This window comes from Bombyx mandarina, chromosome 16, assembly GCF_030267445.1.
Source record: "Bombyx mandarina strain Sakado chromosome 16, ASM3026744v2".
NCBI lineage: Eukaryota > Metazoa > Arthropoda > Insecta > Lepidoptera > Bombycidae > Bombyx > Bombyx mandarina.
The window spans coordinates 11,937,954-11,997,952 of record NC_143222.1 but is presented as its reverse complement, the minus strand read 5'-3'; the positions used below and the strand labels follow the sequence as shown (position 1 = coordinate 11,997,952).

The 59,999-nt window shown below is 38.5% G+C and overlaps 1 protein-coding gene across 4 annotated transcripts; it reads right to left on the bottom strand.

Moving 5' to 3' along the window:
• Window positions 1-6,923: 6,923 nt before the first annotated feature.
• LOC114240409 (uncharacterized) lies at window positions 6,924-59,349 on the bottom strand. 4 transcript variants are annotated; one of them, XM_028170923.2, is made up of 13 exons: window positions 53,198-53,958; window positions 47,088-47,571; window positions 31,600-31,810; window positions 23,277-23,508; window positions 19,720-19,855; window positions 19,312-19,379; window positions 19,104-19,220; window positions 18,107-18,187; window positions 16,483-16,572; window positions 14,993-15,092; window positions 12,552-12,620; window positions 10,916-11,010; window positions 6,924-9,978 (listed from the first exon to the last, which is right to left on the bottom strand). In XM_028170923.2, exons 2-13 carry the CDS (start codon window positions 47,467-47,469, stop codon window positions 9,853-9,855), a joined length of 1,707 nt encoding a protein of 568 aa, XP_028026724.2. In that variant the 5' UTR covers window positions 47,470-47,571; window positions 53,198-53,958; the 3' UTR covers window positions 6,924-9,852. The 4 variants fall into 4 exon arrangements, with proteins under 4 accessions (XP_028026724.2, XP_028026723.2, XP_089589898.1 ...); XM_028170922.2 differs by having other exon boundaries at window positions 47,088-47,599; window positions 53,198-53,957; XM_089733772.1 differs by lacking the exons at window positions 47,088-47,571; window positions 53,198-53,958 and adding an exon at window positions 59,193-59,349.
• Between the last annotated feature and the right edge of the window lie 650 nt (window positions 59,350-59,999).

The window sequence follows — 59,999 nt, the reverse complement described above, 5'->3', positions numbered from 1 at the left end:
TGAGAAACTGGAATAGCCCCTTACCACTACCTTATCGCCAGCGAATAGGTAGGGAATATATATATGTATATATATCAACAAAATTAACGTTTTTTTTAATATTTTGGCATCTTTATAGATTTACCATACATAGATTAAGGCAACAAAAACCATTAAAACGAATAATGTCTCAAGCTCCTCATTCATTGGTGAGCAATTTTCAACTTTAAGTTAAGACCAGTGACAAAAAAAAATAGATTTTCGAAAAAAAAATCATTTTTATTACGCAACTTTATTATTACGCAACTAAACCCCGTCTTAACTCATGATTAAATCTATTTGCTCAATTAGATTCAAAAAACCAAATCCACTGTAATAGAATCATGAGAGATCGCGACTGACGGCCTATGCAATTAAATGTATTTGCTTAATGCATAAAAGTACACATATAAAATCTCAAAAACCTTAACCTGACTACGGTATCTTGTGTACACTGCATCACCGCGCCTCTGCGCACCGGAAGGATCTTCTATTGACTCAGCGGCGACCTCGCCGGAACCATACCAGTACAACTGTCACAATAAAATATTTAAATTCAAACGAAACATGAAAACTCACGAAAATATTCCGCGACAATTATCAAAAGAGCAACAAGTTTATTCATTTTTCCGTGAATTGTGACTATCGTATAAGGTCAGAAAGATATAAAAATTTGCATATATTAAACTTCGCGTCGTCTTTATATTGATAATTTACGTGTTTAAAGCTTGTTTATGTGTGTTCACGCCCCCGCATTGTAATATCAATTTGTCAAATTGATTCATCATTCAACGACCGGTAAGGACCGTATTGTTTGTCTTTATTCAAATTGCGGCTTCCGTGTGATGATCGATTATATAATATTATTTACATTAATAGTTTGTTTGTTTATGAAGTTCGGAACACTTTTTTTTATTAATAGTTTGGGTTTACGACAAAAGGAAGATCCTTCCACCGAGCGGATGATATTTGCTCGGTAGACCGACGGTCTGAATCTTGTTGTTCGGAACTTGTTTAAATGCCAGCTTATCAGGTATCTGTCAAATATCTTGCGTTGTATGATGGCTACCCGCCACAAATAGTAATATTTTTTTTTCTACTGTTGTCGACAGTTGGATCGGATCTACCACCAAAGGTGTCCGAAGTGGACGAAGAGATGCCATGCTCCGGCGCAGCAAAGAGTTGTCACGCCGAACTAGATTTGGTGGTATAACTCCTCCACTGTCAAAAGTCGAACTTGAAGTTAAGAGATTGGCATTTTACTGATAGTAGGACGTCTTTAGTGACGGTAGGACGTCTTGTGAGTCCGCACGGGTAGGTACCAGCACCCTACCTATTTCTGCCGTAAAGCAGTAATGCGTTTCGGTTTGAAGGGTGGACCAGCCATTGTAACGTAAAAAGTGAGACCTTAGACCTGGGTAGCAGTATTTACGTTGTAAATGTCTACGGGCTCTAGTAACCATCTAACACCAGATTGGCCGTGAGCTCGTTCTACCTATCTAAGAAATAAATAAATAAAAACATTTTCGATATACTTACCCGATGTTGGAAGACTGGACTTCTAAATATCGCTCTCGGTAGCCTTCAGTATCGATCAGAAAACCCGACTCTTAAAGTTACAGCCGCTCGTCAATTCTGACAATGTGTTCCTATTTCGTGCTGGCGAATACTCTCTTATAAGACCTGGACTTCCACTCCTCGTGAGCTAGGGCTGTCCTCCGCGTTCACAATACACGACCAACACTGATATGCGTTAAATTTTGAACACGTTCTTATTAACTCTTCTTATTATTAGCTTTTAACAATAGTCACGCCATCGCTTGCTTCCAAAGATAAAAAACCTTCCACCACTACTACGATGCTTTTAAAAAAAATTATGAATGAGAGATTACTGATGACCCAGGGGCCTCTCCAGTTTCACCAGGACAGGTGGGTGATCAAAGGCTTAGCCAGGAGGGGTGGGATTTGCTAACAACTACCCGAGCGCCTCCGAAAGAGACCTAACAACTCCCGGGCAGCTACTTCGCGAATGAATGTACTTGGCGGGTTGAAATCGCGCCCCGCTGAAAAGATCCGGCGAGAAACTCAGCGGGTTGATCTTTAGGTTAGGTTGCACGGCGAACTCTTTGCCGGGTTCGAAGAGTACGGTTACCGGAATCCCTATGCCTGCTCCCTAGTGTTGGAGCTGAAGGCGTTTAATGCAAGGGTTATTGGAACCGATGGATCCGTAAGGGCGTGATGCACGAAATCATCGTGTAATAAAAATGATACCTGCAAATGTATAAAATTGCTTCATCCATGGTGGTGGGTAGTCTTGTGAGCCCGCGTGAGAAGGTACTACTATCCAACACGTAGGAGTTATTCGTTTACAATAAAATCAAAACAGTCTTATGTCTAATGTGGTTGGCGACATTCCAGTTATCTATGGCCTCCGGTAGACACTTAACATCAGATAGGCTGCCTATTAACCCTTTAATTTCTGTTACTAAAGCGCCCGCATATCTAGTAGACTCTGTGAAAAACGAATCCGAAGATACTGAGAATTAATCTGTTTCTAAGAAACCTAAAAGACTAAAGCATGCATTAAAAACAAAAGAAGACAAATTTAGGGAATCTAGACGCTTAGTAACAGAAATCGATATAATTACTTCTGTGCGCCGCGTAGGACACCGGTGACCTACACGGCAGTCAAAGGATTAAGAGCTATAATACCACCATCTCGTTATTACTATCACACCGCCCGCCACCGGAGTAGAGTTCATCCATACTAGCTGGAGCCACTGCGGTCATCCACAGTGCGCTTCCAGAGATCTTTTTTAAAACGTACCATCCGGCTTTGGAATGAACTTCCCTCCACGGTGTTTCCCGAGCGCTATGACATGTTCTTCTTCAAAGGAGGCTTGTGGAGAGTATTAAGCGGTAGGCAGCGGCTTGGCTCTGCTCCTGGCATTGCCGAAGTCCATGGGCGACGGTAACCACTTACCATCAAGTGGGCCGTGTGCTCATCGGCCTACACGGGCAATAAAAAAAAAAAATATAAACAAACGATATCGAAAATAATGTCGTCTTGTTAAAACGTAAATAGATTTATTCAAAATAAATATAAAAGAGGTAGATATGTCTTTCTGTAAGAATCCTTGAAGTTATAAGTGTAAGAACTGAAAATGCGCTTAAAAATACGGGGCCCGCATTCTTGGTAATCGCATAAGTTTTATTATTGTCGAATTAAGTTAACGTCTTTACGGATAAAGTTATTTGACCTGCCACCATGCCTCAGACTTAGATTAGCGGCGAGCTATCTAGAATTATTAGGTTATAAATTTGAAACTCGCAACATAAATGTTACGTATGGTGTTTTTGAGTAAATTTCAAATTGTTATACTGGTAACGATCTTACTATTATTTATAACCCTAATAAAATAGATATTTTTGCGTATTTCATTGACATTTTAATTCTGTCACACACTTGCAGAAGTAAAATTGAAAAACTGTTGGAACGAATGAAAAATGGAAGGCGAAATCTAATTCTATCGAAACGATATTGTTCAGTAGTATTTTAGGAGGCAGATTTATAAGAACAGAGAATTTTTTTAAGAACATCGCGTGAATAGACTCTCTCATGTCTGGTTTTTGTTCTGACAAACTACTCTCTAGTAATTGCAGTAAAAATAATAAGCTCTCGCGCCGCAAAAGTAGCATTTTTAGATGACAAGAGCATATATATTTTTTCTAACTTTTACAGACATATATTAGCAGAAAATGAAGAAAAAGTGTGCTTTATTAGCTTAAATACATTTTTTTTCGGGTCGGGGGCCAAACCTCCTACGCGCCTAGGGTGCGCGCGGAGTATGTGGGACTTGACCATCTGCAGGTGTTGGGAGCAGACCGCGGGCCCAAGGGCGTTTTAGGGCCCAACCGCACTAAACGAGTCCCCTGCACTCTTACACCCGACGTCCGATATCCGCCCGTGGTCAGAACGCGGTCAGAGTAGGTGGGTTCCAGCGGTCTACACTACAACCAGACTGGCGGCGACGTCCCGAGGGTGCTCGACTGACGGGTCGTCCAGGCCATTGTCGACGACTAAAACAACGGTCCCTACCAGGCCGCTCGGACGTTGCTGGTGTTCCGGGATACCCCGCTGGGGTAGAAGCAGTATGTCGGGTCGAAACGCGATACACCGCCGACCGGGTTGCTCTTCCACAGTATGTTCGGCGACAACAGCGACGACCACGACGTGCACCGCATCGCAGTCCGCATCCGCCGACGCGTCGTCCCGTCCTCCTGGTGCCAGCGCACTAGTGACGGTAGCGTGCGGCGCAACCTCAACCCCCTCAGGTCGCCCCGTGACCATCACCGGGAGATTAGCCTATATACCTAGTCTATATTGTGTTAGTTACTACATAAGCAGCTAAAGACAGCGTCACAACACGGCACAACGCGATAGCACTCTGTGACCGTCGCAAGCACATACTCGACCCAGATGACGGGCAAACACACAGTCGTCACTGTCATCCTAAACATGTTATTTCGCATCATCCCGATCCTTTCTCTGTGCTTTTAGGCATTCCAAGCACCGGTCACCGTTAATAAACCTACCACAGTAATAAACACTTGGCGGCGCCGTAAAATATGTTAACAGCTTAAAAATACAAATACAAACCTGTAACAGTTTGTGTTCTCCAAATCCTCCTACTCCAAAAAAAGTATTATTCGCGGGGGGTTACGGGAAAATAGTTTTGTCTTCACTTCACTATCCTAAATTTTTAAGTCGTAGTAGCATCGGCGTTACACAATATGTAATACTAATTTATATTTGTGTTTTGTTATAATAGGTCCCGCGGAGGAAGTTTTTCAGGGTGGAAGAACCGCGACTATTTCAAGGACCTTGCTATGACGGATGGGCGAACTCAAGGACTCGGCCAAAAGGTTTGTTAAGCATCATCCAAGCGCCGCCAGAAGAGACCTAAGAGCTCAATTACATTTTTTTACAAATTACAATTACATTATATATTTGTATGTATATTTATGAATATACGTATATATATATGTATGTGAATATATGTATGTTTGTACAATACAGTCTTTACCATAAGGGCACACGGGGCCCGTGCCCAGGGCCCCCATTCTCAGGGGGCCCCGAAAGACCGACAATTTCTCTCACACAATTATTCTCAAAATATTTTTGTTGGGCACATTACACTTTTTTCACAAATCAGTAATCTTATCAGAATGTATTTACAAGGCATATACTACGCCATTATATCGATGACTGCGCCTATTTCAACTGTACTAATTAATAATATTTCCGAACGCATCCTACCTAATTTACTAAGTACACCATCTAGCGGTTTCCGTTATCGTGATCGTAACCAAAAAACCAGCAGCATTCTAATATCATTAATGACATTGTGGCGGGTAGCCATCATACAACGCAAGATAATTGACAGATGCCTGAATCTCGCTTACGACATTTTCAAGATAAAGCGCATATATACAAGTTCCGAATAACAACATTAGGACCGTCGGTCTACCGAGTAATATCACCCGCTCGGTGGAAGATCTTTCCTTTCTTCGTTAAAACTCCCCAAACTGGTGACCTGCGACGAGATATGAACACGCAACCTTCTGATTCATCATCAGCGCATCAAGAACTCTGCTACCACAATCCCCGCATTCTCGCAGATAAAAGCACGTCATTGACAGTCGTCCCACAGCAAGCCAGCATCGCAGCCTCAACAGGACCATCGCAGCCGACTCACCGCGCTTCCTGGTCCTACGGCACGCAACTTCACTGCCTCATCACGCCGCTACAGTTCATCGCAGCCCACGACCGGATCATCAACGCTTGGGGTCACACATCTCCGGCGTGGCAGCTCTGCATCACATGGACTACGCACGACACGCACGCAGCATTCAAGCTCAGCCTCGACTCACCGCAGGATTCGAGCAGCACTGGCCCTTGCAAGCTAATCTCAGCACGGACAACGATATCTAAAAATGACACGACCTCCGGTCTCGGAGGGGAGTGATGTGGCGGGTAGCCATCATACAACGCAAGATAATTGACAGATGCCTGAATCTCGCTTACGACATTTTCAAGATAAAGCGCATATATACAAGTTCCGAATAACAACATTAGGACCGTCGGTCTACCGAGTAATATCACCCGCTCGGTGGAAGATCTTTCCTTTCGTCGTTAAAACTCCCCAAAACATATTATATCATACTGTATTTGATTACCTATCATAAATGGTCATACTCAATAAAAAAATGTTATTATAATTCGTTTTTTTTACTTTCCAAAAGGGCCTCAAATTCTTGTGTGCGCAAGGGCCCCGGTCTGATTTAAGACGTCCCTGTGTTTGTAGATGTAATGTCTTAAAATATTAAAATAGAAACTGAAAAATTACAATTCTTCAGTTACATTATTGGTGTTTACCTAAAATCGGTTGTCTGTAAAGTCGGTTTACTGACGATAGTTGAACGTGACAACGTCATAAGAAAATACTGATTTAATGGTTTCATTTTTCAAAAGAAAATTATAATTTTATTTGTTTGATAGATATTTTGTATAGATATAGGGAAGGAGGTAAATGGACTTACTGGTGGTAGGACCTCTTGGGAGTCCGCGCGGGTAGGTACCACCAGCCTGCCTATTTATACCGTGAAGCAGTAACGTGTTTCGGTTTGAAGAGCGGGGCAGCCGTTGTAACTATGGTTGAGTCTTTAGAACTTATGTCTCAAGGTGGGTGCCGCATTTACATTGTAGATGTCTATGGGCTCCAGTAACCACTTAACACCAGGTGGGCTGTGAGCTCGTCTACCCATCTAAGCAATAAAAAAAGGGTAACGCTGATATAACCTAAGCATAATTAGGAAAAAAATATGTAAAAACAAACACAATATTGATGTAATACCTTGTATATTTCTAACATATTCAGAGCTTTATACACTATTTCCTTTTCTTTCTTTTCTTCTTTTATTTACATGAGCATCCACTTGCTTCACAATATTATTACAATTAAAAATAAATTTCTCTCTTTATCATTATATTATTTTTACATATATATTCTTTTATTATTTTTATCTTCTATTTTAGGCAAAGTGACGTCAGACTCTCGACTTACAGACAATCGTATTAAAATACTGTATTCTCTTATGTATTTTAGGAGCGGGCCTTAGGATATAATAACTACACAAAAATGGTCGAAATGAAAATGGGAAAATGCATTAATTTAAACAAAAAGAAACATAGTCACAGCCAATCAAAAAAAAAATAGATTCACAACTATAAGTATAATAATCTTGATAATAATAAATTGGAATAATTAATTTGGCTACCAATAATAATTCAATTAATTACATACATAATATTATGGTATACAATTTTTTAACATGGGAGTAAACTGCATTTGTAATCAAAATGTCATGTTGTATAAAAATAAAGCCCGGCATTCACTGCCGAGCATAATGGACGGCGCGCTCAGTACTTTCGAGCGCTTTCGTATAGAATTTGTCTATGTAACGATCTCCACGGAAATCAATGATATTTTGTCGCCATTTTATACTTATATTTACATACAACCTCAGATATTTTTTAACGTATATTCTAACGACAAACCACCATTTTCCTCCACACTTAACTGTTGGCACTTTCATTTATCTATATTTTACACGAAACCATACCTGTAGTCATTTGTATTTAAAAAAAAACCAGTTAAACAATGTCAATAACAGCATTATTACACAACTACGCAATTCTACTAATATAACATCAACATCATTACTATTGAACGAGCGAACAGAACTGTATATCTATGGGGTAGCCTTAATCTTGCTTACAAAAATATAATTGTCTTAAAATTTGTTCGTTCTCTTTGTGAAATTATTTTTTCGTTTCTCAATTAGAACTACATCTGTCAACAAATTCATAAAATCTTGTACAGGTTAGGCACTATGTGTGGACGGCCCTGTGGCCTGTGCCGGCACCTAGAGACCGACGTGTATTAATCAATCTTACTACACTACAGACCTAACTCTTTTTTCTAAAAAAATAATTGTATTATCTATATTAGTCTCTTTTTAAACATCTGTTCTATAGTCTGTATAACGATATAATTGACAGCTCTTTTTAAAGGTTGCCAGGTCACAAAATCCCTTTAAAAAAAAGACAGCTCTTTTGATGTATGGTCTCCTGGTGCCTTGATGCCGTTACTATCACATTTCTCTGTCGCATTACCACCGTAATAAGCCACATTTGAACTAAGTCTAAGCATGACCGACTGACTGATTTCATTTTATAGAACCAATTTTGAGCGATTCCCGCCCAAAATTGGTTCAACAACACGAACCACGCTCCGTCACAACAAATCGACAACACCCAACGGTTATATACAAAATGTCCACCAGTCCCTAACCACGATCACAGATAGAAAAAATATTACTTTATCATGTTTATAGAACAATATATACACTTAACTATTACATAATAAGTCGGATTTTGTACAGACACTTTGTTTGAGTTACAGTTATGAAAAAAATAATATATTCTCATAATAATAATTATGTATAATTTTTTTTTTTAATTTCTCTGTCAATAATAATTATTGCACCAGTACAATGATACGCTTTAAATATACCTTACCATATAATTCATTGAAACGATTTGTGAAGCTATAGTTACCGTAGATTGGGGGGAATCGGGACCTTTTCTAAATACAACACAAATTTTCAATGGTTTTTCTTAGGGCAATACCAATAAAATTGAGATTAAAATGGTTCCGAAGGCTGAAAATTTTATATACGATGCGTTATTATACATAGTCCATTAAAAAATATACACAAAAACTAAAAAAAATGCTTGACCCGATTCACCTTGGCTTTGGGGCTCAGGATACGTATGGGGTCAATAGTTTTTCGATAGGGCTGGCACTATTTGTTGTTAGGTAAGTACCTAGCTTTAGGTAATTAACTTTTTAATATCTTAAATGAGTTAAATAACTTTGATGACTAAATTAAACTATTTAATATTCTTAAACACTAAATAAAAGTCATTTTCAGTTCAACAAAGTTAAATCTAACAACTCAACAACAGTATTTGTGACATCCCAGATTTGTCCCTATTCCCCCCAATCTACTGTAAGTTTAGTTTCTTCAGAACCACTTATTGTTTTCTTTATAAAATAGTATAAGGTCATGTCAACAACGAGCAGCAGATATTTAGAATATTGCCGGGTTATACTATATCTCTGTATCTCGACCATTTTGCGAATAGCCACCACAGGTAGCCGCCCCGAGTACTTCCCTATCAACCTAAATAAATAAACATATAAATAATTTACATTTATTGTAATCAATCACATTGCTGGATATTGTTATAGTAGAAAAATATACACTATTTGGCCGATCCCGTCCATCGTTTTGTCACTTTGCTATCACCGTCCTCATGGTAATTTGTTTATTGTGAAACACGCCCAAAACGAGACGTGCACATTTCAGAGTCACGCGCGACGCACACTCGTCTCACTCACACACTTCGAAATCGATAACGCACGAGAGGAACGCACGATTTAACTTTATTGCTCGAATACACTTTGGCAGTGATGATTTTGGGCGTCAATAACGTCCGAATGATATATCAGCGGCGAACGCACAGTCAAAGGTCATATAGACTGATTTACTGGATCTTGTAATTTCTTTCGTATGCCCTTGTCACCTGTTGACTTTTTTGTCTATCTTCTTCTCTTAATGTTAATGTCATTGACAGTCAACGGTCTAAGGCGGCAAAGTGTCGGCGGTTAGTACCAGGCTGTCAGCGAGCGCGGGAGGCGTGACTCACGTGTGGGGCGCGGAGGGCGCGGTGACCACCACCACGGGCTTCACGATGGTCGTCGCGCTCAGGTACTGCGCGCTCACGGTCAGTGGCGCTACAGAACCTTTCACCATCTGAGTTTCTACCATCTGAAAAATATTTCGAAATGTTAAGTGTATTTTTTGCGTATATTGATTGACAAACTTCACAGTCGCCCGAGCATCAAGGGACTTCACAAGGGAGTTGTTGCCTAATTTGAGACATAAGATCCTCTAAATTCCAAAGTATTGAAAGAACAGTAGAAAGCACAATAACAATCCTATAAAATATCTCGCGTTCAAATATTTCAATGAATAAGTCAAAAAAAATTCTTCAGCTATATCAATGAAGTAAAGTTAATTGATGTTTAATTATAAACATCGAACTGTTGATGTTAATACCAAATAAAACGGACCTTTACTTACAAAGACAAATGTCATTAAACCAAATAGCCTTTAAACCCTCGGTATCATTTTGCTTGCATTAGGTAGACCCACACAGCACAGAGAAATAAATCACTTAAAATGGGTGTTTATAAAATTATTATAATCTATATATTAATACGTGAAGCAAAAATGCTGTACCCGTTTTTACGAAAATTGCACGGACGGAAGAGTATGAAATTTCCCACAGTTACAGGCAGAATACTATTTTTTATTATTATTATGCATAAAAAATACATTATATCAATAAAAAAAATTACACACACTACCATGTATTTGACACACACACATAATATGTATACACTATTTTGTTTATTATTAAAGTCCGTGGTCAAATTGAGAATAGGTTATTATTGTTTGTCGTTAATATTATTTGTCTATAACCTTCGCGAAATCTGTGATCATGGAAGTATAGTTGACTATGGAATCATAATAATGTTCAAACTTATAGTTTCAAATAATAATGGTCGAATTTCGACCACTAAATAGTTATTTATTATTAATTAATAATAAATACACATTACTTTGATTGAAAAAAAAACAGTACATGAAGAAAAAATGTTCATAATGAGTACTAGGCTGCCATAAAGAGTAGGAGGCGTACCTTATGCGTGAGCGTGTGCGTTTGCAAAAGATGCGTAGTGGGCTGCGACACTACAAGCGGAGCTAGCCCGCTGACCACCACGCTTCCTGTTGTTTCTGTAAATACAAGTTCTATATGATATTATTGTTATTTAATAACCTATTATTACTATTATTTTTACAACAATTAAAATCCGTACATAAAGTTGAATACAAAGACTGCCGTCTCGTATAACATCAATCAGTCCTAAATCAGACGTAATAAATTTTGTTACAACTGACATTTTCATAATGGCGTCCAAACAAACGATTCGCGATACTTTTCCAACATTTTCAGAGATTCTTAAATAAGTTCGGGGTTGATTCTGTGGACTGTAAGACTTTAGCCATAGAACTCAGAGTCAAATATATATTTTTTTATGATTGAAAGATTACTGGTGGCCCGAAGGCCTTTCCAGTTTCACCAGGACAGGTGGGCGAGCAAAAGCTCAGCCAGGAAGGAGGCTTATCGTATCGATGAGGACAACGTGACATTAGCATACGAACGAACTAAAGGACAAACCCGAAATCCATACAAACTTGGGCCTGGCGTTACAGTGCTAGAATTTGGGCATAAGTTACAATACCTAAGAAGGTTTCATGAGCCCAATTTTCAGGTCTCCCAGCAATGGCCAAATTGGTAAAATCAGACAATGTTTACGTTTTAGGTTATGTTTATTGTTCGAGATATTTTAATAAAAACGATATTTTTGAGGCTATTTCCTACTAAAGATGAGTATTTTTTTATTTTTATTTTTTATATGAAAAACTATATTTATATGATAGCTTTTTTATATAAAATTATATAAATCATTACGTGCTCCCATATTATCTCATCACATTTCATTTCATTTTAGTTCATGCCTTTTTTATTTTTATTTTTTATTGCTTAGATACCCATCGACGAGCTCACAGCCCACCTGATGTTAAGTGGTTACTGGAGCTCATAGACATCTACGACGTAAATGCGCCACCCACCTTGAGATATAAGTTCTAAGGTCTCAGTATAGTTACAACGGCTGCCCCGCCCTTCAAACTGAAACGCATTACTGCTTTACGGCAAAATCCAAAATATCTTCAGTTGGCAACATTAAAGATAACATAACACGATTTGATACATTTGTGTTTTTCTATGGCATAGTCACATTAATATAAAAATGCAAAACTACCCTTTCATGCTATATTTAATGTTGTCAGTTGTAGATATTTTGAATTGCCACCATTGTAAGTAGTTGTGTCACGATTCGATGGCCATACTCTATTTACATTGATTAAAATACCTATAAAAACAGTCATTTATCCTAAAGCAAAAGAGTATTAATTATTTTTTACACTTGATTTCCACTAAATCGATCCTATTTTATGGATGTTCTAATTCTAATCCGCACGTTTGTGGAGCTAGTTACGTATATTGAAATAAGTGTTGCAGATGTTTACAAAGATTGTTTAAAACAAAAAATTGAATTCAACTTATTTTCTACACTTGGCCATTATCAATGAAGCTAAGATTTTAATAGGTTAATCAAGCAAAATAAACGAATTTTTTGGTACATATCCCATTCGTGTAACGCTTATTCCAAAATGGGGTTTCTCCTTTCCTTAAAGATTTAATTACTGACCTTTAGACGCAGGCGTCGGCGACACCACCCCGTTTTCTTTAGGAACCCTGTTGTTTTCAGCCGTCACACCTGCGGTACGAATTTATATACAATTTTTATTTACATGAATTCTTTATATGAATTTATGTACAATTAGATAACTGCGAATTTTAATTACTGGTGGTAGGACCTCTTGTGAGTCCGCGCGGGTGGGTACCGCCACCCTGCCTATTTCTGCCGTGAAACAGTAATGCGTTTCGGTTTGAAGGGTGGGTCAGCCGTTGTAACTATACTTGAGACCTTAGAACTTGTATCTCAAGGTGGGTGGCGCATTTACGTTGTGGATGTGTATGGGCTCCAGTAACCACTTAACACCAGGTGGGCTGGGGGCTCGCCCACCCATCTAAGCAATATAAAAAAATAAAAGAAACTATTCGAAACGTCGGATATTTTATAAAGAAAATAACAAGTTGTTTAAATGTAGATTTAATTATGTCCACGACTCGCGTGAACCAAATAAAATGCTATATTATAATCTTATAAATCTATATACGGGTCACAGTTTAGATGGACGAGCTCACAGCCCACCTTGTGTTAAGTGGTTATTGGAGCCCACAGACATCTACAACGTAAATGCGCCACCCATCTTGAGATATAAGTTCTAAGGTCTCAGTATAGTTACAACGGCTGCCCCACCCTTCAAACTGAAACGCATTACTGCTTCACGGCAGAAATAAGCAAGGCGGTGGTACCTACCCGTCCGGACTCACAAGAGGTCCTACCACCAGTAAAAAAATCTGGTTATAATCCCTCAAGTTTACCAGTAGCCAGAATTTTTTTTACAGAAATCCCCCTATAACACGGCAGATTTTAATTTGTTGTTCAAGTCACAGACATCTCTTTCGTTTGGCAGCATATAGGTTTACTATAAGGCTGTATGGGCTAAGCCCTTTGCCTATTGGCGAATTTAAAGACGATGGCACTCAGTTTTGGGATGTTATCAAATAAGTAATTTATTTTTTTGTAAAACAATGCCAGGGTGAAAGAAACGTTGATACATACACTAAACAACGTGAAAAAATAAGGTATAGTTTTTCAAGTACAAATAGTTTTGACATAAAGTTGGCCCACTTTTGGGCATTGTCCTTTAAGCTACACCTTTTGATACACAAATTGACACACGTGAAAAGGTACGCGATACTAATAATAATTATGAACTGTACAAATCATTATAAATTTCGCAGTACAGAAATATATGTTTGAGAAATCCCCGCGTTATAGGTGGATTACTCTATTGGTGCGTTCCACTAAGCGTTCACAACGATCACGCTCACGACCGCAATTTTTCCCGTTCCACTTGCTTGTGAGCGTTACTGTCGTAAACTCAAGTGGAATGGATTTATAGAGCGTTTTGAGCGTGGAGGTAAATAATACAAACGGCGAGTTAATAAAAAGCTTTAAGAGGTTAGGTTATAATCTGTAAGCCTTGAAAGACTTTTTGGCGGGAACGCGAGGAGTGAAGTTGTGTGATTTGTTTTATTTTGTCTATTTAGTGTTTCTTCGGGTTTAAATGTATAATAACGGTGGTTTATTAATTGTTTAATATCTGTGAAAGTGCACAAATGTAAGAAAATAAAACAAAGCCGCTGGACGTAACTTCTCGGGGTCCTCCAAAAAGTCCACTGAAAAAATCTCAGTAAATGACCACCATTTTACTGAGATTATATTTCATCCCATATCATCTTATCTCATTTCATCCCAGTTGATTAATGTCTCAAATTAATCATATTCATTTCAATTCACTCCGTAATTTCATTTTTCATAAAAAATTTGAATATAAATTAAAATAAGAGATGACTTAAAGGTCTCAGTTACCAGGTCATAAAATCCTTTAAAAAAGTAAGCCTTGAAAATAAACTTATTTAATTATTGTTTAAATCGATTTATATTGAAAACATTTATAATTTAATCTTTTATATTTAACATTAGCGGTGTATTTAATTAATTTACATTCAAGTGTAATTAAAATGTCTTTTGCGGCGGCACTTGAATATTTGCTAAGAGGTCGCAATAATGCTCCAGATAGTATCTCTTTCCACATAAAATAACGTAAGCTTAACGGTCGCCATTTTTGATACTTTGAATTTTGAAAACGCCGCTAATTTTCTCAACGATCACTTCGACCCACCTTTTTAGATGGGTCGTCGTGGGCTTCGCGTGAGCGTAAGTCATGCCGTCATAAGTGACTTTTCGCCGCGACCACAACGACCGCGGTCGTTATGTGGAACGACTAAAGGAGTATTTTGACGTTGTGGACGCTTAGTGGAACGCACCCTATAAATATATCATAAAGAAATGAAAACAAGTCTTCTGGGGTCGACAAATGAACGTCGCCGTGCGAAAATCAACAGTGTCAGAAAAAATAGTACCAGAACAACATGAACTGTAAAGAGGTAACGTACCGTTGTGATGCAGGGAGGGCGCGTGCAGCACGCGGAGCCCTGCGCTCGACAGCAGCTGCAGCGCCGCGCCGCCCACCACTAGCCCGCCGCTGCCCACCACCTGCGCGACCACCACTACGTTACTATCGTGACATACCACCAGCCCTTAACATGTATGTAAGTTTAATTTCACTTACAGTTAGTTCACTGGCTATGTATGTAAAAATGGGAATCTGAAGTAGGGGAACTAAGTAGGAAGTAAGTTGAAGGTCTTACTACCAAAGTCGAATGATGAGGAAGTAGTTAGCAGTTTGATGTGACCAGGGTGGCAGAGGTAATACAGGTATCCAACCCCGATTTTCTAGAGCTAACTATCACTTCTCAATGAATGGGGCGATGGTAATATTCCCAGCTCCAAACTCTTTATCTTATATTGAATGGTTACAGGAGTCCATAGATATCACGAAGAGAACACCGCCACCCATCTTGAGAAGTCTTGTCGAATTCTCAATTGTATTGTTCATATAATGACTGTTCCGCCCTTCAGACCGACATGCTCAACTGCTACGCCGCCAAACCAGATCGGATGGTGGCATCTCCGTGTGCGAGTTTCTACCTATATACTCCATCACCAAATGCCGATGCCGATTGGCAAACGAAAAGGGGGATATAAAGGCTTCGTCAAACAGAACGCGTACTTAGCGCTGCGTTTTAACGTCGCGCTCTTTTCGTGTCACACAAATTGACTAGATGAGCCCAACGCTCCTTGACCCAACGTAACGCCAAATCATAGTGCCTTTCCATAGCAGTGTGAGATGTCGAGTGATTCAGATGTGGCATTTTATAAGCATGGGTATTTTCTAATGAAATACGTACTCAACAAATGTTCACGATTGACTTCCACGGTCAAGGAATAACATCGTGTAATAAAAATGAAACCCGCAAAATAATAATTTGCATACTTACAGGTGGTAGGACCTCTTGTGAGTCCGCGCGGGTAGGTACCACCACCCTGCCTATTTTCTGCCGTGAAGCAGTAATGTGTTTCGGTTTGAAGGGTGGGGCAGCCGTTGTAACTATACTAAGACCTTAGAACTTATACTCAAGGTGGGTGGCGCATTTACGTGGTAGATGTCTATGAGCTCCAGTAACCACTTAACACCAGGTGAGTTGTGAGCTCGTTCACCCATCTAAGCAAAAAAAAATAGGTATTTTCGAAATAATTCTATCAATTTTTCGGGCATTATCCAGTATTTTATTACACATTCACTCGGACGCGAAAATAAAATTTATACAAAATTACAACGCCTGACGTCAAAGCGTCCTAACGCCGCCACAGAGCGTTGCGGACTTATAGTTCTGGGGCTCTGTTTGACAGTATGTTTACCATAGTAGTACAAAACATCTCGGCGTCATAGCACGCCGTCAGTTTAGCGCTCTGACGCGCGCTAATTTCGCGTTCTGTTTGACGAAGCCTTTAAATAAATAGAATTAACAAAATATTTAATCACCTGCGATATGGGCAGGTGTATTTGTGCTGGATGAACTATAGTGGTGCCATTGAGACCGGTGTTGACGCCGTTCTCAACGTGCTGACCGTTCTGTGGAATACATTATAAAAACCTTTAAAATATAGAAAAAATTAATCACTGATTTAATAATACAAGGAAGAGCGCCGTAGGGGGTAGCTTCACATCTCAAGGGCAGCTGATTCGTAGTATATCAATGGTGGGCTGGCAAAGGTTTATTTTTGTTATGGCCTTTATGACAACCCTGTTTCCCTTTTATTTCGAATTTTTACATTATTACATTGCTCCTAAATACCCTTGCATAATCAAATTATAGTACATACTTGTGTCGTATAGAAGATAGGCCTCCTAAATGTTCGAAGCTTTGCAGTCATCAAAAGAAAAAAAGCATTAGGTTTTTTAAGCAATGCCAAAACCACGGGGGTAAGCACGCAGTAATGTAATCTTTATACTTTTAAGGAATTTTATGACCCGGTAACTAAGACCTTTAAGTCAAGTCTTATTTTAATTTTAATGAAAAGTTTTTTATACGAAAAATGATATTACGAAATGAAATGAAAACGAAATGAGATGATATGGGATGAAATATGATCTCAGTAAAATGGCGGTCATTTACTGAGACTTTTTCAGTGGACTTTTAGGAGGATCCCGAGAAGTTACGTCCAGCGGCTTTGTTTCATTTTCCCACATTTGTGCACACTTTCACAGATATTAAACAGTTAATAAACCACCGTTATTACACATTTAAACCTGAAGAAACACTAAATAGACAAAATAAAACAAATCACACAACTTCACTCCTCGCGTTCCCGCCAAAAAGTCTCCTTATATATTTTTAAGGGATTTTATGACCTGGTAACTAAGACCTTTAAGTCATGTCTTATTTTAATTTATATTCTTATTTTTATGAAAAATGATAATATGGAGTCAAATGAAATGAAGATGATTAATTTGAGATATTAATCAACTGGGATGAAATGAAATGATAAGAGATGATATGGGATGAAATATAATCTCAGTAAAATGGTGGTCATTCACTGAGATTTTTTCAGTGGACTTTTTGGAGGATCCCGAGAAGTTACGTCCAGCGGCTTTGTTTCATTTTCCCACATTTGTGCACACTTTCACAGATATTAAACAGTTAATAAACCACCGTTATTACACATTTAAACCTGAAGAAACACTAAATAGACAAAATAAAACAAATCACACAACTTCACTCCTCACGTTCCCGCCAAAAAGTCTCATTATATTTTAACCTAATTTTACGTCTACCTTCCTTATGAAATAGTCATTTCATGTATTGTATCTTTTTTTGTTTTTGTTGTAATATTATTAAATATATAGCACCATTAGAATGATAGACTAATTTCGAAATTTTTGGATTTCGACTTTAATTCCAAAATGGACTTAGAACGACCCTTTTCGGCGACTCTCAAATGTCCAAAAGTGGCTTATAAAGGGACAAACTTATCCATCGGGCCATATTTTTACTCTGTCCCCTTCCTTCTTTCGGTTTGAAAAATTTTCGATGTTTTAAAAAAAAAATACATTTTTTATAGAGACCCATAATTGTAAAGGTGCGATTATAAGTGAGGTTGCTTACTTGTTGGGGCGTGGGTTCGGTGGCGGCGAGGGTCGTCAATGTGACCGCGCCGTGTCTAGCTCCGTACGGGGCGCGAACCATCTGTATCCGAACGATATCTCAATATTATAATACATTCCGAAGAATAAACAATTTAAAAACACTTTTCACACCCCTCACGAATCAATTCGGGATTTGTTAATTACAGTTTTTAAATCGTCAAAACTTTAGCGCGAATCCGGAACACACACCGCTGTGGAAAAACAATTCCCAATAATCCATCTATTTACATTGCTTCTTTTTAAACCAGTAAAATACGCTTATGATATGCCTATGAACAGCTGTAGATAGAAACAGGTCTGCGCACTGATCAAAGATCTCTTCGCTACTGTTTCTATTAAACTTTAAAATGAGGTGGATAATAAATAATATTTTCACTAATAAACAACAAAACATGACCAGATGTTTTGTAATGTCGAATTTCACTGCAAATTTGCCATGTTAATATTTTTAAGAATTATTTACGAAATATTGGAACGCGAACGACAAGCAATAAACTAGAGATAGATATACTTGAAAACGTCAACGTTGGACCAATCATGATCTCGATTTTCTAAGTACACATATATTATTAGCAGTATCAAACATTTGTTTGAATGAAGAGAGATACGGTATACATCATTCAAAACTTTATCTAGGTACTGTCACATTTGAATTATCTTTCGATTACAAATGAGATGTTATAGTTTCTCTAAATATCGATTACGTTTTACATTTGTTGCTTTTAGTTTACCTTAGCAACCATTATCCAGAGCATACAATTAAATCGGCTAAATGACCCTGAATCCGAGTGACATTGACCATGAACTAAGTATCGCACTTTCCATCACTGGCGCTAGTGTCGTATCAACTCCAAACGAACCACTAGATGGCAGCTCTGCCGCGTCTGTTTAGATAACAAATCCTAATCTCGGATTAGGTCAGCTCTAGTTTTGGTCGAGCTACCAGGCGCACATACCTGTGAGGTGGTGGGTGTTAACTGAATGGGTAGCGTACGTAACTTCGTACTCAAGTTTAAGGTGTGGGGTGGAGATGATTCCATTGATGACGTCGAACGAGGCGGCGAGGAGGTAATCTGAAAACGGCACAGTAACAACGCGTTAATATTTTGTTCGAAGTATATATATATTTATAGATAGCAATTTATTGTTACTAATGGTACTTACACTAATGGGGATTCCTAAAACTTGTCCGTTGATTGGTTCTTCCCGGTCTTTCTCGTCGGAAATAGCGTCTGTAAAAATAAAATGTTGTTTGTTGGTTTAAACCAATGATTTCAAAATTTTAGCGATTATTATAAATACGATCTAATACGAAAAGTTTCAAGAGATATCCACTATCTCTTGGTCTCCGCTCGAAACAGACCAGTTTTTTGAACTAGTAGTATTTTTATGATAAATACCTCCAATAAATACACATAGCAATAATATTTACTTACGAGTAACTGAACACAAAATATAAATAATTGTTGCAGTAAGTAGTAAACTCGAATACGACATGCGGATGACACCGAATGTTAAATAATCTCGACCACAAGTACTAGGAATGCATGACTTTGAAAGAGGTCAACGTACCGATACTCCGTGGGCGCACAGTGGTGCGAACCGAAACTTCTCGTTTTAACGCAGCCAGACGCTGTTGCGCGGCGATTTTCTCGCGAGCCAGCCTTTCCATTTCGTGCTCGCATTCGCGCTCCTTTCGACGCAGAACCTGTCGACAAAGTACTAGGCTATCATAAACCATAAAGAGCCACTGTAGAATGTGTATGGCATGAACCGTATGACTCGTTCGCCTTTATGATGAAATCTTTGTGATTCGAAGTTGATTTCTTATTGCCAAAGTACTTTAAGAACGAACAAAATGGCATTATATTAAAGAAACGAATGTCGTAAAAGGAAAGTTATGAATTAAATCGAACAAATGTCCTTTTCGTCAGAGGAAAGTTGCGAAGAGAAGCCATACCTGTAATTCAATTACGATACAGAGGGAGTTCATTTGACGCGGTCGGTCGGTGACGTGTTTTAAGCGAATTGAAAATTTTTGGACTTTATATGAAGTTAACTTTCTGTAAAACTTAGCTATTGTTTCGTTCACTTTGAGCGTAAATGTTTATACGAACGAAACGATATAAACAAACAAATAGCTGTTATTGTGTTCGCCATGTTGAATTTTCAGCGACTAGTTAAGAATAGAGTAAAATAATAATCTATATATTAATACGTGAAGCAAAAACTTTGTATCCCTTTTTACGAAAATTGCGCGGACGGAGGAGTATGAAATTTTCCACACTTATAGAGAATATAGAGAAGAAGTGCACAATGCTAATATTTTTTTTTTAAATAATGCCTAAAAGATACATTAAATCAATAAAAAAAACATTACACACACTACATACCACACGTATTTGACGCACACACGCATGCATACTATTTATTGTCAAACTTTTGTTCTTGAGGTCTGTTGTCAAATTGAGATTAAATATTGTTTGTCTTTGTTAATATTTTTTATAGTGTAGTCTTGGCGAAATTTGTGATTATGGAAGTATAAAATACAATCATAATAGTATACAAACTTACAATTCCAATTAATTATAGTCGAATTTCGACTAATGCGGGACCTCTAGTAATAATCACTCCTCAATCAAAAAACAATAGAGCTTCACTCAATCGATTGATGCTTCAAAATTACTAGGCTTGCATAAAAGTAAAGAGGTAGTGTTTTGTGTGTCAAATAAGTTCAATGAGCGAAGTGATTGGAATATTGGTTCCCGTTTTCCTCAAACTAACTTAAAAATATTCTATTGGGTCATACATATTACGGTATCAAACTATTCACGCATCGTAAGTTCCATCAGTATATCGGTCTTGTAGGATACGAATAGGTTTTTGAAGTGAAACTTCTTTAGGCGCATGAGGGTAAAATTTTACAGAACGTCACGCAAGTATGCAACGGAAGCAATGAAGTAGGAAACCTATGGAAATGAAACGTCAACCAAAATTTCGTGCCACTGTGACGTCATCTGGCCACAAAACATGGCGGCTTTAGTGCTGTACAAAAGATTTCAATGTTATCAGGTTTTATCGATAAACGTTCTTGGCTCATTTTATTTTAAATATCGTTGAGTATTATTTATTTGTAGAATTTATACTTTAATGGGAAGTAAGTAGGTATATTGTTATGTGCTAATATGATATGATTTAGATGGGTGAAATCTAAGACAAGTTCGTCCTTCGAATTTGCCAAGTAAACGATATGATGATTTTTAAAAGTTGCTACACTGATTTTATAAAGTTGTCGTTTGTCGCAAAACATAAAGATATGGCGTAGTTCAAAGCCATCAGCCCATTACTAGCATGCTAAATGTTATCGTATTTTGAGTACGTGTTTTTCTTAGACTATAACAATCTATTTTAATTGTTTTGCTGACTCTAAAGTCCGTAACATACTACCGCAGCGCACCCCAAGGAAGGTGCGCCGCACCATTTGAATCACTTTCGCTTGAGAGTGATTCGAATTTTAAACTTATCAAGGGACCGCGTGAAAAAAAAAACACCTACAGAACATTTATTCATTAATTACAAACGTCATTCCTTGTGACTTCCTCTCTAAAATCACTTAATTATTAAATATTTAACAAATTTACAATAGTGTTTTAATCACTGCGGAATAAAACTATTTTATTTAAATGGTTCCGAAGAGATTTTGTCGGTAGCCTTGTTCCCGAAATATCTAAACAGAATGTCTAAATATGTTTTGATGACATATTTTAAAGTGGTATTTATGATTCGTGTCATGATCAATAGATTCCGACCGAAAAATGGATTTTTCGGATGAGGGCTCCATAATGAATTTAAATACATATAGATAATAGTTTTAGGGCATCGACTTTCTTGAGATCCTATAAAATACGTTTTAATTATTATTTTTGTATGTTTTAAGTATGATAAATTATGAAATTTTATATAATCAATCATATTAAATCGATATCAAAGTTAATAAATAATGTACAACCCAAAACAGACGGCCGAACTGACGTGACAATGACATTTGGCGCGCTAAACATGGCGGATTTTCGGCCTCATTAGACGGAGACGGAGATATTTACGTATATTCATGTTTCATTTTATGTACGCACTGAAATACTGTTATATTGTTTTCCTGCGAGTTAAAGTGCTGGTAAGAACGAGATAGATATATGTTTATGTATGTGCCTTCAAAATGGGTGCTATTTATATAAGCAATTGTACGTATAGAACAATATGTCGTGTCCCTACTATATAGGTCTATGAACGGAAGTGACATCAAACTACTATTGAAATTAAGTACTTGTCAAATGTCAGTAGTAGTAGTTGTTGTATTTTTCCAACTGGAATAGCAAATGAATCATATCACACAGCCTAATATTTTATATTTTTTTTGTGAAAAATGTTAATAGGAATTGAAATGAAATGAAAAGAATTTGGAACATTAATCAAATATGTAGCATGAAATTAAATTAGTCAATTCAATTGGCAAAATATTAGTCATTTACAATTTAGGAATCTAAACATAATGTGACTGTCAACACTGAGGTTTGAGATTGACATTTGACAGACTTTTGGCGGGAACATATTATTATCTTCCTTTTTCCCTTCCTCTAAGTCTCGGAAATCTAAAGTTTTAGATTTGCATAAATATAAGCAAGACTTATAAATTAGTTCGCCAAAAAAGATTCACTTCTGACATGTGTACTTTGTACGCACGCACTTTTATTTAAATGTAAAATTGAGTAGTGAGGTATGTACGCAAAATTTCTAGAACTATAATATCCCAATCCCGCATTATATGGATTGCGGGATTCGATTCTAATTATTGAAATTTTCAATTGGCTTTGATTAAACAAGCTACGACTTTTTATAGCGCTGTTGCATCAAAACTAATAACATGTTAATAAAATAACTGTGGGAGAGAAATTTAATTTAAATATTCGAGCACCATGTATGCATGTGTGTCATGAAGGATATCCAAACATAACAAGTATCCTTGCAGAACAGTTATTATTTATTAATTTATAATTTATTTTAAACGCATTGGGAGCAACTCATCAAAGTACCAGGCGTAAATAAACCAAGAGAGGTGATTGTTTCCATACCTGAATATACCTAATCGCGGATCCCAAAATAGAGAGATTGGAAGTCTTCTTGTCGTCAGAGGTGGCGGGAAGCTGTCGCTTGAGCAGCTCGAAGCACTCCTTTAGGTGGGCGCGACGGTTCTTCTCCAGTTTGTTGTGGACTTCGCGGGTACCAGCACGCGGTACGCTGGAGGCGCTGCCTCCGCTGCTACCCGTGCTACCCACGGAGGGAGGGGAGGGGATCTGAGATGGCCTGTAGACAATGCAAAATGATATTTAGTCTTAATAAAAATTACAAAGCACATTAATTAAGAACGCACTTTTAACATATTTTTGTGTTGCTTGAATGTGGTGTGTGTGTTGCTTGAATTCCCGAGCGCTATGACATGTCCTTCTTCAAACGAGGCTTGTGGAGAGTATTATGCGATAGGCAGCGGCTTGGCTTTGCCCCTGGCATTGCTAAAGCTCACGGGCGACGGTAACCATTCACCATCAGGTGGGCCGTGTGCTCGTCTGCCTACAAGGGCAATAAAAAAAAATGATTACGGTCCACCCGATCTTAAGTGGTTAATGGACGTTTTGATAGAGATAGATCGGATAGTGATATCCATCCTAGCGGGCTTACATTCCACCCTGCCACAAATTAAACGTATGCATATTTTTATTAAGTTACTAGCTGACCTCTACTTCGTAGTGCCTTAATCGATAAATAAAAGACCTAAACTTTTGTATAAAATAAACTTAAAACAAACAAAAGGAATCCGTCGGACGGGGGACACATCAAAGGAAAATCAAAATTGTTATTTTTATTCAATTCCGAACATTTTCATATTTATCTACCTTTTAAACCTTCCCTGGACTTCCACGAATAATTCAAGAACAAAATTAGCCAAATCGGTCCAGCCGTTCTCGAGTTTTAGCGAGACTAACGAACAGCAATTCATTTTTATATATAGAGATTAATAATTTTGGTGGCACGATCATGAACAGCTGTCCCAAAGGTATCTTCTAGGCTACAAACTCAATATCCAAGCTTTAGAAAGAATATTAATAACTCTCCGTACTCACAAAAAAGGCAGCGGTGGACCGAAATGAAAATACAGAGCAATCGAGAAAGGTTTAGCAATAGTTTATGAGTTCTTAATTGTTTACGACATTACGTGCAGAGGTTTCATATTGCCACACACAAACAGGAAAAATGTAATTATTTTTCCTCAATGCAATCGTCAGATCTTCGACTATCAGTAAAGCAGTTAGCGTAAATTTTTAAGAATATATTCAAATCAAACAATATAATTGTTGTTTCATAAGCTTATCAATAAAATGTACGATACTACCGACATTCTTGCTTCACCGACTTAATTTTTTTTTATTGCTTAGATGGGTGGACGAGCTCACAGCCCACCTGGTATTAAGAGGTTTCTGGAGCCCATAGACATCTACAACGTAAATGCGCCACCCACCTTTAGATATAAGTTTTAAAGTCTCAGTATAGTTACAACGGCTGCCCCACCCGTCAAACCGAAATGCATTACTGCTTCACTGCAGAAATAGGCAAGGCGGTGGTACCTACCCGTGCGGACTCACAAGAGGTCCTACCACCAGTATTGTTTGCTTTTTTGCCTACCTAGCTTAGCTAGTCATCTCAATGGGTTAAGCTGTTTTCAGACTACGCTATATTAGGCTAAGTTCATATGATCGCGCGGTACCGCGCGTCACCGCGCGGTGGTAGCGTTCACATGACAGAATGTACGCGCGAGAGTCTGGAATCAACATTGATTGATAATGTACGTGGAGGAAGCAATTTGCTTATTGAAAGACGATACTGGGTGTATCCTATTTTAATTGAAAGACTTTCTTTAAGCCTTTTTGTAACTTTATATCCCGACCTGAGACTACACGAATAAAATTTTTAACTACCTAGTTTAGGAAGTCAGTTGCATCTTTAAATTTTTTATATGATTGCGTTGAAAACTATTTAATATCGATAGAAACGATATCGTCTTCGCTAGGTACTCATTTTTCTTTGATCTATGCGTCTGTCCGTCTCAAACCGCGCGGATCAGCTGAACAGGTAGATACAGTTTTGCAGAACTTGCGCGCGGTTAGTAGCGTACCGCGCGCTACCGCGCGGCATCGCGCTATTATGTGAACAATAAATACTGCTTAGATTGATCTTGTACCGCGCGGTGAGCAGTTCCGCGCGGTACCGCGCGGTCATGTGAACTTAGCCTTATAGTGCCATATAGTATAGCAACCTATACTTAGCCAATAATATATAGTACAGTACAACATGAACGTGTCCATAACAATGTATAGCGCGCGATATTGTTGTGCTATGAGCTATATGGCATTATATTATAGCGTAGTCTAAAGGCGACTTTTTGTATTTTTTTGCCCTTGTAGGCAGACGAGCGCACGGCCCACCTGATGGCGAGTGGTTACCGTCGCCCATGGACTTCAGCAATGCCAGGGGCAGAGCCAAGCCGCTGCCTACCGATGCATAATGGCTTAATAGTAGATTCTCCGAACTTGTGTAATCGTAAGGACGGACGATACAGCGTGTTGTATCCCGCACGGTTAAGTATCCAGGGCTGTAAAGCTATTTCGATGCCTCCAATGAACATTACTCTAACTCAAAATTTTGAAATTTTCGTTTTTCACGCAAATCGCTTCACTATTTTAAAAGTATTACAAATTCATTATTAATGGGGTTCGAAGCAAGAGTAAATCAGCTAGTTACACAAGAAAAAACCATAAAATCTTTATTATGGCAGATATATTTATCAACTTTTTTCGTTTAAACTCTCCTCCTGTAAACCTACAAATTTGGAGTTAGTGTAGTGTTCATTGGAGGCATCGATTTGGTTTAAGCGACATTTTTGCAATTTTACAAGAGAGCCATTTAAAATTTTAAATTTGTGAAAAAATATCATAACCAATAACACTTCTTCAGCTATTTGAATGGAATAAACTTAATCGAAGTTCAATTAAAAACACCGAACTGTTGATGCTAATACCGAATAAAAAGCACCTTTAATTACATAGATAAGTACATATCGCGTATTTAGCGAAATTTCGCCAAAACCACATACATGCCTTTCATTCTTTGATATCAATATTCTGTTGATTTTTGCAAAGCGTGTGTGTTTTTCCATTTTTAGGACGGGACAGTCGTTTTGCATTTAGAATTAAGGCTTCTTATCTCAACATAAATGACTTTATCCACGTTCCGTGTGTGCATGTAGATCTATTGCATTTATTTGCAAGCTTTTGTTTTATTCGTTTCTCAAACATTTACCAACTGGTGAATGTCGTGCAACTGGCGCGTTGTATTGGCTGCCGCAGCCAAGAGTTTCGGGCTGCTTATGTCCGCGGCCCCTCGTACAACGCCATATACTGCCATATAACTGCGGTATTGGTTGCCGCAGCCAGGCTGCCTAGTGCGCGGGGAGTCGTAGTCGTATTTAGACAACAAAAAGGGCTACAGTCCTTTAGAGACGGCGATACAAATTCCGGCGAAACAAACCACGAAATATATGTGGGACAAGTCATTCTGTATTCCTAAGGTTATGGCGTGTGTAAGTCATGAATAATGGAAGTCGGAGCAACACAAGGACATATCTGATGATCATCGAGCCTATGGGAATACATTATACAATCCTAGTTATTATCCCAACCTTGACAGCGTTCTGAAGTAGCCATGTTCGTTCGTAGAGCTGATGGAACTTGTGTTTGTTAAAATCGTTGTTTTATTAATATAGATGACAATTAGCAACCCTGTGATTGAGCGTCTGAGACGTGATCAAATTCTCTGAGAGTTTTTGCAAACGCACCTAGTGGAACTGTAGGTGGACTATCAAAATTCCCGCAAAACAAAAGCCCATCCGTTCGGATTCGAAGGAACGAACCACAGAATTTCAATATATTATTATGAAGTTTTTTTTCCTACCTATGCTGATAGCCTTGAGAGGTTATTTCAGCTTCACCCTAACATGTAGGTGAGCTCACCGGGCTCAAACCGAAGTGTTGTTAACACTGGCCCTAGCAAGGCAGTGCTTCGCAGAATCTACTATCGGATCGCAAACGCGACCCACTGAGAAGATCCGACGAGAAAGTCAGTTGGCTCTGTCTATGGGTTAATTCGCTCGTCGAGCCCTTCTTCGCAAGCGACGGGTTCTACGAGGACGGTGACCGATGCTTGTGGTACCTAAAAGCACCATTATTGGATCGGGAGGATCCGTAATGGCGTACTCAGGGCGAGGTCGACTGTTTACTATTCGGTCTACAGGTATATGTAGTTAAAAACCAGATGACTCGTCTGAATGGGGCAGCGAGCTGGTCAGAGCATTGAAGTGAACGGTCTTTTCATTCCGATACACTCTGCCACCAGCAATTACGTTCTATTAATATTAAGTGCTAAATTTTAGATTTTCATATTTATAAAACGCGTAACCCTCAGACACGGCCCACTGAGTTTTTCGCCGGATCTTCTCAATAGGTCACGTTTCCGATTCGGTGGTAGATTCTATATTCACTGCTCTTGTTAAGGCTAGTGTTAGCAACGGCCTCAGGTTAACGCTATCCCCTAGCTTACCCGCATATGTAGGAGAAAAAACAACGTTAGGAATTATTTATAACGGGATAGAGACTTTAATAGCATTTCTTCCAACTGGCAACAGCAAGCTAACAACGGACCTAGTAGAATGATTAGAATATTACAATCTCGTCGGTTTGTTTACGCATCACCCAGTTAAAGCCAATTTGCCTACTAACTTGGGAAGAATAGGCCAAGTTCCCAGAACACGTAAAAGGATCGTACTAGGTAGATTATATTCTCGGCCTAACCCTGACACACATTTTCCTAAATCATTCCTTACGTTCATGTAGGTGACTTGGAAATTTACCTAGGTCGCGTTGATTCATAATGTGTGCTCATTTATTTGTACAATATAATAATTATGAAATCAGTACCTATAAGTTCCATTACATCTTAATTGCGTGGTACCAGTGTGAGATTTCGTAACAGTAATTAAAATTACTTTTACAGTTTCAGTTTTACAGCTTCTCGCGTATATTATTTATCGTCTTTACAGGTTTCGTGTTCACGAATGATTAAATCATTATTCGTCAACGTTAAAATTTTAACAATTAAATATTGTTATGAATTACATAATTGTCACATAATATTATTATGTGATCTATCTAGGTATTGTATAAAAAAATATTGATATTGTTTTTTACTTTTATTAAATATTTAATTTACGTAAAAGTACTTATAAAATTATCTTTACAAATCGCGAAAATTTAAAGAAATGATCCTTAACTTCATTTGTTAAAAATAAAAATAAAGTCTTTTTTTGCAAGGGAGGCAAGTGGGTGCGCTATCAAAAATTAGGGTACTTACTGTAAGACCTTAAACAAGTAGTAGGCAGCGGTTATTCTCCTGGGATTGTTGATGTCCATGGGCGACGATGACAACTTACCATCAAATGGACCGTATAAAAAAATACTTTATCAACAATGGCAATAATAAATTGACAAACGATCTTAGTTGTTGTAACGGTCAACCCTACTAGGACCTCATGACATTGTAGAAGGTACACTGATCAATTTAATTTTCCAATGCGTTGACCTATTTACATTTTAAGATAAATCGAATCGAATTGTAATATAAATCGTAAGATATAATTTTTCATGAAAATATATTGTAGATGGCTTGTAAATATTCAATTAATGTGCACGAGGTCATTGGGGGTGCGGTACATTACACGTGAATATTGAAATTTATCAAGCGAGTTTTAATAAATTGATAATGTTGTTCATTGAAAAACAAAAATTCAAGGAAATCCATAAGTGTTTTATTTTTATTTTTTATTCATACGCTATTTACTACGCTACTTACTACGGTGTTATTAGCATGGTATGTATGTACCTATGCAGCGTAATATTTCAATTTAATTTTCACTACCAAATAAGCTCAAAATAATGATTTTATTACTTTGGCCTAATAATACCCAGTTTTTTTACTACACTCATTTGTTAACTTCACCCATTTATTTATATATTTCATTGAAACGTTTTTTTAAATGTGATTAATTTTTTTGTATTTTGTGTGTATTTATAGCCCTCAGGCTGGTGGAATGATGTATAGACATCTGGCTGGAAGAAGCTGGATGAGAGAAGCCTAGGATCGTGCTCAGTGGAAGCGCAAATGAAGAGGCATTAGTCCAGCCGTGGACTGCTATAGGCCGATGATGATGATGATGTATCTATACTAATATTATAAAGAGGAAAGATTTGTTTGTTTGTTTGTTTCGAATAGGCTCCGAAACTACTGGACCGATTTGAAAAATTATTTTTCCATTAGAAGCCGACATTGTCCCTGATGAACATAGGCTACTTTTTTAAATTTTTTTTAAATTTTTTTTTTTGGTTTCATGTGTATTTTAATGTTTCCGAAGCGAAGCGAGGGCGGGTCGCTAGTTTATTTATATAGTACTAGCTGACCGGGCAGACTTCGTAGTGCCTCAATCGATAAATAAAAGACCTAAACCTTTGTATAAAATAAACTTAAAACAAACAAAAGGAATCAGTCCGACGGGGGACACTTCAACGAAGAAACAAAATCCGAGCATTTTCATATTTATCTACCTTTTAAACCTTCTCTGGACTTCCACAAATAATTCAAGACCAAAATTAGCCAAATCGGTCCAGCCGTTCTCGAGTTTTAGCGAAACTAACGAACAGCAATTCATTTTTATATATATTATTATAATATAGTATAGTATTAGGACCGGAATATTCTATCAGTCCCTAAGTAAAAAATCCTGCTGTACAGACATAGCATAGCTGTTTTTATCAACGGATGAGAAAGCCGGAAGGTGGAATTCTCAGTTCCATAGTATAACAGTTGTCCCTTCAAATCTTTACTTGGCAGCTTTACGGCGAAAAGCTTACGATATGCCCTACCACCAATATTTATGAAAATTCCAATTTTTGTCGGGTCTGTATTTATATCAGAGGATATTATTTCCCTTCATCGTAGAGCTCATTCGTATTGAGTACGTATTTCATTTAAAATATGGTACCTGCCTGCGAGTTTTGAACACTTGCCCCGTCACGTCACTAGCGTATTGGTACTACACCGGATATCTTATACTTTAGGCCGCGACGACTTCACAATTCTACACACTCATTAAAATAATGAATGACAGACAAACAGATCGTCTTTGCGGATTAAAAGTGCACAATTTCCAAAAATATTCGAAATTGAGTTAATATGCGGAATGATTTGGTATCACCGGTATTTTTCTCATAAATACTGTCAAAAGAGCGTAGTTTACTTTTAAATTAAAAATATAATAATAATATGTTAAACTTTTAAAACACTCTCTTGTAAAGTTTAGTAAGTTTTGAGATTATACAGTTTTAGTGCGAGAAGACGATATGTTCCTGCTACTTACTACACACTCGCTCTTCCTTACATCGACGTCACCTATAAAATACAAATTGCTATCGAGCTGCTAATATCTATTTTAATAGTTTACACAAAAAACAACTTTTATAATATCGAATGTGGAATAAGACGAAACAATATCTCGAGTTAAGACTCACTTTTAAAAAGAAATCGCTTTGGTTCGTGCGTAGGTAGTTAATTGTTTAAGTCTCAGTTTCTGGAACCTGATTTTTTTAATCGATTAATTAGTGTATTTTTATACTTAATTTAGTGGCTTCTATATTAGTTTAGAAGTCTACTTTGAAGAGGTAATCACGACATGATTCGAACCAATATTTATTTATTTATGGGTTAATTAATGTGTACTCTAAATAATTTTAATCTAAATCACTTGAATTAATTTTTCGTGTATTGATTTGACGATTCCGTCTCTGAGATTAAAGTCATGTTTCATTCTATAATATCTATTACAACAATGGAGATACAACTTGACCTCTTTGCAGTATCAGGCAGCATACAAAATCAGAGGTCGTGTAATATACGTGGACCGGTTGGCTGGTTATCAAACGACTAATATTTGAGCATTCAAGGTTAATTTGAATAAATTTTAATGCGATTTGAATGTTTTCAAACTGTGTACCATACAGCGATAGGCATCGGATCAGGTGGGCTGCAAACTCGTCTGCCTACCAGGGCAGTAAAAAAAACTTCTATGGCCGATGTTAGTAATGTACAGTATCTTTATTTTATATATTTTTAAATTTAATTTGATTGAAATCGAAAAATCTGTCTGTGTGTATCGTTTTTTTATGACAGAACATTAAAAACAACAACGGATGCGAATCTCCAGCTGTTTTGGACAGCGCTGTTACTAGGAACACATACCCATGACTGGTGTTGCTCGTCGTACGCGGCCTGGAATGTTCTTGTGCGAAGTCGATGAGAGGTGCGGGGTGGGGGGCTGGCGCGGACACCAGCTCGAGGGCGGGCGCGGGGGGTACCGGTGACGGCGGTTTCACATTCACGATGCCGTTGCACGCCGTCACCGGCATCACCGTCGCTGAGCGCACTATCACAGGCGACTTCGGTTCCTCTTCTGTAAATAAAACTTCACGTTATTCCACTTTTATATTAAATAAGAGACAAAATCGTCCTGATGAAGCTGAAAAAATTCACTGACTAATTGAAAAACAGTACTTAAGTAAATCTAGTTTCAGATTTTCTGAAAATTCTGAAATATTTTATCGGACACTCACTCGGTCCGGTCAGTCGGTACTTGTCAAACCCATGTCAAACACGTCGTCGGCTGCAATACGTGGCGGTAAAGTACCAGGATCGCATAGAGGGCAAGAGGTTGCGTGAATGGCCGAATGAAACAGATGTATCAGTCAGAGTGAGATAGTACAAACGAACACGATATGACCTCGTTAAACGTTATACGATAACGTGCTGTATTCCTTTTACGTAGAGGTTATTATTGCCTGAACTAGACAAAATCAGTCACGCTGCAATGAAGAGTGAGACGGACTATATTAGCGCATTGTAGCGACAGAGAGGAATAGAAAGGCGTGGTCACGCGTTACGGTTACGTCAGTACATGTGGCCTACACGCGCGCGTGCCAACCGTTTGTTTGTAGTTGGCACGCCAAAAATCAGCTGCTCGACGGAGTAGCACAAATAACAAGTAGCGGGACTCGGAGCCAGTGCCGGCGGAACAGACGCCCCGATCGTGGCTGAGCATGAGATACAACGTGACCATGTTATCTGGCATGTCTTGTTTACAATCACTTACGGACAATATACGCGTCATTGTTTTAAGAAGGTCAATGTTTTATCTGACATCGTTCGAAACAGACGAATCGAAGTTGTGGAGCGTCGGAACAAAAACCGATAACATGATAGATTTTTAGTCGAGAATTTTCGTACACCACCGATAGCCATCTTGGATTGAAACTGTCAAAACTTTTTTTTACCGCACTCAATTCCACAATTTAATTGTCCAAACTGTGTTGCCAACACCAATAAAGTGGTAGAAATCGTAGATATTTTAATTAAAAAATGTGATACGGAATGTATCGATTCTCAACCTCTAACTAGTTATTAATGACACACTATAGGTACTTAATGAGTGCTATTATGCCAATCAATCCAAAGAAATAACGCCAGCTGTTTCATCGGAAATCAACCTTACAAGCGTTCTACAACGTAATTCAAACTACTGACTCAGATTTAAATACGTCACTTGTTGATTCATTAGTCGGTTAACTCATTACTTGACTAAGAAAAAAATGTACGCTTGTGATCATTTATGAATTCCTGGTAACGAATTTGCGAAAGTTCCCTTATTTCAATAATAATTGGTTGGGGTTTCTTCTTTGTTCTTCGTTGTCCTTATTGATCATCTATTAATTTATACATAGAAATCAATTTCTGTATGTTCCTCAGGGACTCCCAATTTCGATTTCCAGAAACCTTCAGATTGTTCTAGCGGGTTATTCTGTTTGGTAGTGAGTGATGAGAACAAAGATTGGCGAATCAAATCGCGCCGAGTTCGGCTATTAATTTTGAAACAATGAAATTTATAAATCTGCTTTCAAATTAAAAAGTACTAGAGGTCCCGCAGTAGTCGAAATTCGACTAAAATTAATTGGAATTGTAAGTTTGTACACTATTATGATTGTATTTTATACATCTATAACCACAAATTTCGCCAAGACTACTATAAAAAATATTAACAAAGTCAAACAATATTTAATGTATTCTCAATTTGACAACAGACGTCAAGAAAAAAGTTTGACAATAAATAGTATGCATGCGTGTGTGCGTCAAATACATGGTATGTGTGTGTAATGTTTTCTTTATGGATTTAATGTATCTTTTATGCATTATTTTAAAAACATATTAGCATTGTGCACTTCTTCTCTATATTCTCTATAAGTGTGGAAAATTTCATACTCCTCCGTCCTCCGATACAAAGTGTTTGCTTCACGTATTAATATATAGATAACAAACGAGTGTTCTCTTAAATCACGAATACAAACTATTACATGGTTTCAGAGAACCCTATAAAGCACAGCTGTGGATATTTCAAAGACAATGTTTAATTCACGTTGTGTAAAAATAAATTAAAAACCCCCAATCGTCTAAAGAAAATGTCAGTTTATCAAACTATTATTCATAGGGAAAGCCACCCTGATCTACTATTACTAACGCTTAACATTAAGTCTACTTTCAGCTCGTAACTTAAACTAATGAAATAACGTATTTTTCGCACCGTTGATGCTATTAAACCAAAATTAATTGATATATTTCTGCGGATATAGTCATTTGTCATTTGCGCGGACATTAATTTATCAGACTGATATTTACTGGCAAGCACTTAACAAACAAATACAATAGAGATTATTATTTCTGAAAGATATAATTGTGTTATTTGATAAAACAGATATAATTGTAATATTTGACCTTCTAAGTGCTCATTAAAATCGTTTATCATTTGATATACTCAACGCTGAGACCTTGAAAATTGTATTCTAAACGCTTGGTATCGCTATTTATTAATGAAAGCGTAATTAAATTTTACTGGTGATAGGACCTCTTGTGAGTCCACACCCTACCTATTTCTGCCGTGAAGCAATACAGCAATGCGTTTCGGTTTGATGGGTGGGACAGCCGTTGTAACAATACTGAGAACTTAAAACTCATATCTCAAGGTGGGTGGCGGTATTTACGTAGCCCATAGACATCTGGCTTCAGTAACCACTTACCAGGTGGGCTGTGAGCTTCTCCATTCGTGTAAGCAATAAATAAAAATAAAAAATGAAAAAGTACAAATAATTTTAATTACAGTGAAGTTCCTTAGATCGCCGAGAAAAGAAAAGGCTAAGAAGCTAAGGCCGCGATTGAAAAGAGAAATAATGCTAATGCCTCGTGCCTTCTGGTGTTAGGGCCGCGCGTCATACTCAAAAACTCAATTTAAAAAAAAACAAGATCCAGTTCTGTAGTAGTTTCTTTCTGGATCAAGCGTAAATAAAAGTAGACGAACTGCGCGTATCGCAACCGTTATAATATATAAAATATGCAATGAGTAACGTTAAATTCTAATAATCGAATTGCGTATTCATCTCTAACTTTCCAATACATCATAAATATTACTAAATCTAAATATACGGAATGTCAAAGTCCATCTGAGGTCCAGAGTTCGTCGCTCTGGGGGCACGCGCCTTCAACAATAGGAAAACATACCGAGAGTGTGAAGGTGACCGAATGACTTTGAATACAACGGCCCGTATTATTAGGCTTCCAATCGAATCAAACTGTGTAGTGTAAATGACATTAATGAAGATGGTTCACGCTTGGCACGTTCTTAACTATTGTTCGGTCGTTGCAAGGCTTCAGATTTCGATGTTTAATTCGAAATTGTGATCTGTTGTTACCGTAGACAGAATAAGTGGTCATACTCGATAACCTATGCAATGTCATTTGCCTTGTCACAATCATCAAGCTTTAGGATAACATTTTATTGTTATCTGTGTTTTTTTTCTTTCAGTACACCATAAATTGGTTAATTTCGTTAACAATGTTGCCATTATTGAATTTAGAAAACTTCTGCTGTTATTTTATTATATGAAAAAAAGTTGATTTATTCGTTATTGTAATCTATTGGAATGAAATTAAATGAATCAAGTTGAAATAGAATCGTGCCAGAGAAATGATGAAAATTTCCTGAGATTCAGCGAGCTTTTGGAAGAAACCGAGAAGCTACGTCAATGACTTTCTTTCATGTTTCGTTCCACATACTTGCGCACTTTCAGAAATGGCATATGATTAATAAGTCACCATTATTGCACTTTTGAATCTGAAGAAACACTAAAATAAAGAAAAATAAAACGATTCGCACCTCGCTCCTCGCGTTCTCGTCAAAAAACCCTTTGCATGTTCGTTAGTATAAATACCGTAGACAAACTAGACTCGGATACAGATAACACAGAACACAAATAATTATTTTTTATATCCTGTTGCTTAGCGAATATTAAACATGATTGTGGACTTTTTGGCGGGAACGCGAGGAGTGAAGTTGTGTGATTTGTTTTATTTTGTCTCATTAGTGTTTCTTCAGGTTTAAATGTGTATTAACGGTGGTTTATTAACTGTTTAGTATCTGTGAAAGTGCACAAATGTGGGAAAATGAAACAAAGCTACTAAACGTAACTTCTCGGGATCTTCCAAAAAGTCCACTGTAAAAGTCTCAGTAAATGACCACCATTTTACTGAGATTATACTTCATCCCATATCATCTCATCTCATCTCATTTCATTTCATTTTCATTTCACTTCATGCCATCTTTCATAATATTTAACTTCATATCATCTCATAATATCATTTTCATATAAAAAAGCTACGTATTATTAAAATTAAAATAAGATTTGACTTAAAGGTCTTAGCTACCAGGTCATAAAATCCCATAAAAAAACATGATTGTAACAATATTTTATAATTCATTATTCCGTTTGCGTTTTAAATAATCTCGTATAGTCGATAACATATAAGTTATGTAACATGACTGTTATTTCAATATGTGCAATTAGTACGTATTAAAAGTTGTCTGAGCTGTAAATAACTCATTTCAAAGTATAACCGTAAATCTATGAACTTTCAAGTTCAATAAACGTAGGTACGAGTCGTTCTAATAAATTTTAATGTGTAATTTCATTTTATCCCAGCTTCCCGTATCTTGTTGTAATTTCATAAATAAATTGTCGCGAACAATGACCTTTGTGTAACAAACTTCGGTTGGAAATTCGAATTAAGTAGTTGTTTAACTTTAATGTAGGTATGGTTCCTAGACATATAATATTTTTGGCGCTTTTTCCTCATTTTCTTTCGCCGTCAATCATTTTATGTAAAGATTTTCAATATTTTTAAATAACTTTTATGTCCAACATATTAATTTTACTCCACACAAACAAAATATGTATTTTGTAACAAACAAACAGGAATGATGAATATATAAAAATGAGAAAATACGAGCTATTCAACTGTCAGCGACAGTCTAAGTACCAGGGTATAATAGCTGTGGAGGTGGTTATGCAACAGAGGGCCGGTCGTGCGTCACTCACTGGTCTCCGCTTCGCGGGGTGCTATACGGACGTAATATACAGACGTTCGTTTTCAGCTTTGGACCAATGTACAACAAGGTAAATAATGTGAACGTTACGGTGACGAGCCACACGAGCACGTCAAATGCAGAGGAAAAATTATGTTTGTCCTTATTGCACAATCCCGCTTAGGGTCAATTGTAAATTTTACGTCACTAGATTAACAAAATACGTATGCATACCAAATTTAAAAGATTTCAAAATCATAATTTGTCTACACATGACACTTGGCAATGAAAACAGCTGATTGTTCATTGCACTTTTGATTTAAATTTCGCAGGCGAAACTTCTGCGGCACTATGGGCGCCTGGTTGTGTTGGTATAAGTTTGGCGCGCGTCTGCTGAACTTCAACTATTCACGCATCTCGACGCCAACACGCAAGTAAGCCAGCCACACACAATTACAATTTTTTTCTAAATGAATACATACCAGAAATCAAATACATAGATCTTAGCTAGATATATTAATACGTGAAGCAAAAACTTTGTACCCCTTTTTACGAAAATTGCTCGGACGGGCGGAGTATGAAATTTCCCACACTTATAGAGAATATAGAGGAGTGCAAATATGCTTAAAAAATACATTAAAGTAATAAAAAAAACATTACACACACTACCATGTATTTGACACAATACATACATATATAAGTATATTCTTTGTTTATTGTCAATTGTCAAACTTTTATTAATGTTTAAAGTTTGTGGTCAAATTGAGAGTTTGTCTTTAATGTTATTTATCTATAGAGTATGTTTTCACGAAATCTGTTATTATATTATAGAAATATAATAGTGTTTGACAATAGAACCATAATAATGTAAGCATACAATTTCAACTAACATTATAGTCGAATTTTGACTACTGTGAGACCACTAGTTTTAAATAAGTCTGAACAGAAATTAATATTTTCTGTTGTTTCTAGGGATAGACGCATTGGAAGCTCACTTTGCTGGGTACCGCAGTTATCTGTACCGATTTGATTGGTTGGATCCTTGTACTATCCAATTGAGACATAGACCTCGTCTCAAGGTGATAGATGGCACGTGTTGTGTTGTCTATAGTTTTCGTTATTCGTTAAACAAACTTGGTATAATTAATTATCTTAGTAGATATTTCGTACGTACGAGCGTGACCATAGCCTTGCCAATCGACGAGGCTCCAAAAAATATACAAATAAGATGGTCAAATACTGTGGATTATAATATAAAAATTGCGCAAACAAAGGTTTCTCTGTATTTATTGTTCGTGAATGCTTATTTTACTCGTCACTCGAGATTTGAGAGGGGTATGGTGTGAGTTCCGGGGTCAGCGGAACTGCGAGCGATAAACGCTAGGGGGGAGTATAGTTGGGAAAGGCAGCGACACGTGTCTCTCGTCACGTGGTCCGAACACACACGAATGCAAACGATGCAGCATTCGGGACGATGATGTCGAAACACCCCTGAAGGAAAATTTCTACATTTCACTAATCATGTTTTCCTGGTCTTGTTAAGAAATGGGTTTCGTTATTTTACAGAGTTTTTTCCTGTTATTTCGTTTTGAATTGGTTTAATTCTTTTATTCCGTACGGCAAGAAACTTCTTGCGATACCATTATTGCCATTCACGAGTTAAAAAAAAAGTGCGTGCGTACAAAGTACACATGTCAAAAGTGAAACTTTTTTGGCGAACTAATTTATAAGTCTTGCTTATATTTATACAAATCTAAAACTTTAGATATCCGAGACTTATGCCCGTATCTTTAGACGTTTCGTAAAATAGTCCTCCACTCTTAACTCATCCGATGATGCTCGAGAATTCCCTCCAAACTTACTCGAGTTTGGTATTTTTAGTCGACCATTACAATATTCCTCAACTGACCTCGAGTGAGGTAATAATGATGAAAATTTGATCAAGCTAGCATCAAACCCATAGAGTTCTGTAGTCTATGGTCATTGTTTAATGTCAAAGTCAAGCTGCCGCTGTCTGTTTGACACTAGATGAACTTGTTTGATGTTTTAGTTGCTGAGTTATTCGTAAATATGTGTGTGTGCGGTAAATCTGAAAGTGTATTATTTATTTTCTAACCTATTATTATTTTAGATTTCGGATCCGGCTTTGTATTTTTATTCGCCGCTTTTGTGTGATTTTGGTTGCATCGTGTTGTTGAAGTGCTTTTCCACAACCACCAGTTTATTATTATATAAATAAAACTTATAATCGCATTGACTTTATTTATCAGGTAGTAAGCAAAATATGTCTCTTATGTAGGTAAATAAAATAAAGAGTTTCAAATGTCTAACCTCGAACTATTTACTTTATTAATAAATATTATCAAACTTAAATTATCAAAATATGCGCGAATCATGCACAGATCCAGGCCATTGCACAACAATATCATATATTTCCATTTGCGGTCCACATACTATTTGGACATCGATAGAAAACCAGCCTTGAGGAACGTTCAAGGTACGTCGCGACGTACCTTAACTTGACAGTTCGGTCACTTCACTCCGGTTAGGAAATTTTTCCAAGGACGTTTGAGTGGAGTTTATTTTTACGACTAATCATACCAAAACGCGTGTTGGAGGTTGAGCCGAGTCGAGTTAAGCTCGTGTAAACGACTAAAGATACGGGTGTTAGAGGAAGGGAAAAAGGAAGTTAAGTTCCCGCCAAAAGTCTGTCAAATGTCAATCTCAAACCTCAGTGTTGACAGTCACATTATGTTTAGATTTCTAAATTGTAAATGACTAATATTTTGCCAATTGAATTGAATAATTTAATTTCATGCTATTTGATTAATGTTCCAAATTCTTTTCATTTCATTTCAATTCCTATTAACATTTTTCACAAAAAAAATTATAAAATATTAGGCTGTATGGTATGATACATTTGCCTTTCCAGTTGGAAAAATACAACAAGTACTACTACTGACATTTGACAAGTACTTAATTTACTACTGACATTTGACAAGTACTTAATTTCAATAGTAGTTTGATGTCACTTCCGTTGCATACTTGCGTGACGTTCTGTAAAAATTTTACCCTCATGCGCCTAAAGAAGTTTCACTTCAAAAATCTTCCATTATCATGTTATTATTATAAATAAATACGTAGTTCCATAAAAGGTAGAGCGGAATGAAATGAATGTAATCTAATTTAAATGATTTTTCCATCACGATGAAAAAGTATGAAAGGCAATGATGAGATGAGATCTAATGAAATAACGTCAGAGTAAAATCGTGAAAATTTACTGAGACTTCAGCGGAACCCGAGACGCTATGTCAAGCGAGTTTTTTTTCATTTCCCATGATAAGCGGTATATTAATGACCGTTAATACAGTTTAAGGCCGAAGAGACACTTGGTAATAAACTATATGTTGGCACACGTCAGGGATGGCTGAGCGGTAGTTTCCGTCATCACTCGTATTCGATTGAACTCAGTTTAGTCAATAAAACTTTTCAATATTGAAACTCAACACACACAACTTTCACAATGACAGGATAAACGGACAGTTTCATTGCACATACCGACAGACCGACTGACTGACTGACTGCCAGAGAGTCACTGACAGAGACGGACGGAATGACTGTCTGACACGGAATGCCACGACTCTTTTTTTTTTTTTTTTTATGATTGAAAGTTTACTGGTGGCCCGAAGGCCTTTCCAGTTTCACCAGGACAGGTGGGCGAGCAAAGGCTCAGCCAGGAGGGGTGGGATTTGCTAACAGCTGCCCGAGCGCCTCCGAAGGAGACCTAACAACTCAAGAGCAATTGTTTCGCGAATGAATCTACTACCGGATCGGAATCGCGACCCGCTGAGAAGATCCGGTGAGAAACTCAGCGGGTTGATGCATGGGTTAGGTTGCACGTCGACCTCTTTGTCGAGTTCAACGAGTACGGTTACCGGGGTCCCTAAGCCTGCTCCTAGTATTAGAGCTGAAGGCATCTAATGCAAAGGTTATTGGATCTGATGGATCCGTAAGGACGTGTCTAGGGCGTCGACGGTGACTGGCTCCTGCATGATCAAGATTCGGGGAGTAGTCAGCGGCGGCAACGATAAGGCGATTATCATGACGCATAGCCTTATCGAAGTATCGTTCCGACGCTGACTTCATGTATTTCCGAATTGATTCGGGGCCCAGGTCGTCGTGTAGGTCAACGTTCCTCCACGACTCTGTCCACGTACCGCCATTTTATACTGTGGCGTTACGGAGTCTACCCTTCATTTTGTGATATTTATCAAAACAACATTTCATCATTTAAAATAATAATCAAAACCACCGTCTTAATATCACTAAAAGTCGTTATCCACGACAACTAAAAGTCGTTATCGACATATATATAATTCACACTACATACTTCCCGCCAAAAGCCCAAATAGGTCAGTTGGTACCCCATGAAACATTAATGTAGGTCTCTCGAAAAAATTATTTTACTCCAAAGGCTTGGGCAGCCATTTTGTAGTTATCCGAAAGAGCAGGTACGATTATATTATCATCGCTATCTCGAGGTCAATGACCGCGTTCTGAAGAGCATTATGCTCCACTTTTTAACACATCCGTAACACGTGCGCATTACTCGATAACCAGACACAATTTGGCAAAATGCTCCGAACGAAAACGATTAATATTTTGTGGTTAAATTATTGCTGGGATGTGAATTTTTGTAACACAAACATTTGAATTCTTGCGTACAATTTATTTGGAAGTTCGATAATATGCTTTTTGAAACCGCCATTATATTATAACATAGCGACCCGCCCTCGCTTCGCTTCGGAAACATTAAAACACACATGAAACCAAAAAAAAAAAAAAAATTAAAAAAAGTAGCCTATGTTCATCAGGGACAATGTCGGCTTCTAATGGAAAAATAATTTTTCAAATCGGTCCAGTAGTTTCGGAGCCTATTCGAAACAAACAAACAAACAAATCTTTCCTCTTTATAATATTAAGTATAGATGTCGTCTCTTTAAAATCGTATCTAAAATCGTAAAAATGAATCGCACAATGAATCGTAAAAATGAACTTCACGAAGCGGAACTTAATTCTAAAAAAAGGATAAGGCAAAATGGACTCTTACCATCCCTATTAAGTAAACTGCAATCTCCGAACAAGTTCTGGAATATTCGACTTATTATTACATCCTATGATAAAGGAAAAATATGAATCGTAGTATCAGGAAAGTCAAGATAAACTTTATTGCGTAATTCTTTGTGACGCGCGTCACCTACTCTGATGGACGCTCGCTCGGGAGGCCAACGAACATTCTAGATTTTCAATTTCAATAGTCACCTACTTGTTCGAAACAAAAAAAAATACCCTAATATTTTTATTGTTGCAACAGACAATAACTAACTGTACTATATATATTCTACATTAATTTCGTGGTTTTATGATGTCATGGTACTTAAAAATTTTAAAAATAAAAAACAATTTTCTCTTTGATTTATTTATTCTTAATTAATTGAAACATTTTTCAATTAGTTATTGGAAAAGCTAAGAAGTACGTAAACCCGACTCAGTGGTAAGTATGGAGATACTTATTGCCGGAGAGTGGAGAGTTGAAAATTAAATTAAATACTTCTTATCGCAATTTCGTTTCAATATGACGTATTATACAAGCAATGAAGCTCCTGACCGCCGCTGGGCGCCGCGTCACGAAAGACTATCGACCGTACGAGAGATCCATTCTTTTTCAACTATTTTACATTACGGTAATTAAAATATTTAGCCAATTTTGTTCATTTAAGATTGTTTATCGCGGACTCATGAAATATGTTTTTTTTATTTTATTGCTCTTGTAGGGAGACGATCATAAGGCTCATCCGATGGTGAGCGGTTACCGTCGCCCATAGACTTGAGCAATGCCAAGGACAGAGTCAAGCCGCTGCCTAATAACCTCCTCCTAAAATAAAAGAGCACCTCATTTATTCCACTAGCTTTCGCCCGGTGATATAAATTCGACCATAATTACTGTCAACGCTGGCATAGCCCCATAAGCTACCAGGAAATAGCGAATAGGTAGACCCGGTGTTAATGCGCGGGCGGGAGTGCGCCGCCACCACCACTTATTTGCGGCGTTGGCGGGGCTGAGGACCCGTAGAGCTAGGAACTGTCCAACGGCCAGGGCAATTGCGCTCTTAAACGAATTTCTGTCCGAAATCCAGGATGCGGGCGTATTTGCCGATAGTTGGGGAATACTTTATTCCAAAATAATTTTATTTTTAGCATAATATTATAATAGTAAATATATGAGTGCAGTAGAATGGCCTCGAGCAGTGAGAGATAGCGCGACATCGTGAGACGCATCAAGTCTGCCCCTTCCCTCACTACATGACGACCACGACCACTCTGTCAAGAGTGACACGGCTGAGAAGGAGAAGAATTATAATAGTACTTAATAATTTCATTAATGTTTTTGTGTTAACGAGTCAGGCGTTTTGGTGAAAACTGTAAGCCTGACTTTGTATTGAATGGAATAAATAAATAAATAAAAAATAAATTGATTACCGGAGCTCATAGAAACCAGTAAAACTGAATTTATTACTGATAGGTATTTCTTGTAAAACTGGACAAAAGCAATCGCTTGACAACCGCGTTTACATTACAATACTAGGCTATTCTTGTTTCTATCTATTTACACACCATGTGTTTTAAAACTAACATTCTAAAACAGATTTATAAGTTCGTGACCACAATATTTATTTATAATCAAAATATTTTATTGTTAATGCATACAAAAACTAAACTAAAATATATAATTAACAAGTTTCTTGATTTGGACAAGTTTTTGTTTGTGAGTCTCGACATCTCTGAGGTCGACCGACAATGGCTTCTATAAGTAGATAATATTTAGATAAATCGTCTCAGTATATATAAACTGCATAATTACTGGCGCTTAATTGCTTTGCATATTTTAACCGAATGCTCTGAGAATATTATATGTTTATGAATTCGGCATTTATATTACTTTTTTTTCCTACTTATACTGATGGCCTTGAGAGGCTATTTCAGCTTCGCCCTAACATGAGCTTACAGGGCTCAAACCGGAGTGTTGCTAACACTGGCCCTAGCAAGAGCAGTACTTCGCAGAATCTACCATCGGATCGGGAACGCGACCCACTGAGAAGATCCGGCGAGCAACTCAGTGGGTTGTGTCATGGATAAATTCGCTCGTCGAGCCCTTCGTCGCAAGCGACGGGTTCGACGAGGGCGGTGGCCGGATTATGTACTTACTATTTGTATAAAATTGTAGAAGTCAGTCTCTATGCGTGCGATATGCAAAAAGTAGAAATATACAAACAAATATATAACTTAAAATAAAGAGATCTAAATGTATCCTCTATCTTACTGTTCTTATCTGTAACTTTTTTTCTTGTAGTACTAGGTAGGGGGTAATAATAATTATGTTCTTGAAACTATCAGCTTATAAGCGAACTTACTAAAACTAAATTCATTACAATCGACTTTCATTTGAAAACAACCCTTCTAGTTGAGGAGTTAAGGTTTATATTTCTAGAGATAAATACCAGCACAGTGGGAAATCGTAAACTTGATGACGTTCCTGTTCGTAGTCAAGCTGCCGGGTGCTAGGGTGACAATATTTTACGAATTCTTCTTCTTCTTTGTATAATTTAATTAATAATTTACGAATTCAGCACTTTATCTTGTTTAGTCGTGCGCACATAGCTTATGTTGAAAGCCAGATTTTGTTTCTTTTTACTTGTGTTTTTTATGTATATTTTTAGCTTGTGATGTGTATTGTGTGACTAACAAATTTTTTTATTTATTTTTTTATTGCTTAGATTGGCGAACGAGCTCACAGCCCACCTGGTGTCAAGTGGTTACTGGAGCCCAGCGACATCTACAACGTAAATACGTCACCCACCTTGAAATATAAGTTCTAAGATCTCAGTATAGTTACAACGGCTGCCGGTGTGCCCTTCAGACCGAAACGCATTACTGTTTCACGGCAGAAATAGGCGGGGCGGTGGTGCCTACCCGCGCGGACTCACAAGAGGTCCTACTACCAGTAAATAATAAAAAATTACTTGTGATGTTTTTGGTTTTGTTGAAATTTTGATTTGAAATTTTTTGTTGTTTTTGTTATTGCCCTTATATGCAGACGATCATATGACCCATATGATGGTGAGAGGTTAGCGTCGCTCATGGACATCAGTAATGCCAGGGGCAGAGCCAAGCCGCTGCCTGTGTTTGATGTAGAGAGTGTAAATTGTTGATAGCATTTCAAGATTCTAATATGTATAGTGGTGTCGTGGACGGTATTCACTTTCACGTTGTGTTGTCCATGCGCTATGGTAACCACACACTTGGTGGGCAGTTAGATTGTTCATCCATGACAGCAAAAAAACTACCAACAATTTTTAACGACTTGTAAATGTGTCGAATATTATATCAAGAAATCAACAGCAAAGTGTGCCCTTATTGCACTGGCTTGATATACTAACATCAAATCCGAATCAAACTTTCCAATTTTATCCGAAACAGGTTGTTTTATTAACCGAAATAAGTGGTAGGGTAGGTACCACCACCCTGCCTATTTCTGCCGTGAAGCAGTAATGCGTTTCGGTTTGAAGGGTGAAGAAGCCGTTGTAACTATACTGAGACCTTAGAACTTATATCTCAACGTGGGTGGGGCATTTACGTTGTAGATGTCTATGGGCTCCAGTAACCACTTAACAGCAGATGGGTTGTAGGCTCGTCCACCCATCTATGAAATAACAAATAAAATAAAAATAAAAGTTTGGTCACCCTAATAGACAAGGACGCTGCTCATAATTATCTCGTTTTGTTTTCGCTGAGCACGGCCCAACGTAATCTTGTTTGTTCGATCTTGTATGTTTTTCTTTTCGTTTATCTGCTTTTAAATTTATAACGTACGATCAAAAACTCACTCTATATACCTACTAAACGTAAATGAGAACCTTAAATCCGACGACGTCAATTTAAAATTTCCTCTTTAGTTTATCAAAATCAATGAACAAATACCTTCATTTAACGTTAACTCATAGAAATTAACGAACATTATAATCGAATTAAGCATGTACTCAATCTAAATAAAACAGAAAGTGTTTGGCGCCTAAACCGCATGTGAAATATTGACGGGCTTATTACACATGTCACGCTGCGTTACGTTAACGACCTTGACTGCGCCACCTTGGTGACAGACCTTTACATTCAACGCCCTCACACGTTTCATTCGTACCTCTCGCTGTCTATGTTACCCTGGTAGCTATTGATCTCGTCTTAAAATTTGGCGCCTTTTATTCTTAATTTGTAATCAATTTTAATTTTAATATTACTTGAATGTAAATAAAGATAATGAATCCGTAGTATTTCTATAAAACCGGTTAGATCTTCTATTAGACGTGTTTATTAGACCTTTGAGAATTTTCTAAGAAATATATTATAGAAATTACACGGCAATCGAAACTTCTAGAATGCAGATATACGCTGAACTCATTAAGGAATAGGGAAGTAAAAATTAATTCGTAAATCGATATAAAAATTGTCAACATCACGAACTCAATTATAATATTTTACAGATTTTGTTATTTCTGTTATAATCTGTAAAATATTATAAGTGCCCACCGCCGAAATCTCATCGCGAATTGGCACCGAATCTGAGAGAGTATAATTTATTGCACACCAAAGAATAATTAACATTGAAAATCACTCAACAGGCAGTTATAAATTATATAAGGCGGTCTTTTCCAAGCCACCGTATTCATCTAGGCAGTTCTGGAAAAACATACGAAAGATATGTTGCGATAAAAGAGTGATGTATCAAAATAGATCAAATCTTTAGGCACATTAAATAATAAAGAAAAATAAATACATATAAATATACCTATGACATCGGTAATGACCTGTATTTTACATTAAGTCTAAGGGTAATTCTGTTATTTTTTTTATACATAGTATACAGCGCAGCTTTCAATTTAGTTAGTAATTTGAAGTTAAGCACCCGTAATAGGATAGATTATAGATAGCCTTTATTAGAGAGCACCGTGTACAATTATCCGTTAACATTATGATACCACTTGTAGATAAAGGTTCTGTCGTGACAGGTCCGCGACAGACGTGTTCTTGGTCGGCGATGAACGAAATCATGACGCCGAGGTCAGACAGAGGCCGACAAATCTAGCGTCTAGCATGCGTCGTCGTGTACAACTTTATCAATTTACGAACGATTATAGCAGGTATCCAAACTTACCTAAATATTCTCTAATCCATTTCTTTTTTGGTGGAGGTCGAACCTTCTCTGTTTTTATCTCTTCCTTTTTGTAAATAATCGGGGCGAAGGCCGATGTTGGTGGTGCCTCCGGGAGTAGCCGGGGGACAGGGTTAATAGGAGCTGTCGTTTGCGGGGAACCGTAACCATTAGCCGGGTGGCCGTGCGGAGCGTACTTGTAGGCTTTGAGCATGATCGGAATTGGTTCGACAATGCTTCCGAACTCTGTCTCCCTGGTATTGATGGCGATGGTGTGGAACGTGTCCGCGTAGTATTCGCCGGGTGCCCCCATGGTGCTGACTTCGCGCGCTCGCTTGTACCCGCTGCCCAGGTTCACTTCCGTCGTCTCCATGAGTATACCCATTCTACGATGGGCAACCGATCGTTAGCTGCGCTTATGGGTCCTCATAGTTCTCACACACTGTCTTTGTCACTTAACTACACAGAGTTCTTGTTGAACCCCTCACTATATCATAATCGAAACGTTGGCTGTACTATAAAAAATATAAATTTGTTGAGCGAATGCGTTTGCGATCTGTTTCAGAAAATGTCGCCTAAAAAAGTCTTTTTTCTACAAAAATTACGACGGATGTGGCTTTTCATTACGAAGCGAGTGACGTATTGCAGAACGTTTGCGCAATCCATCCGTAACATACATCTACAGAAAAGAGTAGTAACTAAATTCGATGAAACCCTACTAATTTAGCGTACAGTCATTCGTCGAAAACAAATCGTAATTATCCCTTGAAATTAAAATTGGTTAGGTTGAATCGATTATTAACAACAAAAATATCGATATTTTTCTTGTGCAGCGGCATCATTGATAAGCGAAATTAATAAGTATTCTGTGGAACGAGTCTCTTAGTGACCGTATATTTGCTGACAATTATGAGACTGCGTGTGTAAGGAAACTAGTTTGGAGAGCGGCGAGCGGGTGATGTGAAGCGAGGTCTGTGGCGAGGCGCTCAACAAGTGCGGGGGGCGTCGAGCGCATGGCGCGTCTCTGGCACGTGCAATCACCTCCGCGCCCCTCCGCCCCGCCGACGCAGACTGACATTCAAAAGAACTTCCACCCACACCATGCGACCCTGGTAGACCAGCCGACCGAATTGGCAGACATTGTGGATTTTAGAACAAAAACAAATAAAACCGAGACAAGAAGTTTCCTTCCTGGTTTTCTCTGTTGATTTTACTGTAAATATTATTAATTTTACAGTACAAAATGCTGTCCCTCAATTTAACCAATTTAGTTTAAAGTCAATAAGCATTATGATAAATTATCTAAAAATAGTCTCAACTGGGTTCATCTTTTTCAATGCATCAATCGAGCCAGCGTCCAAACCTCGAACAACATAAAAAGGGATAAAATACATATTTTATATTTAACAAGTTTGCAATTTCATATTTTTGTTGAGTAGAGATACTAGATAGATTTTATGTTGGCGTACTAGCAACGCCGTGGGACCTGAGCAGAACGCGATATACCACTGAAGAATTGATCGATCCAACTGGTTGGATGATGGTTAAACTATGCGCATATATATATAATTAATTTATTTTTCTTTGCCGATGTAAAAAGGAAATCAAAAAATAAATCCGAGCACCAGGAACCCATAATCAGCAGAAGGTCAATAAAAACATTAGGTAGGAAAATTAAGTGAGGGAAGTTCGTGTAAAGTACACAGACCATGCAAAGTTTTAGAGATGAAACGGCACGTGCCTGTGTTTATACATATTACGTAATTGCAATTACGTAGTTACGTCTACTATTGTAGTGTAAAAACACAGTTCGTACATGCCAGTGCGATTGCTTTAAAACCGAAACTCGGATTTTTCTAGAATCAACTGAATTGAGATTTCCTGTTTGTGTTAATTCGAAATGGGTTTTTTAAATTAAATAATAGTGTGTGTTCGGTTTATTTTTATTTAATCTGACGAATCTAACATGTCAACTAAAGTTATGTGAACTATGATCAGTACTTCAGAAACGGTAACACTCATGTTTAATCACAGTGAGGGCCGGTGAGCACGGTGAACTACGTATCGATATTATCAATCACGCGAATTTGAATATTCAATTATTTAATGCTGAAAAGTTCAAGTTCAGTTTTGAGCTCCTAGTACTTTTGTTCCGATTTCTAGAAATGTTCATCCCAAAACATTATTTAGATGTGGTGTATAAAAAATTTATGTTTTAAATAACACAAAAACTATTAAACAACACAGTTGTGCAAATCAACTAATAAATGTATTTGAATTTGAATAATCTGAAATCAAACTGGCTGGCTCTTCCGCATCTTCTTCATTTACGTAGATAATGCAAAACAGCTGACGCATCTCTTTCTGTCATTTTATTCAACAATTTGCTTTATCGTTAAGAAAAATTAGTTTTAATTTTTACACGATAACTATTACCACAAAAATTAACGAAAGATTAAATTAAAATTACATTCCATCGGGAATCACATTAAAAGGTTTTGTAACTTGAATAAGGATCTGAAATAGAACCTTATTTTATTATAGAAATAAGAATCGAAAATAGAAAATATTCGATAAGTTTACAAAAGTATGTATGTACGTATCTATGTATTTCCAAATCAGTGATTATTGACGCACAGGACGGCAACCTTCGGGTGTGAAAGGGAGTAAGTCCCTTAGGGTAGGGGGTAAGTAAGTCCTTTAGGGTTGTTCATGCTCGTTTATATGTCCTCTACAATTTATTTCCTCAGAGTCTACTTTATTACAACGATAAATAGTATCACTCAATCCTTATTCATTATTATCAATCTCGATCACAGAATTCTGATTACTGAAGCAAAATTCATTTATGAACACGAGGAATTTATAAAATCGTTATGAAAATAGAAGAAAAAAATTGCAATATTAAAATATCGATTATATAAAACGATTTTAAAATTAACATGTAAATCGAACATTAACACTCGAATAACATTCGAGATACGGATTTTTTTTATTGTTATTTAGAATGCCTATGCCTTAGAGTTTTCACAGAAAAAAGAAGGGACGTTATATTTTTTTAATAATTTCTTTTGTTCATTCTGCTTTTCTATTTTCAAATACGGAACGGAGCCAGCGTACACGCCGCTCGTCTTTTGAGACTTGACATAATAGAAGTCTCAAATGCATAAATTTTGTCACATTCGCAATACACATACGCACGAGAAAATAATTGTTGTGATACTTTTTATTAAATATTTACTGATTTACACGTTTAGCGGCTTCAACGGCATCTATTGGGTGTACTAAACAGGATCATTAACAATGTATAATTTACCTAAATCTGCGATTCTCAAAATTTACTTGAGCAGTTAAATTATTACGAATCAGTGTGGTTTCTTTGTTTATAATCTATTGCAGTGAAAAAATTTGTTTAAATATGTATTGTTTCTGCATATTTTTTTATTATTATCTTGTTCAGCGAAAATTATCTAAACTATTTCACCTATGATTTGCGTCAGATCTCAACCAAATATTAATGTTGGTAGGACGTCTTGTGAGTCCGCACGGTTAGGTCCCACCGCCCTGCCTATTTCTGCCGTGAAGCAGTAACGCGTTTCGGTTTTAAGGACGTTTTTACTGTAAAACTGAGCTTATAGAACTTATATCTCGAGGTGGGAGGCGGCATTTACGTTGTAAATGTCTATGGGCTCTAGTAACCAATTAATACCAGATAGGCCGTGAGCTCGTCTACCCATCTAACCAATAAAAATATATATAAAAAAACTCGATTTGTAATTTTTTTTTTAAATATACGAGGGCTGCACTAAAAGTATCGGGAATGGAATATTTCCACTGTTCCTGTCATATTAAAATCTTTTTAATTGAAAACTGCTTGGTTTTAAAAATCGAATACCATTTATTTATTTAAAAAAAGATTCTCGGTCTTGTCACGAGGTTTTGTCAAACTTGTTTAGTCGTTGAGAAAATGGAATTGACTCGAGAAAATTCAAGAGCGATGATTTATTATGACTTTCGAAGTGGTTTAACACAAAAACAGTGGGTTGACCGGAGGATTTCTGCATTTGGTGATGAAGCCCCATCCAAAACCACAATTTATCGCTGGTTTGCTGAGTTTCAATGTGGACGTGTCAAGCTCAGTGATGATCCCCGTCAAGGTCGTCCAAAAACTACAGTCACCCAAGAAAACTTTGATGCTGTGCGTAAGCTGATTGAGGAAGATCGACATGTGACATACCGCGAAATTCAGGCAACTTTAGACATTGGCATGAGTCAAATACAAATAATCTTGCATGAACAATTAGGTGTAAAAAAGTTGTTTTCCCGATGGATATCGCATTCGCTCTGTGAAGAGCAAAAAGCGGCTCGCGTTACTTGGTGCGTCAGAACTCTCGAAAGATTCCACGCAGGATCCTCAAATGCTGTATACAACATTGTATCAGGTGACGAATCCTGGATATACGCGTACGAACCCGAAACAAAAAACCCAGTCACGAGTTTGGGTGTTCGAAAATGAGTTAAAGCCAACAAAAATTGTTCGTTCACGGAGTGTTGCAAAAAAAATGGTGGCCACGTTTGTCTCCAAAACCGGCCATGTTACGACTATTCCTTTTGAGGGACAAAGAACGGTTAATGCAGAATGGTATGCTAGCATTTGTTTGCCAGAAGTCGTTTCTAAACTCCGTAAAGAGAACTGCAACCGCCGCATCATCCTCCATCACGACAATGCGAGTTCTCACACCGCGCACAGAACAAAAGAGTTTTTAGAGCAAGAAAACATAGAATTATTAGACCATCCGCCGTACAGCCCCGACCTAAGCCCTAATGATTTCTATACTTTCCCTAAAATAAAGAATAAATTGCGTGGACAGAGATTTTCATCACCTGAAGAAGCTGTGGACGCCTACAAAACGGCCATTTTGGAGACCCCAACTTCCGAATGGAATGGTTGCTTCAATGATTGGTTCCATCGTATGGAAAAATGTGTCAAATTTCGCGAAAAATACTTCGAAAAGCAATAAATATATTTTTAAATAGTAATGTTGTGTCACTTCGTTAATTCCCGAAATTTTCAGTGCCGCCTATGTAATAGTTATTGGGAATGCCTACATCACAAAGGTATATATTGCGGGAAACTAGTGGCCTTGACTAGCACAATGAATACAAAGTAGAAAAGACATCGGGAATAATTTGGCGCAGATTTTTAAATTTTATCTAACCTAACCTAACCTAACCTAAAAATAAGTCATCGAGCTCACAAATAACATAAAAGTAAAATGTATGACACTAGTTAAAAAAAAAAATTAACGAATGATTAAAGTCTGTACATATCCAAATAAAATAATGAAATTTAATAAGTATTACCTACTATTATTATTCGTCCGTGACCACAACTAAAGTATTGAAAACATCGGAGATAATTTAAAGAAGATAATTGTAGCGAGAATAAAGCTTAAAAGTAATTGTAATTAATGTTTAATTCGTTAAACATTGCCCGATCGGAATATTTAAGGTTTTTTGTTGTTTTTCATTCTTTTCTGGCGAACGTTAGTGGTCCCTCTCAGAAAATTTACGGCAGCACTGTATGAGCCTACTCAGCTAAAGAATACTATGACGTATCGACGGAGCGAGTCCGTAAAATCGTGCCGGGCCGATCTATTTCATAACGGCGAGCTTCAACAACAATCGCATTATAATTAAACCAAGTTATACGACCTTAGGCTACCCAGCGACCTATAGCCGTGGATGGGACCACGTCTGGCACGTGCTTCGAAGATCATTTCACAAAATTATTTGAGTGAAATCTTTGTAGGGACAAGCCAAAAATAACGGCTAAATTTTTAATTAATATCGTCGCCATATTTACACTTATTATTAATAAATAGAGAGCATGACTGACGCTAACTACATGTTAGAAAATATAAAGGATTTTATGGTCCTTTGATAATGTTTGATAACGTCGTAAGCAATGAACAAGTGGGAACAAAGGTGCAGACGGTCCGGAGACGGGACAGCACGAGGCAGGCGGTGCGGCGGGCACGTGGGGCTGGGCGCAGGTGCCGCCGACCTCGCGCTATCTCGTCGCGACACTCGAGGTCGTCATGATAACGCACGCTATTTCGAACACCCGTCCTCAGCTCCGTTCGTGACCGACGCAAACGCAACCGCTCAACACTGCGGACCTCCCGAATCGGAAGCGCGGAACGAAGCGAACACGCGAGCCGAACCGGAGCCGGCGTGTCGGACCAGCTGGATAGAGCCGCGATCGACCCGACCGCCGCCGACGCGATCCGCTCGACGACTGAAGCATCGGCGAGCCGGCTCGGCCAGGTCTCGGCGGGCGGGGGAGGCGGGAGGAGCGCGACCTCCGCAGCCCCGCGCCGTCACTAGAACGAAATCGCGAGGGGGAGGGGCGCGGGGGGCCAGCACGCGGTCGGCCGCGACGCTCGCTGCTGCACCTCTCTCCGCGCTTTACATAACGCTGCACGAAACGAGGTCGGACCGTCCGCCGCGCTCTACGCTCACGGAATACCGAGAGGCTCGCGCCGATCGAACGTAGGTGATGAAACCGCGACATTAGCACGCAGATGTCGCGCGCCGACGAGCAGCCGCCGGAGTCACTGAACCTCGACCACGCCGGATAAGGTGAATGGAACACTGCAATCGAACAAAACTAGTGCACCTTTTTGCGGCCGCTCTCCTCACGCACGAGACAGTTCAGCTTTCTGAGGACCGTGCGTGGCGCAACGCCGCCGAAAAACCTCACTCCGGAGCGCGTACTACAATGGAAGTAACGAACGTAGATTACGAGTTCGATTTGGTAGTTCGTAATCGCATCGCATAGTGTAACAAATCGTCAGACTTCTCAAACAGCCTCGAACATCGACTAAATCACGAATACAGGTCGTTTCTAATCGAACGGTAAATATAATGCAATAGGTACGCGCGGAATACGCGCATTAGAAATCGTCGAAATCTAGTTTTGACCCCGCCTCGCCGTTAATGAAGTAATTCTGCTTGCGTCATCAGCACTAATCTTCCTAATAGGATTTCTCGTGTGTACGTTTGATGGCGCACTTGTCGACAGAGGCTATGCGCGCCGCCGCGTCGCCTGCACGTGGTAGCTGAACCGCGAGATTGCTGCTCACACACACACAATACCTATGTACTATTTTCGATGTTTGTAAGATATTTTATGAAACTAAAATAGAGGCTGTGCACGCTATCACCTCCCATAAACCCTCGAAATTATTCATGCGAGCTGAAAACTTTGATTCGTTCATATTATAAATCGAAACAAAGAGATCTACCGGTGCCGATAAACAGAATATGGGCCGATTTTACGGAAGCCGCGTCGAATTTGGTTCGATGTTCATTGTTGTCCGCACATGCCTGCCCTTGTACCCGCAGAAGAGGTAGCTAGGTCTGGAATTATAAGACAACAGTCGTGTCGGTAGCTTACATTTTTTATTTATTTTAACACTTCACTCAAAGTTTCAATCGGGGGTGCGGGGAGTCTCAGTGCAAGACTCGGTTGCAGGTTCCGATAAGAGGCTGGGCGGGGGGAGGGGTGGCGCATGCGTGCGGCGGCTGACCTTGACGCGGTGCAGCGTGCAGTCCGACCGACAACACTTCCCCCCACAGCTCTTTGCTTGCCCCAGTACCCCCCTCCCTCGGGGAACTCCACGCAATCGTCTTCCCCCCTCGTGCCTTTAGCAACCACACCTGCCGGTTTAGCAGGTTATTGCGACGCGACCCGTCAGTGGCCAGATTCTATTTCTGGAATCTCGAAGCCAAAAGCCGTATTCGCGTACGAAACTTGCAAAAGTGCATCTCGATTGTGAATTCGCATCTTCTAAGTTATTAAAAATGATATACTTCGATATTTTGCGTGAAATATATAAAAAAACAGGAGTGATTTTGTTGAAAGCTTAATAGAGGAAATGAATAAAACGATGTGCAATCGATGTTAACACACGAAACACGGGACTTGGGAGTGGAAACAGTGAGGGGACTCCACCCACCGGATGCCGAGATATGACTCGGCGGCGCGCGAAAGCTTTGTGATTTATGCAACCGATGTACATACACAATGAGACTAAATCAAAACGATGCCGACCAAAAAAATAAACGGCTACTTCTAAAAATATTACAGAATCAAACAACACCGAGTAGAGAGTTAGGACCTACCCCTAAATCACGTTATAAACAAAGACACAAAGTATTTACGTGCGTTGTTCATCAATTATTGTACGAGTTTCATCATTCATTGTTGAAGGTTGCTCCATCGATGCGGCCAAATAAAGAAATGAGAACATGTATAATTGTGCCTTTAAAGACAGGGTACCGGTTGCGCGAACGAAAGCGTGCAGAATTCCAAATCGTATACTTGGATACTCCATTTTTTTTACATCTAAATATTGCTAAGAACCCGATAATTAGAAAGAGTGATGTATCGTATGAACGCGGTTACTGGCCTAAACCAAACCAAAATGATATGGTGTTTTAATTACGATAAAGATTCCTCTATAAATTTAATGAGTATTCGTGTAACTGAGAAATTTGTTGTAAGACGGTTATGAAGGTTTGCTTACAAAAAGCTATTAATTAAATTATAAAAGTAACAAAAAAAAGAAACATTAACAAATGCATATTAGAAGACTTGATAAACTATCTTAAAGACATATCCTATTACTTAATTGGTTGCCAACTGGAAGGAAATATGCGATTAGAAAGACAGAAACGGAATTTGCAAACAACGTAATGTTATTTACTTGAAAACACTAAGAGTACATTCGAAATGGGATATCTTATCTATATTGAGTACTTCGACGTTTGACGATCCACTGTCTCTCACCAGAACTGATAGCGTATCACAAACAGTTCCTTACATAAGCCTACAACACAAAATAAATATCGAATACTAATTTCACAATACTCAAACGATAGTCTCGATAGGAATACGATTCTTAATGCGTTCGCAACTAAAATACTTGCATCTGGAAAGGCACAAATACGAGCACACGACCGCGTCGCGATAATTTCAGTTAAACTAAAGAGAATGACGTGTACTCGCACACACGGGCGGAACAGAAGCCGCCGCCGCGATGCGTGGTCGGGCGACGCGCACAAACAATCGCCTGAGCGACGACGGTCCTGTCGTGCGGGGTACAAACACGCCGCGGCCGAGTGCGCGTCCTCAGGCGGATGGCGAGGTCGGTCCCTTTCACCGGCGCGGCGGCGGAGCGACCTCACGCAAGCCTTGTTGACGCGATTGTTCAGCGCTTACCCCGCCTGCCTATCCGACGGCAATTAGGCGCGTAGCGTCTGCTAACTGCGCATTACGATTCTGTGCATAAAACAATAATACTACTATGTAAGCACATTGTTTCGGCTTGAGAATTAATTACAATGAACCTCTTTTCAATGCTTGATAAAACCTAAGTTCTAATTAACTTAAAATTTACGTCATTCAGTTGAAAGGCTCGTGTCATATTTTAACGGTAGGCAGCGGCTTGAGTCTGCCCCTGGCATTGCTGAAGTCCAAGGCCAACGGTAACCACTCACCATCAGGTCGGTCGCATGCTCGTTTGCCTAGAAGGGCAATAAAAAAAAATCGTGAGACCTAAATACTAAATTCTCTATCTAAGATTTTCTAATTTTGTCATAACCCGAGTCCATGTTGATTGATTGCGAGGCTCGATTCAAAGCAACAACTTGTTAACTCATTTCAATAAAGTTAATATCAACAGGTGGAAGTCGTATCGCCATCGATACCGACCTGTTCAACTATACCATATGCAAATTCAAGTCTGGGCAAACTTTCTAGTTTTAGTTTGAAGAAGATTTTCGCTAAAAATTGTATTCGTAAATACAACGTCTGACGAAATAAGTTATCTTCTCGGATAACGATTTGATAGTTTTTTTATTATAATTTTATGTTAGAGTTTTCAAATATATACTCACCTTTCTGATAAGTAAATTATACTCAGTTTAAAGTTCTACGTTTACTTTATTTCTATAACTCTATTAAAATTTTGCTTCTTTATGTGTAATATTTCTATTACAATTAATGTGTTTAATGAAATGCGGATAACAAACTTACACCAAATACCTTAAAGTTAGCAGATTAAAAGAACAACTTCGAGGTAAAAGCTAGACAATACCAAACATTTAGACTAGACATAGTAGTCCAGAATTTCGTTTTAAATATGCCTTACTTGTTATTAAATCAGTTAGTTTCCGCGAGTGCATAATATAATAACTTTATTGCAGGGCATTGGGTTAGAAAATTGGTAAATTTCAACAATGGACGACCAGGCCATATTAGCCGGACCGAATGATATAATAAGATCCTCGGAACTGATGCTATTAATTCCTGCATTTTGTCAAGCTGTCGGTATAAATGTAGCTACTGAAGTAATCAACTGAACCCCACAAACGATCAAGTTTTTTTTCCTATCTTTGCTGATAGCCTTGAGAGGCTATTTCAGCTTTACCCTTGCGAAGAGCAGTGCTTCGCAGAATCTACCACCGGATCGGAATCGCGACTGAGAAGATCCGGCGAGAAACTCAGTGGGCTACGATCAAGTGAAAACATACTTGTTTTTTTTATACATATCTTCTCTGTTACGTTACGGCGGTCAGCGCTATCAAAGGCTCAGTAAAACCGGCGATAGTTGATAAGTGTCGAACAAACACGATAACGCGGTTTTCGTTTCACAGGCGCGCTCGGCTCGTGTTTTGGAAATCACAGCGAATAGCTGGTATTAGTACTTTTTAGTTTTGTTTTGTGTTGATTTAATGTTCTTCAGGTTTTTCGTTTTAGTTTAACGCGATACCGACTCTTGAATAGGTTTTTAATGATTTCGTTTAAATAATCTTTTATTAGCTTGCTTCAATTAGTTGGTTGTGATCTTAATGAATTGTCAAGTATATTTCCGACGAAGAGAAAATCGTGTAGGTAACTATGTATTGGAAAAGTTATTTGTGTGCGTTGTACAAGAATGAATGTGCAATGTATTATTTGGTTTTAACCACAAAATAATTTCCAAGCTGAAGATTTAAAGTCGTTTTGGACTAGCAAAATTTCATATTCTTAATTTTTAAAATATAGCTGTCAATTTGTTCCCTGTTATTTCTCTTCTTAGAGCGGTGATTAAGATTGAAATCATCTGAGTTCAGCGGATCTTGTTTCTGTTAAAATATACTGACTACTAGTGAATTAAACATTTAAAGGGGCAATCAATTTTGTTTCATCGTGCGACCCTTTTTTTCTTTGCTACACTATCGCTGCTTATTCGAAGGCGATTTCCATTTCATTGGTTTTAGCGTCATGGTGGAATTGAGTTGAACATATATACAAAATAGGAAAAAGTGCCCTGATCGTGTTATCGGTCATACATTTGTGTGAGGTGCTGCTTTGATAATGATGTCGCGTCACGGGCGGTCACAATGGCGTGTTGTAAATGGTACCGTTTATCGCGAGTTTCGATAGTGCACACCGAGGCAACGAGTCCATCGCGAACAATGGCCGGCGCGAGGCAGCACGCACCGTTACGCAACCCCGCCTTGTGCCAGTTTTTCCTCTAGTCAGTTTACATACAGATTCTAAAATTCGTATCGTCCTGAGGATGACAAGTTATTATGAACATCAAAATGCAGAGCGGGCCACCGGGCGTTGCGCGTGCACATGTCCCGCGCCCCCCGCGGCCGGCGCCCCCTCCGTGCGATCAGCTGACCGAACTCTCCAGCGCCCCCTGCTCGCCGCGCCGGTGCGTCACGACTCCACGTACACACCGCCGCCCACTCGCACCACCAGCAAGTGCCGAGCGATGAGCTCTCTTTCGCCGCTCGGACTCATAATATTAATTAGACCGCCAATTGATACGAAGTTCGACACAACGAGCCCTTATGAACCACGGCCAATTCTGCGTGTACGAATAGAGGTGAACGTGCGACGCGTGGCGTTCTGTGAGTGAATTTCAGGCTTTCTTTGTTTACGCGGGGCGAGGCGAGCCGGGAGCGCGCGGGGGACGCCGACCGCGTGCCACTCAAGGTCAAGAGCGTGGGGCGCGGCGCCGCACGCAGCCGGCGCGGGCTACTCACCGGCCTGCAGGCGCCGCTCCTGGAGCTCGATGTACCGCGCCGCCTCGAGTAGCGTGTCGAGGAGGCTCATGTCGACCGCGGCAGGCGCGCGCGGTCCCGGCGCGCCCGCTGTCACGCCGCGACTGGCACGCGGGCCCGGTGCCGCTCACGTGGCCGCTGCCGCCGCCGGCCAATGGGTGGCGAGCGCGCCGGTCACGTGACAACGCCGGCCGACCAATGAACATCATCGTAGCGTCGACAAGGCGCGGGGCGTGCGCGATCGATGTCGTTGCAACCATCGTGAACTATCGCATGCATGCCCCCGCCCGTAAGCCGGTGACGCGGCACGTTCCACACTTGTTTATCTGTTATTTTTCCTGTGCTATGTATGTACGTGTCGCCAGTCGTTATTAATGCTAGCACGATGCGTTATTTTGGACGAAAACCTAAAGATGTTCGCAGCAAGTCAACGAATCCCCGCGTTTATCATATTGCGACGAGTCTGTATACGTGCGAGACTTCGACCGACTTTCACTTCCTCGATAGCCGCTCCACAACATCAAACAAGTTGCATGAGTAAGGTGAAGTGAAAATGTGTTATCGGCTTTTCATTATGCGTACTTCTAAACGCATTGTGTCAATGGTTGTAGACAGTAAGTAAAGTTATAAAAGATAAAATATCAATCATCAAGAACAAAGGGATGTGATATGATGTAATGTAATGGAATGAGTAAACTAAACAAATAAGGTGCTCACACATACATACCTACTTACTTATCTTCAAGTACTTTTTGTATTTCCATGTGCCATCTTCAAAGAATGTTTAAT

What these genes read in the sequence shown, in the direction of transcription:
- LOC114240409 (XM_028170923.2), bottom strand. Translation starts at nt 47,469, where the DNA reads ATGGGTATACTCATGGAGACGACGGAAGTGAACCTGGGCAGCGGGTAC. An exon ending in ACGAGCAACACCAGTCATGG is followed by an intron (nt 23,509 to 31,599) that starts GTATGTGTTCCT and finishes CATTGTCTACAG; the next exon opens with GCCATCTCAGATCCCCTCCC. An exon ending in TAACACCCACCACCTCACAG is followed by an intron (nt 18,188 to 19,103) that starts GTATGTGCGCCT and finishes GTTCGGATACAG; the next exon opens with ATGGTTCGCGCCCCGTACGG.